Source organism: Pipistrellus hanaki (genome assembly GCF_964339955.1).
Source record: "Pipistrellus hanaki genome assembly, chromosome: 2".
In the NCBI taxonomy this organism is placed as follows: domain Eukaryota; kingdom Metazoa; phylum Chordata; class Mammalia; order Chiroptera; family Vespertilionidae; genus Pipistrellus; species Pipistrellus hanaki.
This window is the reverse complement of record NC_140504.1, coordinates 142,011,513-142,083,601: the sequence shown is the minus strand read 5'-3', so window position 1 is coordinate 142,083,601 and position 72,089 is coordinate 142,011,513. Positions and strand designations below refer to the sequence as shown.

Here is a 72,089-nt window from a genome sequence, read left to right as displayed (position 1 = left end):
TTTGTTTTTTTAACATCGTTAATGCTTAGTTTCCTTAATTATAAAATATGCATAAACAGTGCCTACCTACCACCTTCTAGAATTATTGTGAGGACAAATAATTGAATGTATATAAAGCTATCGTAGGATGTCAATATGAAGCACTTAGGAGTATGACTACTAGCCTTACCAGCATTTTGACTTGGGAAAGAAAGTTAATTAGTTATAATTTCTATTTCTTGGTGTTTTGTTTTATTTTAAGCCCAGCCTTAATACTCTTGTAATACACCAGTCTGGCTACCTAGGAGCTTTGCTTCAAAGAAAATGTCCCATGAATATTTAAAACAAAGAAATTTTTAGGAATGTTGGAGTTTAGGGTGGGAGACAGGAGTCTCCTAAAAGTATAAGGAACAAAGAAAATGACATTCATCATTAAGGAAAGAGCAAACACTTTCATTCATATTTTACAAATAAAACAATGCTTTTTCCAGAATCAAAGTACCAATGACCCAGAGTTCTGAACTTTCAGCCTCAGGAATTTAGCCTGAATAAGCTCAATAATATAGTTCTATAACCATAAATGTAGAAAACCAAAAGGAAGCCTTGCAAGCTAATAAGAGAGTCAGAAGAGTTCTGTGTTCATCTTAATATAATTTTAAATACTTAATCAAGTTGTAACTGAAGAAGCCACGAACGCATGAAAAATGAAACTCTCTAAATTGAACCTTTGTTTGACAGGCTTTCACCTCGTCTATTTTTCTTGTGGTCTTTTGACATTTCTGCACTGCATGATCAAAGACCAGCCCAAGCCTTTTACCCCCCAAATTTAGAAGCAGTTACAAGAAGCAACTTAATTAATGGCTGTAAAGACCAAGTACATTTTTCACATGGCATAATTAAAACTAGGTCAATGAGAGAAAGGAATGAGAGACAGAGAGGTTGTCCAAATATTACGCTGATGAATGACAAATCCACCTTGAAACAATTCATCTACCATTTCTCTCTTTATTTAGCAATGTCCTCGGTTTTTGTATGTAAAGAATGTTCAGTTTCCTAGATACTAGGTTTTCTAGCCATTCCCTGTGTTAGCGTGCCAAATATTACAAACGGGGTTAAAATGGTCCAATGTAATTTACTGTTCTCTATAGTCAAAGGCCAAGCTTGTCTCCTGCCTTTACTCTCCTATATTTACAGTAGCCCTCAGGAACATGCTCTGTACTTATTCTCTGGGCAGAGTTCCCACTGATCACCAAGGAGAGCCCTCGGTGGAATGCATGTACAGAAGACTCCATGCTTCCAATCAGAGAGGAGAATTCAGTTCAAGCCCAGCTGGGCATTCCAAAGAGGGCAGAAGAAATCAAGAAACATAATATCAACAATTGGTAGAAATGCTATGGCTCTGCAAGTTTGGGGTTTTTCAAATCTAACAGGAATTGTATATAATATTCTCCAATCTGCAATGTGGAGGATGAAGCAAGGCCAACTAGCAACTAAAGGAACAGGGTCCACTAGCAAAAGAAAACCAAATCAAGGAAATCATAGAAACATCTGATTTGGTTCCAGAAAGTCACTCTTGTGAAACTCATAGGGCATTAAGAGGAATGTTTTGAGTGCTTAGCTTGGGTTGGCTTAGCTACATGGGGGAATGAGGAAATAATTGTATAAACTCTACCAAGTGTCTGGCAGCCTGATGTGTTTTTTCCTCTGTTCTTCCCACACTCACCCCTTTTATAGCCACTATTTCAAGCCCAAGCCTTTTATAATCTCCTTTGAGCTCTGCTCTGGAGTGCAGAATGACATTCATGCTGAGTGTGTGACTACTTGGCAATAACACCCAGGCTTCACCATAACTGATTGTCTTCCCATCAACACTTGAAGTTGTAGTGAAGCTTGCTCAGAGGTGTGGGCCTGAGCCCTGTCAGAGGAGTGTAATTGCTAACACCTACTGGATGGATGTACCCCAACAAACCACATTCTCTAGCACACCATTTGTCAGTTCCAACCTTTTCTGCAGCCGACAAGTAAAGAAAGACATTTCTAAGTGAATGATTCAGTTATATATGTCTTTCAACACTTTATATTTTGAATATGGTAGACTTGATGTGACATTTGACGGCCCTAAAACCACAAACACCTGAAGTACCTTTCTTTGAAATTATTTAGACACTTTCTTCCTAGCTGGCTGCAGAAAGTACAGTTGCAAATCATGCCTAAGGAATAGATCCTTCTAGGCATATAAAAATGACTATTTCTCCACAAAAATCACCTTTTCCATACACTCCATTCAATCTTAGGAAAAAATACTACAGGCTGTCATAATCATTAGGATCTGAGGCCCTTATTCTTCCTGACTTGTTCACCTATCCCTAGAGTTCCCCCATAATACTCCAATTTCATTCCTTCCTCTTGCTTAGAATCCTTCCCAAGCTTTAAGAATCAGGCAGACATTTCTAAATGTGGCCTCACAAGTCGGTGCTTATCTCTCTCCATTGCAGGCTGGGTTCTGCCTGCTGGCCTCATTCGAAGATATCAAATGGCCTTGGCCATGGCCTTTCCTGTCATCAGGCCCTCACATAGACTATTGCCACTTCCTTGACTGACCTTCCTTAATTCCAACTTCCACCAACTTTAAACCTACACATGATATAAAAAAATTAAAAAAATAAAAAATTAGTGCTGACTTTTTCTGACTTCTAAAGTAAGCCATACTCCTTCTATAAATTCTCCACAGATAACTATTTTCTGTTCCCAAAACATGCATGCCACTTAACCTTCTTCTACTAGAAAGAAATCCTTTGAGGACAGGAACTGAGCATTTAATGTTCAATTCTGTACCCTTAGCACCTAACACAGTGCCTGGTACATAATAGGTCCTGTATTGGTCTGTTCAGTTGGCCATAAAGAAATACCACTAGCTGCTGAAACCGGTTTGGCTCAATGGTACAGCATCTGTCTACGGACTGAAAGGTCCCAGGTTTGATTCTGGTCAAGGGCATGTATGTTGGTTGTGGGCACATCCCTGGTGGGGGGTGTGCAAGAGGTGGCCGGTCGATGTTTCTCTCTCATCAATGTTTCTGGCTCTGTATCTCTCTCCCTTCCTCTCTGTAAAAAAATCAATTAAAAAATATTTAAAAAAGAAAGAAAGAAATACCACTAGCTGGTTGACTTAAACAACAGACATTTATTATTCATCGTTCTGGAGGATAGAAGTCCAAGATCAAGGTGCTGTCAGAGTTGGTTTCTGGTAAGACATCTCTTCCTTGCTTCTCACTGTGTCCTCGCATAGCCTTTCCTCTGCTCTCTCTTCCTTTCCTAGTTCTATTGAATTAGGGTCCCTACTCTTATGACATAATTTAATTTGAATTACCTTCCTAAAGACTCTGTCTCCTAATACCATCACATTAGAGGTTACGGGTTTCAGCATATGAATTTGGGGGAAACAAGTCAGCCCTTAAAAGTACATTCTTGTTGAGTGAATGCTTAAATGAAGAAATGATTCCTTATTCCAAGTTCTTGTCTTAGTAGAGATTGTTGATTCATTGAAGGTATGAACCATGACTTTTTTTTTGCCCTAACATCCATCACTGGCACATAGTGTATATTCAACACATAGTATATATTCAACACATATTTGCTGGATTAAGTTTAGGTTCAGTCTTCAAGGCAAAGGTGGCCAGTGAGAATAGAGGTGAGTGTGTGAGCATGTGTATGACTGTATGAGTGTGTGTATGTCTCTATGAGTGTGTGTTTTCATTACAAACGAAATGTACCAAAATGACTTCCTGTGATCAAATGGGAAGCTAGTTCTAAACTTCTAGGCAGAAAGTTAGCAAGTGAACTCTAGTGCAAAAATCAATTAAAGAACAGAAACAAATGAATGGTTTGCAAATTTGATGCAATTTAATTTCTTTCTTCCTTATAATGACAGCACTTTCTCTGTGAAGTAATTTCCTTTTGATAAAAGGAGACTAGGTTCCCTGACCCCAAAAAGAAATGAATTAGTGATTTTTGTGCCTGCGAGTTGACAAACAGTTCTTACATCTTGCTCCCCTGATCTCCAGCAGTGAAACAAATAGATTCTGAAAATAATCTTTTTTTAAGAGGCTGGGGAACCACAGAATGCCTGTAGAGTCAGACCTCTAAATAATTTTTCTTTTTTTCTTTTTTTTCGTGGAGACCTCAGTGCCCTGTTGTCCATCTATACTTCATACCCTTGGCCTCAAACACAGGATTTGCTCAGCCAACAAACCCAGACTCTGCAGCAAAGTGAGAAACTCATCTCCAGAGACCCCCTCACCAGGCCACTTTCCTCTGTCACCTGCAGTACTTAGCAACAGTCCCGGAATTTTCCAGGCTTGGGACAATTCTGATCAAATTTGCCACTACTGACTCTAACCTGGTAGGTAGGTGTTTAAGAAGGTACTTTCCTTTGCCTGATCCAAATTCATCTCTTTCTACATTCAGGGAATGATTGAAGGGTGAACCACCTGATTCTATTAGATTAACCAAATTAAAAAATACTATTAGTCTTTGACCTCCAATCCTCACTTCCCTTCAATGGATCCTTTTAACAAGCTTAGGTCTCAAGGAAGACATTAAGCAAAACTTCTAGTGTGGTTCATACCAATCTCAGATTTTGTGGATTCTTTTCAGTAGGTACCTGCTTATAAAACACATGTGAGATCTGAGACCCACATCACCTATGTGACTCATATAGACAAGAATCACAAGTGCCTAGTTTAGATTTGAGTGCCTATGCACATTTATAGTAGGAGCTTTATTCCACATCATCTAAATCCTTGAAATAATAACCTAATCAGGAACCTCGGAGCAGAGTATTTGAAACCCATCAAATTGTGCTTCATGTCTTTCTGCCTTACTTCCAATTCCCACTATAGTTGTGGTAGAGTTTTGGGAGGGCTTCCGTGGCAATGTGTTACATCACATGCATGATGAGGGCCTTCAGCTTTCTGCCCTGGGTTTTCCAGTTCCAAGAATTTTCCATGTTGCTGCATAGAACAGTGGTATAGCCCAGGTGTCTGGTGTAGCCTATATGCCTCCAGATAGTAGAGGGCACTTAACATCCCTATCAGGTAAGCTTCAACCAATGGGGAATGAAAAACAATGATACATGCTTTACCTATCAACTCTTAGGTGGACAACTTCTACACAGTCTATCTTCAACTCAGAAGGATCTAGCAGGATCAAGGTCCAGGTGTCCAAAGATGTAACCAATTAATCACATGCCCTTACATGGGCTTTTCCCCCTCCCTGTTTTGCTCTTCCCTGAACCTAACTCCTGTTTTCACATCAGTATCTTTGTTCTTCTACTTTTTAGGCCTGTGGCTTTTGTTAAGTTCCTTACATTATCTATGTTTCAGTTTTCTCATCTGTAAAATGGGGATAATATTAGTACCTACTATATGGAGTTTAATGAAGCATTTATAAGTGACAAGTGCAATAGTAAGTGCTCAACAAATATCAACTAAAATAGAAAGACATTCTAGTGAAAATGAAGAACCACAGCATGTGAAAGCCTGTCAGTACCTTGCTATGGAGCTTAGGGATTAAGAGGGGTGCACAGGATAAGATGTGGTTGGTGATACTGCCAGGAGCTCCATCACGGACAAGTCACAGAGGGTCTCATAGAGTGTGCTAAGGAATTTACCCCTTTTCTTAAAGGCAATATAAAAGTATTGAAATTTTTAGCAGGAAAATGACGTGATCACATTTCTGGTTTCAGAAGATTATTCTGGAAGGTGTGAAGTGATGACTAGAAGGGGTAAAATATCATGAGGAATAAAAAATAAAGCAAAATGCTATCCATAAAGAAGACACTTGAATAAGGATGTAAAGTTAAGTCCTTTCTCGCCAGCTCTATTCCTCCCGCAGTTGGTAGACTGTATCTAAAGAAGAAAGCTGATAGAATGGATTTTTGTTTTAAGTCCAGTGTCTATCAAATGATGGAATGATAGGTTTGGGATGTGTATTGGGTTTTCCATCGTATCGTAACAAAGTACCTCAAAGTAAGTGGCTTAAGTCCACGCAAATGTGTTATTGTCTTATAGTTTGTGAGGTCAGAAGTGTGGGATGGGTTTCACTGGGCTAAAATTAAGGTGATTGCAGGTCTGCGAGCTCTGGGAGAGAATCCATCCTGGCCTTGCCCCGTTTCTATTGGCCATCTGCATCCCTCGGCTCATAGCTCCTTCTTCCATGTTCAAAGCCAACAGCATAGTATCTTGAACTCTCTCTGATTCTGACACCCACTCTCCTACCTTCCTGTATCATTTGTAAGGACCCTGTGGGCAGGCTGGGCCCACCCAGAAAACCCAGGATAATCTCAAGAACTTCAACCTAATTATATCTACAAAGTCTCTTTGGCCGTATAAGGTAAGACTATTCACAGGGTCGAGTAATTAGGATGTGGATATGGGGGAGGGAGTTGGTGTATTCTACTTAACCACAGGATGTGAATAATAGATACACGTCCTCAGTGTGTTCATTCAAGTATCTCTGATGTGTCCTTATTTGTCTCAGGCCTCTTCCACCAAACAGGTTCCACAATGCTTAACAATTGTGAAAAGGAGAGCAGGATCCCCAGAGTCAGCTCAAGAGAGTTCGAGAAGACAGAAGTCTGGTTGTCAGAGTGGAAAAGGGGGTGGAAGAGTGCATAGACTTACATTGTTAGTCCTAAAGCCCTCTCCTCTAACTTTTGCTGTTTAAGCATTGCCCACAAGGCATGTGCAACATCCATTTTCATTTTGCAGATGGAAAAAATAATGCTTTGAGAAGTTTAAAAGCTCACCGGAAGTCACAGCACTTCCATGGTTCAGCGGGAAAATTAATCCAAACCATCAGTGGCCCCATTTGTAACATCCCAAAGCACATTTGCTCCTACCAGGGCTTGGTTCTTAAGTGTTTCAATTTATCCAGACCCTGTCGTGATGGATTCAGAATACAGTCCCACATCAGGAAAAAATACAACTTTCACTTTAATTAAAATGAGCTATATAATAGATATTATAATAACGACTATAATTTTCTCCCTGGTATTTATGAGTCATTTAATAAAAACGTCCTAGGCTCTCCATAGTCCTGCGTCTTGCTCCGGGCCCCTCTTCCCCCCAGTTCGTCATTTCATGGCTGGGAAAGATCTTGAAACACATCATTATAGTTGAACTATCTGGAGGGTTAAAAATATCTGTACTGTTGCCAGAATACATGTAAAATATGGGAGTTTTCCGAGACATTAGATGGAAACAGCTTGTTTCCTCACGACTTTATTTCCTTAAGCTGTTTTTCCCCTTGTTCTCATTTCTAGCACCAAACATAGTTTTCCTTACTATTAGAAGCTGAGAGAGCTACTGATTCTCTATTCCCCTTGCTGTGGCATCCACAGATCCATGCCACACACGTGGCCACACCTCTGCACTTGCTGCCAATTCTTTGACATCCGAGTAAAAGTCTTCCTGTGGAGCAAACATCCCTGTGTGAGTTCACCCCCGAGGTGGAGCCAAGATTCAGAAGAATGACAGAGGCTATGGAAGTGGCTATCTGTGCACTTTAAGAGAAATAATAATGTTAATGCTGAATCAATTAGGCACTTGTTTCCATCAAGCAGAGAATCAAAATGTAGAGCAAATCAGGCAGAGTGTGCTATTATTCTGAGAAGCTGTACAAAAGGTGGTTGTTGTTGTTTTCTTTTCAGTGTGTTATAATGCTTGTCCAAATGGAAGGTGAGCTATGAGAACTCAGATGAGTTGAAACAAATGAAATGGCTTGTGTGGTCCTTTCTGGTTCTCTGTGGGGAACTGGGACAGCTACAAGGTGATCAAATACACCAGGTGCCAGAGAAAGGATATGTTTAAGACTGAAAGGATTCTGTTGACAAAGAGAAAAACATGTCAACCAGCTTCTCTTTATAAAAAGAAGAGATAATTGATGTCTTCCCCATATCCCTTAGGTAGCATAGAGAAATAAGACCCCAAAAATATTATAGTAAGAAAAAAGAAAAGACTACTTGAGTTTGCTGGAGGCCAGAGTCTGAACATTATTCTTGCTGGAACCCTGAATGTGTACCTGTTGCCAATGATCGGTAAATGTTAGCTTCATTGGATTGAATTAAATTGGATTGAATGATATAGGTTGGAATATGAAGCAGGTATACATGGCCATGTCATTGTTGAAATATAACTTGTTTGAGGAAAATCTTGTACATCTGGGCCGTATTGAACTCTAATGTTCATCTTCACCAATGCTGAACTCCAGGAGAACAATTACATTTACAAATAAATTAGCAATTACATTTGAAATGTGTGACAAGATCAAACTATACAAGAAGTAAAATTTGAAAGTGCATTGTAAACTGTGAAATAGACATGAATGTCTATATCTAATATTTTTAAACCCAAGTAGAGAGATAACGCAAATGTGCCGGGCTGTGAACATTCAGAGTACAAAGATTATGTCCTGTTACCTTTGTGTCTCTAGTGTGTGTCAGTTTCTGGCACATATAGTAAACTATGTGATGAGAAAAATAGATAAATGAATGTATTCATGAATGAATGGTATGAGAATAGTACAAATAAATGTATTTACTAGAAAAAATAATACACATGACAAATATATGTCAAGAGTCATGAAGGCAAGATCTTGAAGGTAGCTCCGGAAGAAAAAAATAAAAAATGATAATAAAAATGAAGAAGGCATTGACAGGAGGAAAGAAGACAGGGAAGTACAGATGAAAAATAGAGCAAAGAGAGTTTGGAAGTAATAAAATGTGAGCTGGAGATGAGAGATGGACAGACTTACCTGGTGCAGGGAAGATTCAGAAATAATGAACGATGACAAGTTTTTAATTGTGGGAATAGGAAGGAGGATGGTGAAAGGATAATTAATGGACATCTGTAAATGCCCAAGTGAAGTGTTCTCTGTTGTTTGATGGATTGGATGTGCAGGGAGATCAATAGTAAATAATGAATATGTTATATGTTATGGACCCCATGACCTAGCAGAGGCAATTGCTCAAGTAACTTACCGGCCAGAAAGAGGTGGATAAAGCTCTAAATGAGACAACTGATGCCAACTTGGTGGCATCCAGGTGGGCATTCATAAAAGAGGTGGCTCCTGAGCAGGAATTCGAAGCATGGTGTCACAGGAAAAGGTTGACAGAGTGTAGATAATAGGGAGTTGGAAAGGAGTGGTGAGTTTTTAAAAATAAAATTAAAGTTTAGAAATAAGACTTAAAAATAATTAAGGATTTTGAGCAGGACAATGTCAACCTAACCTCTACTTCACTCTCCAAAGTCCTAGAAATTTGGTCTACCATACATCAAACTCTTCCTCTAGGCCCTCGCATCACACAATAGTATACTTGATTAGGTGCTGTCTTTCTTCTGCCGCTGCTTTTTCCCCACTTGTTTTAGTCTTATCTCCTGCAAGCAGACAGTAATTTTTGTGAGAACCCTCCCCTTGCACTTCTAAAATCATGTCTGCCACAAACCAGTGCTTTTGAAGCCAGTGGGAAGCACCCACACATAACACCCAGCATCCCATAGAGTGAGGCTCTCACTCTCATCTGTCTTTACAGCAATATCTCTGGGCCCTCTGCTCTCATTCTTAACCTGCTGCCATTTAAAGCCAACCCCGTCTGGTGCCATCTGCTAGCTCTCTCTTGCCTCTTCATGTTTTTCTCCCCCCTGGGAGTTCCTACTTATATGCGGGCCCTCTAGCTCCTTCCTGACTTCTGGCGTCTGCCCCAGGACTCCAGTGAAGATGCCTTCACTCATTACCTGGGCTTAAGGCTGCACTGGGTAGTTATCTCCATGTACCTTCCAGCCTCACAGGACCCATCTCCCTGCTTTGATCTGCCAACTATGGAATCCCAGAGAAAATCAGGCTGTACCTCATATAGAACCAGGTCATTGAGTAAATTTGTAATAAATATTTTGAATAACACATTAATTCATTTTTTAAATCTTTGGCAATTTTTATTTTGTTTTGTTTGCTTCTGAAAGCTCTGTAGATTTCTATAGATTGGAAATACAATGCATATCTATCAGCAGTATTGGGGCGTAAATAACTGCCTCACCCTCTTACAGAGACCCATCTCCCCAAATCAAAGAGCCATTCCTTTGACCTCTGCTGAGGCAGCTTACTTTGAGGGGCCCATAGACACATGAGCAGCAACTTAGACATAGCACATGGTGAGAGCTCTGTGGAACTTCCCTGTAAGTTAGACAAGTACTTATAATGAAAGGTTTGTGAGTTCAGAAAGCCCCAGGGTATTCAAAATGACGGTTCAGCTTCCTGTCTGGAAAGAAAATGACAGTTCTCCTCACTGGGATTAAGCTTCAGATATTTAAGAGGCAAAAGAAGAAACTTCTGAGGAACGCATTGGACCCACTGCAGGAAATTTGGTGCCTCATGAGCTTTACTCCTGCAGAATCAGATGCCTAATGTAGTGTCAGTGTACAAAGGTGTTAGGCATCATTTCAGGAAAGGAAGATTCCTTTCTCACTCTAAGAACCTCCACAGAGGCTGTGCCTACACTCACACTCACTCATGAATGGATGGCAGGATGGCCAGTCCACTCACTTGCACAAACAAGAGTGTTTCCTAAAGATTGTTGAAACTGGTCTCCCTTTTTCCAACTCTATTACCTCTCCTGGAGCCTCAGCTGTCCTCACACCTCGTTTGGACAGCGGCAGCCACTTCCGAACTGGTTTCCCTGCCCTGGGACTCACTCCCCTCAAATGTGTTCTCCTCACACCCCAGAAAGTGACCTGTAACTCAAATTTATTTTTCCCTCCGCTAAAAGCCTTTCAACAGTTCCCTGTTGCCAGAAGGAAAAAAGCTACTTATGGCATAAAAAGTTTTCTATGAACTGGCTTCTGCCCATCTCTCTCCTCCCACTCCCCACCCAAATGCTGCCTTCTCGTTTACACTCTAGCAGAATTGAATTATTTGTAATTCCAACCACACCTCAAATTTTGCAACCACCATACTTGTGCGGTTTTCCCTGCCTGCTACACTTTTCCAGTCCTGCTTTGCTTGGAGAACTCCTTTTGTTTCTTCTTTGATTGAGCTTAGATATCAGATTCTTATGAAAAAGTCCATTGATGTTCATTGGGCTTGGTTAGTCACCCGTCTCTCTGTGCCTCTTTACTACCCTGTACCAGCCTCTGCCTGAACACTCCCCTGTTTCCATGCTTGTTTTCACCTGTTAACAGGTAGTTCTTATGCCATATTTTGCATCAGTCCCTGACTTGCTTAAGGTAGAGCAGATCCTCATGACTGTAAGCAGCCCTAAATAAAATCCTCTAAAAATCACATCATTATGAGGTAGTAGGCAAGCTAGTGGCCACTGAATAAATATTTATTTTTTTAAATATATTTTTTGACTTTTTACAGAGAAGAAGGGAGAGAGAGAGAGAGCTAGGAACGTCAATGAGAGAGAGTCATCGATCAGCTGCCTCTTGCACACCCCCTACCGGGGATGTGCCCACAACCGAGGTACATGTCCTTGACCGGAATCGAACCTGGGACATTTCAGTCTGCAAGCTGATGCTCTATCCACTGAGCCAAACAGGTTTTGGCAATATTTCTTGAATGAATAAATAAATATGAGTACATTTGCCAAACATTGGCAGGCAATAAATAAAAAAAGACACAAAACATAAACAAATGCTGGGGTTCAGGTAAGATAATGTTAATGGCTAATACAAACAGGAAAATAAAGAAAATTTGAATTCTAAAAAAAAAAAAAAAAAAAAAAAAAAAAAAAAAAAAAAAAACCCACCTCACCTCCATTAAAGAAAAAAAAAAAAGACTGTGACAATATTTTAAAATTGAAGATTTGGTTCTTTAAATTATTTAAGAACTACAATTTTAAACTATTGGAAAGATAGTAGAGACTTTGGGTTTCTGAAAGACAGCTGCCCCAGAATGTCGATTTATTGTATTATTGATTAGTAAAGGGAAAACTGACCTGGGGGAATGATTTCATGACAAAGAGTCTCTAAGGAGTCACAAAAGTATCACTTGACCATGAAAATGGGGGCTTGAAGAGAAAGAAAAAATGAGCTACAGATATAAATTATGTAGTCTGCTGGTGCTTTTGATATTATGCTTCACAAAAGGCTAATGTAAAGTAAGAAAAGAACAGAGAAGCTTTTTGATTAAATAACAAAGCGGGGTTAATATTTAAGGTACAGTGTACTTAAGAGAGTTGAAAAGAAAGAGATGAGTAGAGGAAAATTTTGAGGTTCAACATTAACAACGACTTAGTTCTGTTCATTCTGAAAAATCAGTGGTAAGAAACCTGTAACAATCCCAGCAAAGCACAGGCCAAAATCAGGCCAATTGGAACAAAAGTCCACCTTTCAATATATATCTTTGCTTCAAATTCATCCTTTATCTGATGAAAGAAATCTTCCAGATACTGACCAGTTTGTCAGTCCTGAAGCATTCATTAAAGGTCAAATTTTGCTCCATGATTACAGAACTGGCTTTTGTCCATGATAAAATTGTCAATGAAAAGAGGTAAGGCAATGCAAGGACTTCTATTTAATAAGGGAGTCCATTATTTCTACTCTTGTTCTAAGTTCTACAGATAACTTATGAGCTTGTATGTATCCCTTCTTTTAATCCAAAAGATTTCTTTTTTAGTTTAGTAATTTGGGAACAGGATTACATATCCTGCAGTCACCATGGAGCTTTAGCATCCAGGCTAATTCTATATAAGAATGAACACAAAAGAATTCACGGAAAGAAGTCTGAGGCATGGGCCCAACCTCAAGGCTCTAGAACTTAGAGCAAATGTGTAGACCACTAAGAGCATTTAAAAGTCAGCATCTTCACTTACAACTTTAGACTGTTCTTTAGCTTAGGTAGAGCTGAGAACTGCCATTATAGTGTTATCCTCCATATGGAAATCCTGTCATTGTGTAAGAAGCTCCTCAAAAAGAAAAATGGAAAGTACGAAAAGGAACCAAGTAGCCTTTAGACTTTCTGGATACAGACTGACTCAGCCACCTATAAGTGTGGACAAATAATTATCTGTGAATAAAATGTGGGTGTCTCCTTTAGAGTTTCAGACAAATTCAACAACAGAAACATCTTAAAGTGGAAAATCTGATTGCAGTTTCCATTGTGTGCTATGAGGATGCTCAGCTTGATCAACCAAGAGAAATGCTCTGAGTGAATGTTCCGGGCTTCACTTGGAACTGCAGGAAAACAGAAACAGAGAGGTTCCAAGACTGAGCATCTTCTTGGAAGAAATGCATGAAGTAAATCCCAAAGTAACACAACATGGCTGAAAAATATAAACCCATGTCTTCATTTCAGGACCATGTCTTAATCACTTATCGGGTATAATGTACAGTCTTCTGGGATCATAAACCAGGAGAGGAACTATTTATGAGGGGATCCAGGAAAACCTCACAGGAAAATTGATCTTCAGGATGAGCCTTGAAGGATGAATGGATGTTTGATGCGCAGACAAGCAAGGCAAGACATCTCAGGTAGAGTGATCAACATCATTCAAATTCAAAGAAGCAAAGAAAAGCAAGATTAATTTGGGAAATAGAAAAGTTCAATATGGCTGGACAGAGAAAGGGTATAACCTGAAGAAAACAGCATGTGATGTGAAACGGATATTAACTGTGTGACACTGGGCAATTCATCTCCCTGAAAAATACTTCCCAAGAAAAATGGTAATATAATATCTATTTTACAGAGTGGCTCTGACTATTAAAAGAAAAGAAAAAAGAAACTGCAGTAGATGAAAATAGACAGTACAGAATAAGTTCTCAATAAGTTTATTTTTGTTGTTATTGATATCAGTTGCTGACATAATTTCAAAGCAAAATGAAACTCTCTATTAGTTGTCACTAATATAGCTGCAGTCTAATGTTGCCCTACATTTTTAACTGTGTAAAGGATGCTGTGCTACCTAACTCAAATTTCCCCTATAGGATTGAAGTTCTTCTTTCCCAAACTGCTAGGTGCATTGGCTATTGATGGTTGACTTCTGCATTCCCTACCAAAGAATTGCCCTTTGTCAAGGTTATACGCTCTCCCCAAGAGCAGTATGCATTCAGTAAATGGTTCGTGGAAAGATACAAAATCCCTGTTTTTGTATGTTTCAACTTGGAGCTGTCATGTTTCAGCTTGGAGCAGCTCTGCAGGACCAATCCAGATCCAGGACTTCTCATGAGATGTGCTAAAGTCTCTGCTGCAATTGCACCTCAGCTCAACTTCTCCCTCCATCTAATCCTATTCCAGGCAACTTTCCAATTGGCACTGTTCTACAGAACGCTTCTCAATAAGCCTCATGTATACAAATTTCCATCTCAAGGTCTATTTCCAAAGAACCCAATCTAAGGCAGTCGTACTCTTAATTCACTACAATACTAAGAACCTCAATGGAGTTCAGGTATAAGAATGATTCATTCAAATATTACCTTAAAATGTATTGATGAGGGCCTAAGACACACCTGCTTTGCCCTGGGCTGAATTTCACCCTCAAGTAAAATTATCAGTGGCCTCTGTGTACTCTTACTAGTATTTTTACTAAAGAACTAACATAGAGGGCATAGACTGCAAGCCTTAGAGATTCAAACAAGAAACAACATTTGACCATTCCCTTCCCTCCTGCAGGGAATCAATTCCAGCATGTAATAATTACAAGTTTCACCAAAAGGTTGGTGAAGCTTGGATGGCTCAACAAGTGTGAGCCACATATGTAGTATACCTGTTGGAAAAGGCTGAATGGCACTTCCCCCAAACCTGAATAGGATTGTTAACTGCCAGACAGCTCAGGGCATTTTATTGCCTCCTGTTGGCCAAACACCTGAACAGCTAGCTGTAGGCTATTCCCAAACTGACAATGCTTCTGTATAACTTTTGATACCCTACCTTTTGAAGTGTATCTTGCCTTAGGACAAATTGTGTTAAAGAAATAGCACAGGGTCCTTAGACAAAGAGAAGGCTTCAGTTCCTTTAGCTCAGTGGTCAGCAAACTCATTAATCAACCTAGTGAAATATAAGCAGTACAATGATTAAAATTTCTTTTGAGAGGCAAATTTTTTAAACTTAAACTTCTTCTAATGCCACTTCTTCAAAATAGATTCCCCAGGCAATGGTATTTTCTGGAAGAGCCACACTCAAGGGGCCAAAAAGCCACATGTGGCTCGTGAGTGACAAGTTTGCCGACCACAGCTTTAGCTGAAGATTCTCTGACCTGCAAAGTCTTTCAAAATTATCTTTTGTCTTTGGACTCCTTCTTGAATCTATGCATCAGCCCCTTTCTCCAGAATGCTGAACCCTTCCTAAAGTGGGACAAGAATCCCCACACCTCCAAATCTATTAGATGCCACCAGCCAAAGGCATTTCAGAACACACTAAACTATGCATTCTCTTCTACACACACATGCAAAAATAACTTAACATGCAGTAATCCTAAATGAAGGCACTAAAGTCAATTCCACAAAAAACGTTTTTTCACAGGGATCAGGAAGCCACATTTGGGACTTTGGGGAAAAGAAATGTACTAGAAATGTAAATATAATCACCTAGAGAGGTATCAATTCCCTTTCAGGTGAGAGGAAAGAGAAAGAATTGAACAAAATAGTGTCTGGGATCCAAGCTGGTTTCTTCAAAACCCTTGTACTCAGATCTATCAGGTGCTCAAGTCTTTTCCTTTGTTCAAAAGGGCTGAAGGTGCTTCTCAAGGCAGCCTGCTTCACCCCATCCCACCTGCTACACAAAACTAAGAAAGGCTGCTTACATACCCAAAGCAGACTTGTATTCACAAAGCAACCAAAGCTTTACTTGGCAATGTTTCTTGACCTTAAACACATAGAGACAAATTCACAGAAAAAAAGAATAACTCTCACATACTTTACCATACTTTACACTTTGTTGAGAAGTCAGCAGAGAACTTCACACTTCATTGAAAAACCATTAAAACAATTACCAGATCATTAGCATGGACTTTTAAGCACTAGCTTTCAAGGTCTTTGACAGACCCTCAGCTCCTTTAGCAAGTACAATCCTAGGGAGCAGTGGTAGACATTCAATACTGACAAAGCTACATTAACAAAATAATAACTCACTGAAAAATGAAGTACCATGCACAAATGCATGATGTATTTTTTTTCATAATACAGTCAAACATATCACTGTCTTTTCAAATGTATCTAGCAAAGTATAGTTGGTGGTCAGTAATTATTGGATGATTCTGGAATGTGGTTCCCAAGGCAATCACAAATACCCATTGAGTGCCTACTAAGGCTTTAAGTACTATTTATTTGTATGTTTGTTTCCTACATTTGTTCCCATACCAGACCCCTCTCTTGAACTCTAGACTTTATTTTATGGTACCCACTCAATATTTCACTTGGATATCTAACAAATCTTTCAAATATAACATGTCCAAAACTGAACTCCATGTTCACCCCATAGCGGCTGTACTCATAGATATCCCCATCCCAGTTGATGCCAACTCCCTTCCTCTAATAAGCCAAAGTTTTTGTTTTTGTTTTTCCATTTTTCTTTATTAAGATGTGATATATAATAATCTGAACAAATTTAAATTGTACAATTGCATGTTTTGACATATATATATGTATATATATAGATATATAGAGATATATATAGATATATATATATGTGTGTGTGTATATACATATATATATATATATATATATATATATATATATATATATATACTACATAGATGTGAAACCATTATCACAGTCAAGATAGTGAACCTATCTATTGTCTACAATTTGTAATCCCTCCTTCCTCACTCTCACCACTTTCTCATACCACCCTTATCAGAAAATCACTGATCTGTTTTCTGTCACTGCAGAAAGTTTGCAGAAAGTCACTACTGAAGATTGCATTTTCATGAGTTTCATATAAATTCAATCATACAATATGTAATTTCTTCTGATTTCTTTCCGTTAATACAATTAGTTTGAGATTCATCCATGTCTTTGCACAGACACTTTCAAAAAGTTTGACAGTTGCTTAGAAGTTTAAACATACATTTACCTATTAACTTCTTAGAAATTTATAGAAACTTTTCTGTTATTGACAAAATCAGGAAACAACTCAAATGTTCATCAATAGTAAAGAGACAGACACATTTTCGTATATCCATACAATGAAATACTACACACAAAACAAAAACTAGTGATGCATGCAAAGACATTGGATGAATAGCAAGGAGGCCAGACTCGGTAGACAGAAAGTGAGTGGTAAGAGATGGAAGAGAACAGGGTAGGATAGAAAGCAGATCATATAGGACCTTGGAAGCCATTGTAGGACTTTGACTTTTATTCTGAGTAGTATGGGAATCCCTTGGAAAATTTTGAGCAAGCCCTAGCCAATTTGGCTTAGTGGATGGAGTGTAGGCCTGTTGACCAAAGGGTCCCAGGTTCAATTCTAGTCAAGGGTACATACCTTGGTTGCAGGCTCCTCCCCAGCCCAGGTCCTAGTCGGGGCACATGCATGAGGCAACCAATTAATGTGCTTCTCTCACATTAATGTTTCTCTCTGTCTTTCCCTCTCTCTTTCCCTCTCTCTAAAAGATCTTTGGAAAAGTATCCTCGGTGAAGACTGAAGAAGAAAGTTTTGAGCAAAAAAGTAAACTTGTTTGATAATTCAGGTCTGGATTGAGAAAAAACTTAAGAGAATCAGAGTTAGAATCAGAGAAATCAGTTAGGCAATGATTGTAAGAGGTTATGGTGGCTCAGACCCAAATGACAGCAGTGGGGTGGGGAGAAATGGTCTAATTCTGGATTTATTCTGAAGGTTGAACTATCAGTTTACTGATAGATGTGATGCTGGTGATTTGCATGTTCAACATAGTTTCACCTTGAGAGACTTTAAAGTCCTTTCTTAATATGAGCTTCATGGCTGTGCTTAACATGAAGAGCTATGAGTAAATTATAACCTTAGAAACACATTTTTTCCAGACAAATAAAAAATGTAAGTAACTCTTTAAAATATGGTTATATATTCTTTTCTAATAGCTAAAGGGATAGGGAGCCTGAGGTTTAACAACATCAATTTCTAAGAGCTTCCTTTGAAAGGGTTCAAATGTAATCTTAATAATAAGGTATCACTTCACCTAACGCATAATGTGGTCATTAAAATGTTGAATAAAAATATTTTTTAGTTTGAAGGTAGGGGTTATTAATAATATATATATATAGATAGATAGATAGATAGATAGATAGATAGATAGATAGATAGATAGATAGATTTGGCTTATATACTGCACACTTATTCCTTCATTCACTTTAACATAACCATACAAATTTTCAATTTTAAATAATTCTTAATCTTTCTGGTGGAAGTGTCTCTCTGCTCCTCATACTGGCCTTGACATAAAATCAAGGCCATATGTGGGAAGCCACTGTAGCAACAGTCCTCCTGGGTCCTGGAGATACAGGAGCAAGACCACTTTTTTCACTATAGCTTCAGTTCACTCTAAATTTCTTTCCACTGTTCCATTTGTAGGCAGTTTGGAAACCAAATACGCCTCCACTAGAAGTGGGGAGTGAGATTTCTGCCTTCTTCCTTCCTGAACATGCACCTTATCTTTGTCTAAGTTTTGAGAAAATCAAATATAATTAGGTTTCAAAAAATATTTATCTTGGAGCTTTGGGAGAATTCCTACTTGGTGAGAAAGTGCCATTTCAAAGAAGGCAGGGAATAAATCTCCTGAAGATACAGACGCCCCAAGCCATTGCATTACTCCAGTTGCCAAAGGCAGGCCTGGACTTTCCGTGGCCTCCCTGTTTAGTTAGGGCCCTTCAGGAAAAGATCTTACTTGGCAGTATTCCAAGAGGAAGCCGGTAAATCCAGTGGGGGGCTGCAATGCCCTAATAATTTCAATTACCAAACAAATCAACACTCGGTGGCCACTCCAGAGGGCTGGAGAAATGGTGAATTAATATTTATTTCCTATAAAATACATAAAAATGTTCTCACTCTTAAAGGAGCATTTGAAACCTGGTGGTCAATAGACAAATATGGGAGTCCAGATTTATAGCTTAACTCTCCTACCCTAATCCCATGTTTGTGGCCACCGAATAAAACAAATAATTCTCCAATAATTGGGACTGGAGAGATCCAAACACCAGACTCTAGCTCCTAGGCTAAAAATATCAAATGGGATTTATCAGACTCAGAAATGTTTTGAGGCAGTTTTCTCATTTCCTGTCCTTCGTCTATCATATTGCAGTAGGCTTTTTCTCTGAATTTGCTGTTGTGAGAAAGTCAATGGCCCTCCCACCTACTAAAGGTTTTGAAAGCCAAATCCACAGGTCATCTGTAACACTAACTCTGGTTGCTACAACCTGACCTAAGCAATATGAATTGCAAGTATTGCAGCTCCAAGTGTTTAGTTATAGTTAATTTATAACCAAGCACACTAGTATTTAGTGGAACAAAAAAGGTCATTAGTGTCTTACCAGGAAGCAATTAAATTAACAGCTCAAAGCCATTCATCAAATCACAAAACAGATGCTAAACTTTTCTGTAGGAAACCAGATTCTTTCATGCAGGAAAAGAACTAAATTCAAAACACAGCAAAACATACCCACATCCCTCAGCTTGTCTCAAAACAAAAACCAGCCTCTTTCATCTGTAGCCAGAGTCCCAGAGCTCTATATTTCAGAGAGAGGCCAGAAGAAAACTGAAGAATTCAACCAGAACAACTCCCTAGGCTTGTTCATGAAGTCATCCTCCGCTTTCCCTTACCACCCACCAACAGCATTCCCTCCTCAGCTGCGTGCTATTTTTGGCAGTTAATGAGGAGTAAGATTATTATTCTATCATGAGACAATATGCTCAAATTATAATATGAAACGCATGGATTAAGTGGTATTTGCCTCCCTAAAATAAGTTTCAAATTTAAATTACATTTTTTATAGAAATTTTAAAAACATGTATTGAGTATATGCCTTCCACTCAATAAAATAGGGCTAGACACTAAGATTAATAAACCCTGGTCCTGCCCTTGAGGAATATGATCTAGGTAACACAGTGAAACACATCAACATGGCATATTAGAATCACCATGGGTTTGAGAGCCAGAACAACTGGATTCTGGCTTGACATCATCATTTACTAGTCAATTGACTTTGAGAAATTAGTTTAACTTGCCTAAACCTCAGTTGCTTTAAACATTCGATGAAAGTAATACTTAATTCATGGAGTTGCTATAAAGATCAAACGGGAATATAATGAATTGGCAAGAAGGAGAGAGCACATTTAGATTAGAATAATTTGATAAGAATGGAATAAAGGGGCCCTTCCAAAAAGTGGGAGCAATGTATTCACAGCCCATAAGAGATAATGCAGAAGTACCCCATGGCTAGCAATAGTGGGGGATGGCCAAGGAGATGAGGCAGTTGTCAGAGGACGCTGAAGTTACAGGGCAGCGTGGAAAAGGTAGCCTATCAGAGTGATGGCTCTTGGGGGAGCTCACAGGGGATTCTCTTCTCCCTTCTTCCAATTTCCTGTTAGGATTCCTGAATGGCTTAACCCAAAGTTGTCCATTGAGGTGGCACATATGGCTCATTTTCCAAGTGCACAGAGCAAAGTGAAGAAGGCTGAAGAAAATCTAGGGTAACAGATAATATCTAGCCCAAATGATTTGTAAAATCTAGGGTATATTATAGTATAAGCAATCCTAATACTATGGAGCCCTTGCTATAGATAGATAGTACTAAATGTATACATGCATTTGATTGTTTAATTATATAAGAAAGATACAATTATTATCTTCAGCCTATATATGTAGTATCTCAGAGGCAAAGTAATGTTAAATAACTTTAAAAAGTTAAATAAGATAGAAATTTACTCTCATATCTGAATTCAGAATTTATACCTGTTGTGATGTATCATCTCTCACTCGATGGATAAGTACCAGTTAGTTGATGCTGTTAAGATTCTTCACAGCATTTCATCTGTACTTTTACCTTTGTGCAGCCACTTGCAAGATACATTCCAAGTTCATCACCTTCAGGTCTGGGCAGTCCCTCACTCTCCTGGATAAGTACTAAAAGAGGCAATTAATTCAAACCACTCATACCTTGAAAGTCCTTTAGAAAGCAGTGTGAGAAGATAAGACATAAGTTATTATTACAGGCATACCATTACATTAAGACTGCCACATCCTCCAGTCTACTATTAAGTCAATATGACTTGTGGACAAAATACTCAACCCCTAAGCTTGTTTCTCACTAGGAAGTTGGCAAATGTAAGGAAGGAGGGCAAGTTGGGTGAGATAATCCTTAGGTTCCTGCTCTAAGATTCTGTGGATTTATTATGTTTTACAAGGTCTGAAACACCCATGAGGTATCTATATTTACTTAATGATTTGTTGTAATGGGCTTCCTCTATTGATGTGCTCAGAATAGAGTTCAGCATTGATTTTATTTTTCCCCTAGTACATCTCTTCACCAAGTCAAGCCTATTCAATATCTATGACCTAAATAATTAGAAATAAAGCAGAAACCTTATATGTAACCCAAAAGTGAAAGGCAATATATGGAATGAGAGTAAAGAATTAACTTCTCTTGACTATTTACTATGTGCCAGACAGCGTCCCAAGAGCTGTATATAAGTTTTATGTAATTTAATAAAGTAATAATTAAATGAAGAGTTAGTGTACTGTTCCCAATTGTTTTTTTATTAACTGGCCAATGTTGGGAGATAATTCTCCATGGATCTCTAACATTTCTTCATGTTTTGTGAGCAGTAGCATGACCTACCTTTATCTTTTTGAGCATATTGTACAACATTGAATGATGGGAATAGTGATTCTTCTGGAATGGAGTCAGGTTTGCTTACTGGTCATTTTCTTTATCTATAAAATGTCCTCTTCACATCCTGTGCTCCCTGGTTTTTTGTTCTTAAAGTTTGTGAAATATTTCAAATGAATTTTTCTTTATTCTAAAGTTTTATGCATAAGCATTTAATTGAAAACAAACAGTGTGTTTGTAATTAAAGTTTGGGATGAGGGAAGGTTGACAAGGAATAGTGAATATGTACTGGGCACGTACTTTGTATCAGGCCCTATTCTAGGTGAGTGTGGTCTGGAGGAAAGGAAGGGAACAGAAACAAAACCTAACTAACAAATAACAAATGTACACATCATATAATCTTAGTGATAAATATCAATAAGAAAAATATTAACAGAGAGAAGGATAGAGTAGCAGGGGATTCTACTTTTGATAGAATGGTCAGGAAAGAACTGGAGGAGAAAGGGTTTGACCAGAGATAGGATTGAGGGACAGGCAAGCCATATGACTATCTGGCATAAAATCATTCCAAACCAGGAACAGAAAATGAGTACTAACATCTGACATGGGAATAAGCTTAGTGTTGATACGTTATTATCTTCTTGAGGGTTTGTGTTTCTCCTGAAACTCCCATATATTATCTTTCACTATGCACAAACATCCTACACCTCCCAATATTTCAGGGTTTTTTTTTCAATTAGTGTCTGCAATAATATTCAGAGAAGGTATAGACAGAAAATTCCCTGATTCGTATACCATGTTTAATTTTTTGCAATTCTGTCTATGGCAGAAATGTGACTATTAGTCATAAAATAAATTCATTCTTAATTTAATTTAGAATTAATCCAAATGATAGTTCTCTATAAAGTGATAGAGAGTTAAAAATTGAAGGAAAAGGTCTTGCTTTGAGTTACCTTTTGTACTTTGGAAACTGATTTTTTTGTCCCAACTTTCAGAAGCCTAAGTGAGAATGTTGTTGTTTTTTTACTGTTCAGTCATTTTGGCAGACTTAAAAGATGTAGTTTTGATATGTTAGGAATCTATATTAAAGTTCATGGATTTAAATGTTTTTATTCTTGGAGAAAATAATAATAGTGTCTTTTACCATGTAATATGAAAATCTTTAGCACACCTAAAGAGCCAACAAAGCCACTGGGAAATAAATATCTTACCTATATATAAGGTAGGTGACAATGAGTAACCTTCAAGAAAAAATGTGAACTAAAAAGTGTGGGAGGAAAGTCCTAGCAAAGCATTAAAAAGTGGAACATCTCTGGGGACATTTAGTTCTCACCATATGTGGCTGGATGCATCCCCTCTTGTACAATGTTAGAGTTTGCCATTACCTAATAAATAAGATTTTGTCAGTGTTTAAACCAAAATTTCACCCAAGGATGCACATAGCTGTGTTTCCTTTTTGAAGGGTAGATCAGAAGCTAAGCTAAGAAAGAAAGCTTAGCATCTGAATCATAAAAAATGCTTGTGTGTTTAAAGTATCACATCAAGCTGTTGGATAACTGGTTCAAAATAACCTAACCATCATCATCACTCAGGTTGTTTTTCCATTAAATTGTACATATTAAGTAAGACTCCTTGGCTGCTGCTTTCTGCTGGACATCAGAACACAAACTCTGTCAAGCACCAATCATAACTTTTTAGTAATTTTGGAGAGAAGAAGCAACAGGATTTGCAAAACAGAAATGTTTTAAACTGAGACACTCTGCTTATAACTCAGCCACTGGAATATCTCCCAGGAATCTGGTCCTTTATCCCAGTCCAACAGTTTTAGAACAACGGTTGACAGCATCCAAGACATTCTTTTTTTTGCTACTCCTTGAACTACTCAGTCCATATTTTCCAATATAAGAAGCCAATCTGCTTAATGATACTAAACACCCATCATTTAATGTCTCAGTGTTAGAGACTATGGTTCCCATCTGTGTTTCTGTTGGTTTGCAAGCAAAGCTGAGAAGCAGTAGAGTGTAGTATAATAATTGAGACTCTGAAGCTAGAGGGCTCAAGTCCTGCCTCTCCTACCTTGTCAAGTTGTTATTTAATTTCTCTTTCCCTTAGTTTCCTTAAATAAAAAGTGGGGACAATAACTGAAAAAAGTATCAAGGGTTGTTTTGAGAATTAATTTATGAGTGAATATACACTGAGTGACCAGATTATTGTGATCTCTGAATGCATAATAATCTGGCCACTCACTGTGCGTGCTTTTTATATATGAGGCCTGGTGCATGAATTCGTGCATGGTGGAGTCTGGACAGCCTGGCCAGGAGTCAGGGGGAGGGGACATGGGAGGTTGGCCCTGGCCTGCCTGCTGGTTGAACTCCTGGTTAAGGGGACAATTTGCACATTAGCCTTTTATTATATAGGATATACACTTTAGTGGTCAGATTATTATGCATTCAAAGATCATAATAATCTGGCCACAAGTGTATATAAAGGCTTAAATTAGTGTCTAACATAGGGTAAATTTTCTGTGAATGCTGTTGCTATCTGTGGTAGGCTGAAAAAAAAAATGCCCTAAAGATATTAGGCCTTAATTCCTAGAAATTTGAATATTATCTTTTATGTAAATGATATGATTAAGTTCAGGATCTTGAGGTGAATAGAATCTCTTAGATTATCCAATTAGACCCAAAATACAATCACATGTGTCTTTTAAAAAGAGAGGCGCACAGATTTCACATACATAGAAGAAGGGAAGCTAGAGGAGGACAAGCCAATGTTACTATGAAGCAGAGACTGAAGTGGAGCAGTCACAATTTAAAGAATGCTGGCAACCACCAAAACCTGGGAGAGGAGAGCAATGGACCCTCCCCTGGAGCCTCCAAAAGAGAACAACCCTGTGGCATCTTGATGGTGGCCCAGTGATATTAATTACAGACTCTGGCCTCAAGAACTATTAGAGAATTCACTTTTGTTGTTTTAAGCCAACATATTTGTAGGAATTTGTTAAAGCAACCATACAAAATGGATATATTACCATAAAATTAATAGATCAAGTTATTGGCCCAACTTTGTTCTGTACCCATCACCTTTTGCCTTTTAACTTTGTAGCTTTCCCCACTAGAGGCAAAATGTACTTCCCCACACCAATGATGCAAATGTTTGCTAATAAAATGTAGAAAGTGGTGAGAGTATGTCTGTTCTAAGCCCAGGCTTTCAGAGGCATCCTATATGCACTTTCCTCCACTGCTCTTCTGTTGTCAATGGGAAATGGACACATTTCACTGAGTCCACTACAGTAAAGCAGATAGGAAGTGAACCCAGGACCTATAGCCAAATGCAACAAGATCAGACACACGAGTGAAAATACACGACTTTGCAATATTTTTGGTATGCTGCAGGTAAAATTGTGATTTTGATGTGATAAATTAAAGCCACAAAATTACTAGGTTTTTCCTAATATCTTCCATTCTCCTAGACAGATTACATAACTCAATCAAAACTTTGATGTGTGATCTAAAGCCAGGCATCTCGCAAAAAAACAAAATAGGGCAAATAAGACCAAATCCATTGCTACTACCTGGAAAATGGTACAAACAATTTAGCAATGACCAACTCCATTTACCAAAGCTGACCTTAGACACAATTGTGAAAGAGGCTCTGTATGTTTTCTTGATTCACCTTCATTCTACCTCCATTACACACTGACTTTCCTATGTTTCTTTCTAGTATGAAAGCCAAATGAGATTTCATGAGAAATAGAATGATAGCTTTAACTTTTCTGGCCTGTAAGGTATTAGCATAGTGGTTGTGGTGATTAATTTTATATGTCAACTTAGCTAGAAAACAGTACCCAGGTGTTTAACCAAACACTCATCTAAGTGTTGCTGTGACAATATTTTGTAAATGTGTTTAACATCTACAATCAGTTGACTTTAAATTAAGGAGATTACCCTGCTACTATACCTGGGCCTCAGTCAGTTAAAGCCTTGAAAACAAAAGCTGAGTTTTCAAAAAGGGCTAAGGAAGTTTATTACCACCAAGTCAGCAATGCAAGAAATGCTAAAGGGACTGCTGTAAAAAAAGAAATAGGAAGAGAAAAAGGAACACAGGCATAAAGAATAAAAATGATGACAAATAAGTACCTATCAATAATAACCCTAAACATGAATGGATTAAATGCTTCAATTAAAAGACATAGGATAGCTGAATGGATAAGAAAACATGACCCAGCCGAAACTGGTTTGGCTCAGTAGATAGAGCGTCAGCCTGCAGACTGAAATGTCCCAGGTTTGATTCCAGTCAAGGGCATATACCTTGGTTGTGGGCACATCCCCAGTAGGGGATGTGCAAGAGATAGCTGATCAATGATTCTCTCTCATTGATGTTTTTAACTCTCTATCCCTCTCTCCTCCTCTCTGTAAAAAATCAATAAAATATATTAAAAAAAAAAAAAAAAGAAAACATGACCCATATATCTGCTGTCTACAAGAGACCCACCTCAAAACAAAGAACTCACACAGACTGATAGTGAAGGGATGGGGGGAAATGTTTCAGGTGAATAGAAATGGAAAGAGAGAAAAAAAAAAAAAAAGCAATACTTATACTTGACAAAATAGACCTCAAAATGAAGGCCATGACAAGAGATAAAAAAGGCCTCTTCATAATACTAAAAGGAGCAATTTCAATAACAGGATATAACTCTGGTAAACCTATATGCAACCAATACAGCAACACCCAAATAAATAAACGTCTGGGAGAGATCGACAGCAATACAATCATAGTAGGGGACTTTAATACCTCATTGGCATCATTGGATAAATCCTCTAAACAAAAATTTAGCAAAGAAGTAGCAATCCTAAATGACTCACTAGATCAGATGGAATTAATATCTTCAGAACATTTCGCCCCAAAGCTACAAAATATACATTCTTCTCAAGTGCACACATGGCATTTTCTTTTTTTTTCTTTTTTTTCTTTTTTCTTTTTTTAATTTTTTTATTTTTGTTTTTTATTTTCAATATTTGCAACATTTATTTTATTTTTTTATTGATTATGGTCTCACATAATTGTCCTTATTCCCCCATTCTCATCCCAAACCCCTCCCTAGATATGCCCCCCTCCTCCCTTCCCCCCCCTTCTTCATTGTCCATGGCCACTGGCTAGGCCCATATGTATGCACACAAGTCCTTTGGTTGATCTCTTCCCCTTACCCCCATACCCCCTTATTTTCCCTCTGAGGTTTGAGAGTCTGATCGCTGGTTCTCTTTCTCTGGGTCTGTTTGTGTTGTTCATTATTTCCTCTAGATGTGTGAGATCATGTGATCCAAGAAATACCCTTGTAAGAACCTAAACTGCAACAAGCCATAATGGTTATGCTGAGAGGCAAATGAATCAGTCTGTAGTGAGTTCCTTTCTGGTCCAACAGTTCTTTTGCGTCCCAATTTCAATTTTCAAAGATAGACCACATGTTGGGATACAGGCAAAGTCTCTTCAAATTCAACAAGATAGAAATCAGGTCAAGAATCTTCTTAGATCACAATGGTTTAAAATTAAAACTCAACTACAATAAAAATGGGGGGGGGGGAAATCCAACATTTGGAGGCTAAATAGCATGCTATTAAACAATTATTGAGTTACCAAAGAGATCAAAGAAGGAATAAAAAGCATCCTGGTAACAAATGACAATGAAAACACAACCATCAAAAATCTATGGGACACAGTGAAAGCAGTCTTGAGAGGGAAGTTCATAATTCTATAGGCCTACCTCAAAAAAAAAACAAGAAAAAGTATTAATAAGTTATCTAACCCTACAACATAAGTGTCCCCTCAGGAGTTCAACCAGAGAACTGGAGTTCAATCGCTAGCTGTGATGTGTGCTGACCACCAGGGGGTGGTGAGGAATGTGGCAGGCAACCAGCATGGACATGGGGCACTGAGGAAGTGAGAAAAGGAAGAGGTGGGGAGGCGGGGAGGTGGTGGTGGGGACTGAGCAGTGGTAGAGCACTGGTGGTGAGGGAAGGAGGAGACAGGAAGGCAGGGAGGCAGGGAAGTGGGGAGGCAGGGAGGCAGGGAACCTGATCAGCCCTGATTGCCAGTCAGCATAAGGACCCTATCCATACAAGAATTTTGTGCACCACACCTCTAGAGTGTGTGTGTGTGTGTGTGTGTGTGTATGAAACCTACAAGGTGGAACAACTAAACAACCAAACAACCGAACAACTGGTTGCTATGATGTGCACTGACCACCAGGGGGGTGCTTGCAGAACATGGCTGGTATCAGCAGCAGGTCGCAGAGCATGTGGGCATCAGCCACAGCAGGATGGTGGAGCAGGTGAGCTGGGACGCCAGACCAATGAGGGGCTCCAGTCACTGTCACCAAGGCGAGCCTCTGGTGGTTAAATTCTTTGCTCCCAGATGCCATAATCCCACTGGGCACTCACACCTGCTACTGGTGCCGGCCCCACTGATACCTGCTGCTGGGCCTAGTGCCAGTCCCAATTGCTCGGCACTGTCAGTGGGTGCAAGTGATGGCACCATCAGCAGGTGTGAGCAGCAGTGTTGGGAGTGGGGCTGCAGGCAGACAAGGGACCAGGGGTCATGGTTGGAGGGGCCAGGCAGTGGTGAGGAGGATAGGCCAAAACCCACTCTTGTGCCCACCACTGCCTTGTGGCCACAGTTCCTTTCAAGGTGCACAAATTTGTGCACTGGGCCCCTAGCATATATATAAAACAAAAAACCTGAGGTTTCCCAGAGGAGAAGTAACTGCTTGAAGACAGTAGTGTCACCTCCATCAGGGTTTCTTACCTGCCAACTGTACCTATACATTTTCAACCTAACAACCCCCAAAATAATGTGAGCCAATTCCTTCACACGAATCCCTTAATATTAAGAAATTTATTTTACTTATATAGAGATACATACACATATATGTATATATGGATACACCTATACATATCTTTTTTATTCTGTTTCTTTAGAGAGCACTGGCATCCCAGTGGTGTCGTCTATGGTGAGGGTAAGGGAGCTGCTCTGAGGGAGATAATTCCAGTTTTGAGCCAATGCAAAAAAAATTATAGTGTCACCAGGTCTCCACAACTCCACCCTACCTCCTGACACTCCTAAGTCTCACAACTTCTGTTATTTATTTTTTTTCCTGCTATCAATACTTAACTCTCAGAGACAGAAAAAGTCACTCACTTTTAGCACAGGCCATTCTACTCTCAGGTCAATTATGATAAAATTTCAAAACTTCTTGCACTAGCTTCTATCCCTTTTCCAGACCCACCCTCTGGTGTTCAACAGAACAACTTGTATCAGTCTTTTCACATGGCCATCATTACTTTGCCACACCCTCCCATCTTCACATCACTTAATTCTTTCTTCTTCCAGGCTCAATATTTCCAATTTATTTAAATTATATTCTATTTATTTACACTATTTCTTTTCAATCACATTATTTTTTCTTTAAAGATGTCCCACATCCTGGCTGACATGGCTCAGTGATTGAGTGTTGACCTATGTTCCAGAAGGTCACAGTTCAATTCCTTGTCAGGGCACATGCCTGGGTTGAGGGCTCGGTCCCCAGTTTGGGGTGTGGAGGAAACAGCCAATTAATGATCTCCCATCATTGAGGATTCTATGTCTCTCTCCATCTCTTTTCCTTTCTGAAATCAATAAAAATATATTTTAAAAAAATAAAGGTGTCCCATATTTTGTATGTCTGTGTACCTTTAGCAAATGCCTAGCGTGGGTGAGGGAATAAACTATTATTATGTATGTGCTACTTGATTAAGGCAGTATAGCAACCAGAAAAAGGTTGCTAAGGGGAAAGATATAAGAGAATTAGGAAGAGTTGGCTGGGGTGGGGGTGGGGTAAGTAGGCCTAACTGTCCACTAAAGTTTATGTGGCTATTTTGGTGTTTTCGCAGTCTATATGGCAAACCATGAATAGGATGTACAACCCTTTGCACTCTAAAAACCATCACTTACCATTCAATGAATCAAATTGAAGTCATATTCTTCTGGAAAATAAGTTTCCATCTTCCTTTTCTCCTCAAATTTGCAGAGATTTATTCTTATTTGACCTGACTTATGAAAGGTCAATAAGGCAGAAGCATTTTGAAAGCTGTTCTTCTGTAATCGCTAACCAAGGCAGAGCAAAACACTCCCTTCAAAATGTAAAACATGGAGCCCTCCTTCATAGAGCATACAATAATCCCCCAATCTCTAAAAGACGATGTTCTATTTTATTTCTGACAGAATTTTCCAGAATGTGGAAGCAAATCTTTTTTTAAAGGAACATAGAAATAAGGGTAAATATATTCTTGCTAGGAATTTCTTTTTCAAATCAAACTCCACACATTTTCAGATGTGTGGACATTAGTATACAGTAAAGCCTTTGCTCACTGCATCTTAACTAACCTGGATGCTCAATGCACTAGAATGCTTCTGAATTCAACATTTATTAAGAAGTAGCAATAGGAGAAACATTAAAAACAAACTCTACTATTTTTATGTAATGGGATTATGTAATAATTTAATAATATGATGCTTATGGTTTCTGGTTTGCAATCATACTCAGTTCTATTGGTCTTATCTAAATTGGAGAGATTCAGAAAAAAATAGGGGGAGTCTAAAACTCAAAACACTATATATTAGAAGTTGATGGTGACTCTATTACTAAAATCTGGAATAAATTTACTAACTGAGAAGAAACTATAACTAGATTTAAGGGTTTATCATTGACTGCTTGTGTTCTGGTGCTGGTTAGCTTGCCTGAAAGTAAATTAAAAGATCCTCATCTCATTTCTATAACACATGCAGAGATGCATATACCTTCGCACTTTTGGCTGAATAAGTAATTGAATAAAGCACATTTGCTGGGAATAATGGCATGTTCAGTTTTAGGTAAGTTGAGTTTAATATGCTGAGTTGAGAAGTCCAGTAAGCCGGTTGCATATCTGGCGTTCCTTCCAGTCTATAAATAGACTTGAGATTTTTCTGTATATAGAGTAATTAAAATGGTGGAAATGATAAATGTGTCCAAAAAGAGCAGAAAGGGAAGAGAACCTAGAGCAGAACCACAAAGTGGAGGAAGAAGGACTTACAAAGGAGACTCACAAAAGGAACTGAGAATTTCGGGCTAGAGAGTAGGTACTAGAAGTTAGGTGGAGCAGGTTATTTAAAAAGAGAGAAATCTATCCACTGGATAAATGCTATGAAAGGTCAAGTAAGATGCAAACTACAAATATTTATTGGGTTTATTGATGACAAGATTATTGATGGCCTCAGGCAGAGTTCCAGTGGGTTTATGGGAACTGAAGCCACATAATAACAGTTAAAGTAGAAAGTGGAATGGGTAGAAATATAAACACAGTGTAAGGACAACACTTTCCAGAATTTGCAATGAATGATCCTTATCTATCAATCTCTTTCACAGCTCAAAATGCCATTAGACTACAGCCTTATAATTTGTTGATCAAAGGATAGACATATTGTTAAAACTTTTGATAGAAAATACCAAATTGTCCTCCCTGGTATTAACTTTTAAAACAATTTCCAAGTTAAACATGAAATCATTGATTCAATTCAATCTCCACTTTTTACATCTGTATCAAAACATCATTCAAAAAGGATGACTTTCAGGCATTGCAAGAGCATAAGTAATTGAAAAAAATGTTGAGACTTCATTTCTTCAGCACATATTTATTGAGAATCTAATAGGTTGTAGAAGATGAGATATTTCAATAAAACAAAGAAGTAATGCTTCAAGTAAGAAAAATAATTCTCCATAATTACATATATAACTATATTACAAATGTTAAGCATTAGTAAGAAAAATACTACAACAAAGGAGTAAAATCTTGTCTAAGGGTGAGAAAACAGTCAGTGAAAAGGAAATGCCAGAAGCCAATTCCAGCATGTCATAATTGCAAGAGTTTCATCAAAAGATTGATGGAACTTGGAGATTCAACATGGGCTGAGTCACATATGTTATCACCTGTTGGGAATAGCTAAAGGCATTTCCCCAAACTTGAAAAGGATATGTTAAATTGATTGCTTGCTGCCAGACAGCTCAGGGCATCTTAATCTACATGGTATTGCCTCCTGTTGGCCAAACTCCTGAATAGCAGAATGCAATTCCCCATTCTCACAATGCTTCTGTACAAAACCCTACCCTCTGAAGTGTAAATCTCCACTTTGCCTTAGGACAAATTGTGTTAATAAAAAGCAAGGGGTCCTGAGACAAGGAGAACTTAGTTTCTTTAGCTAGGCTCCTCTGACCCCCAATGCCTTTCAAAATTATCTTTCATCTCTTGACTCTTACTTAAGTTACATATAGCCTTTCTCCAGATTGCTGAACCCTTCTTAATGGCAGAACAAGAACCCCAGCATAAAAGTGTAGAAGTTGGCCAAAGTGCTGGATTATCTATAGTCAACCTAATCACTACCTCCCCCTCTTCTATGGCAATCTCCCTAGTATATTAGAAGAACTTGGAACTACATTTCCTAGAACCTACCTCCCTAAGCAGTTCTAGTTAAGTCAGAGACCACTTAGAAAGGCAGAAAAGAAGAGGAGATGAGGCAATAGCAAAGATTCCAGGCCAGACTATAGAGAGGAAGTTTGAAGTGGATTTGGGGTGAGTCCCTGTAAATCATTTGGTTTAGTGCTATAGGCAGATGCAAGGATTAGTGGCAGCTTCCCAGAGATTAGTGCCAAAGCCTGAGCTTGGTGAGACTGAGGCTCAGTCCTCCCAATGGCATATAAACTCCTAAGACTTTGGTAGAGGAGGAAATGTTTTACAGAAAGAAAGAATCCCGAAGCAGGAAGACACTTGGCCATTTTGGGAAGAAACACTGTAAAGGAAGCACAATGAGTACAGAGAGAGGAATAGAGAGGAGACTGGCCAGTGGAGTCATATGATTCAGGGAGTAATGGAAATCTTCAGCACTCTGTCTAGTAGCTATGGTAGTAACCTGAACATCAGTAAAAGATTTGTGAAAGTCTTTAAAATATTTAGGATTGCTTTCCTTTAATCAGAAAACCATATCACCCAGAAAACCCCATTATCCAAACATTAAATTTGTAATGAATATTTTACTACCGAATTCATGGTTGTTTTTTACTATTTAATAACTTTAATATTTTGTAGATCACATGAAGGGGCCTTAAAGATGTTTTACTACTTCTTTCAATACATGCTCAGCCTTCCTCTCTTTAATCAATCCACAATCGAATATTTATTAAGCAGCTTCTTTGCACAAAGCATGAGTTAGACACTGTGAGATTACATCTGATAGAGGTGGGGGGGGGGGTCATTAAACAGTTGAAAAACAACATAAGAGAGTGTTCAGTTCCTATGTCTAATTTAAAGAATGCCTGCTTCGATAAAGTATAAGTCCGTTACATTTGTATGAATAAGAGTAAGCAAGTATATGTTGGGTGACTGCCATATGCTAGGTCCCTGGCCAGGAGTGTCCTGCTCCCTTTTGTTTCTGGAGCTCGTAAGCATTCCTCAAGATACAACCAATTGTCACTCCTGGAATCCTCGCAGACTCCCCAGCTGCTGTATCTTTCTCCTCCAATCAGGACTCAGAAAGCCAGTTGTGGTCACCTCTGCTACTGAACGAGGCACATTTTCTTGCTGGGTGCATGTTTCCCTGCTACATGTCCATGCAATAGGAGCAGACTACTGATCTTCATTGTGTCATCAATGTTGCCTAACAGACACTTAATACAAATTTTCACAAATGGATTAATTGGGTGAACAAATTGCAGACTCATTTGGCAAGAATACACTGGTTTGCAAAGATAATGTGTCTTTAGGGAGCACTATGGACTTTCCTTAGAGATTTATCTTGTTTCTTTCTCTTGGGGATTTGGGCATTTTCTGTTTTGGTCCGATCTCCTGAATCATGTTGTTGTCTTCAAGGGATCCTAGTCCTTTTGCTTACTGACTGCCATCTTGTACTTCTGGCCCATGACTTGACAGCAACTAGAATCTACGAGCAGAAAATCAATAACGCAAGGCCTTCAGACAGTTCACGGATGCTCCTAGAGAAACCGCTTTCCTGGTCTCAGTGGCAGTCACTGATCAGAAAATGTAAAACTGGCTGGCCATGAATAGAAACAATGTAGTCAGCCTCCCAGTGTCTTTGCATGAGAGGGTTTTTGTATTAGTTTCCTGTGTTTAAATTCTGCGATGTTTCTCAGACTCTGGAGGGCGCTAAAAAGGGGATGGGGTGGGACAGAAAGGGAGAGAGAGGGAAGGGGAACGCTGCTGAGTGAAAATTGTGTAGTATGCAGATTTGTATTCATTTGTTTGCTCATTGCCACACTAACCTTCACTGGTCCTTAAGCTTTAGGGACCCTAAATGTAAATTTGTTCTTTAACATAACATTTTCCTTGTTCAAGTATAAGTGACACTCCAGTAGACATGAAAGATTTGAGACTTATTACTTGCAAGTTAGCATTTTACTGCTAATGTAGTCTGCCACCCTTTACCTCCTAGTTTTATGGTTGTCTAATTATAGCCCCAGGCCTGTGGAGGTCCTTTGCTACTTCAACTGGAATGTAGCTTCCAGTGAATTCTCCCCATTAGGACCTCCCGCTGAGTTATTGATTATTAAGGTAATGCACTTTTAGTGTGGTATCTTTAACATGGAAATGTGAAAATGAATGGCTTGCAATTGGAGGATTAAAAAAAAAGAAAGAAAGAAAAACTTTCCTGAGAAAGAGTCCTCTATGCTATTTAGGTTGCTGTTATTTTAAAACGTGGCCAGACAAGGCACAGTTTACCTGTCCAATGATTATATGAATGGCATTTTATTATTATATTTTTTAATGTCTAAAGTAAGACAATTTGACATAGAAAAAAGCTGGCAATTTATATTTAAGAAAGAAGAGGGGAGAGGATGAGAAAACAAGAGAGGGAGGAAGAGACAGAGAAAGAGAGGGAGGAAGGGAGGGAGGAAAGAAAGTCAAATTTAACAGACTGCATTTTTAAGCAAAGAAAATACGGAGATGATCTCTTTCTAGGCAAAAAAACACACAATAAAACAACAACACAGGTGTCAACCTTCATATTAAGGAAGCATTTTGAGTACATGCATTTACTCCTGGCAGTAGGAAACAAAAGAGAATGAGAACTGAAGCCTCTTCATTATTTAGATGGACGAATAGGACTCTACGTTCTATCAGAACAATCCTTTATGGTAACTCTCCATGGAAGCCCACACACAAGATAAATACTGGCAAATGGCAAGCAGGACGTGGAATCTGTTAGATAAATGGCCTGTAGGTGAGGCTGCATTGACAGAGGTTCCTCTCTCCTCTGAAAGCAGAAGACAGTTTCATTTGCAGAGCTGTTGTTCAGTGCTGATGCCCACCATTAAAGCTAAGGCAATAGCAGAGGTGGAAACGGCCCGGTAGGTGAGAAATAAGGAAAAAAGAGGATGAATTGGGTGGGCACCTCCTGAATCTGAGCTTGAGTGCCCAGACTAGCACCTTATTTTAAGTGAATGCAGGAATCAGAAGCTGATAAATTCACTTGACTCTTGGAGAGGAAACAGGATCATCGATCACCCTTTTAACTGCAAAATCTATCGAAAATAGACCCTACAGTTGGTCTCGCAGGTGCTCATGATGAGTTTTTGAGAATTCGGGAATCCTGCTGTCGCCGCATGCCTGATCAAGATAAAATGCTTGTTGCTTGTGCGTTTCATAATGTATTATCTGAAAGCATGCTGAAAATACAAAATCCTATCCAAGTGTTAGAGTGTATCATTTCATTGTTACATTTCCTTTCTTGAAGAAAGTAGTTCCGATTTGCAAAGTTAAGGGGGAAAGCTAAATCTAACCCTCAGAGGCGGGCTGCCTTTCACTTAATGATTTGGGTGGAGGCATTTGAATCCTAAACGGTCCAAAGAGGCCCAATTATCATTCAATAAGTATCCTAAGCATTAGTATTATTCATCAGCCAGGTTCATCTGCGGATCCTAAAAACGTTTGCCAAATAAGTACCATTAACCAGGCCCCTCTGGATGAGATCTCCAGAGGAGAGCTCAAGGCATAAAGAGATTAAGAGACTCAGCTGTAGATGTAGAATATGTGGAGGGTCAAGGATGTGCATCAAACAAAGCCGCTGACCTACCAACTAGTCTCTGCTTTGTCTCAGAAGCCCAGTGCCCTGGAGACCCTTGAAAGTAAAGAAGGTGTTAATAGCCATTAATTAACTTAAGGGTGGGTCCTAGTTTAATGGGAAGGTGCTGACTTTTTTATTAGCAGAAGGAATGTTTTTAATTGGATTTGATAATAACACCCTCTGAGCCTTATAAACACCAGAACGGTTCTTAGACTATAAATTTCAAATTCCAGGCTGGAGTTGCCAAGAAGAAAGGACAATAATGCTACTCTCTTCCCTAAAGGGAGAGGCAAGGCTGAGATAAAAGGGAATCCTGGTGACACTAGCATTGAAGGAGGCAGGGACCTGAGATTGGGGGTAAGTAGCTTGAGAACAAGTGGGCTCACCACCAGCCCCTCTGCTCCCTCACACTAAGGGTTAAACCACATGTGTCAAACACAAGGCCCGCGGGCCAAATCCAGCCCGCCAGGCCTTGCAATGTGGCCCGCACCGCGCTGTCATCACTGCACTCCGCTGTCAGTTTATGACATTGTCAGTTTATGACTGTTCAGTAAACCATTCGGCCCGCGATTTAGGCTGGATTTTAGATTTTGGCCCCTTCTCTGATTGAGTTCGACACCCCTAGGTTAAACTCATACTGCTTCTAAGAAGTTGCAAATATTTTATAAAGCTTTTTTTTTTTCCTTTTAAGGTAAGTTTCTTGTCTCTCTTTTTGTTTTTATCTCCAGAAACTTTTAGCTCTCTTTTAAGCAAACTGTATGCTGTAATTAAGTTTCATTTTTTTGCATTGACTCCACCGGATGGAGGGTGCCATAAATCATCTGAACAAATGTTCAAACTGAAAACCTCTCTGTGAGCACCATAATTTAAGTGAATTCATTCTCAGTACATCTCTTGGAGACATGATCTCATAGCATCTGTTCTGGACCAAGAAATCTGTCCTCACTACCTGGGAAAAGAGCAGTGAGCTACCCCAGATTACTTTGGATGGGCTCTTTCCACATCAACTCATTCAAAAACTTAGTTTCCATATTTGCAAAAGATGTATGTGTGTGTGTGTGTGTGTGTGTGTGTGTGTGTGTGTGTTGAGAGAAGTGTCTTAAAAAGTGTGGGTCATCTATTGTTTTCCCGAGAAATCATTCTTTTGTTCATGTGTCTGGACAAAGTTGGTGATGCATAAGTAAATTGCTCTGCCCCTTATCTGGCTGCACTTACATCCAGCAGTCTAGGAAGTTTTGGCTGTGGCTGCAAGGGGTGGGTGGGAGGTCTCCTTTGTCATCTCCTGGTTGTTGCAGGGTAGACTTTTATGAGGGCAGGAACCAGAAGTGTGTCCTGGGGGAGAGATTTGTTGGATGGTTTTGTTGTGTCCTATTTTGATTAGTTTGTATATTGAGCACTATCTTAAGACAAAAAATAGACTGCACATTGTTACAGCTTGAGTTGTCAAAAGCAGCAGAGGCTATTTAGTCCTAGCTTACACACACTTTAAACACCACCAAATGTAACACCATGAAACACAGCTGCCTCTACCCACCACTTACCAAGGTGCACTGGTGTTATGGGTCAGCATGCTGTTATAGTTATTTATATTCTTAGTTAATGTAAACTAGAACAGGTTGACACACTCCAGTTGACCAGAGGCCCCACCACTTCCTCTAACCTAGACTGAGGGAGGTCTCTTTTGGTTAGAGTTTAAGGATGTTGACAGAGCATTTTAGCCAGTACAAAAAAGGCATGTAGCCTGGCCAGTGTGCTCAGTGATTGAGTGTCTACCTATGAACCAGGAGGTCAAGGTTCAATTCCCTGGTCAGGGCAAATGCCTGGACTGTGTGTTCGATCTCCAGTGTGAGGCATGCAGGAGGCAGCTGATCAATGATTCTTTCTCATCATTGATGTTTCTATTTCTCTCTCCCTCTCCCTTCGTCTCTGAAATAAATTTTCAAAAAGAGTATGTAGTTCAAATCATCTGAGAGGACTAGTTAGTATGTAGAAATATTGAAACAGGATCATCAAGACTTTGAGAAGCTGGATTGTTGGGCTTATTAGCAAGATGATTTTTAACGGGGATAAACATGAAGTTCTTCACTTATACTCACTAGACCAGCTGCAAAAACACAGAATGAAGGAGGGCTGGTTTCATAATAATTATGCATGTGTTTAAAAAGATGTAGGATTTTTACTTGACAGCAAGATCAACATGAATCAATCGTACAAGATGTAGCTGCAAAGGAGGTTTTTTTTTTTTGTTTTTTTTTTTGTGTGTGTTTTTTTTTAACAATTTGAGGGGACAACTCTGGAAGTGTAGGATCCAGATCAAGGGACTGATGTGTCTGCATGTTGCACTGTTTATACTTTAAGAAAGACATGAACCAACTGGATCTCATCAGAGAAGTCAGCTGAATACAAGGGACTTTAAAACCATTTCCTGTAAGTAACAGCTGAAGAAACATGAAATATTACCCTGACGAAGAAAAGATTTGAAGAATATAGGATTACTTTTCTCAAATATTTCAAAGGCTCCCCTATAGAAGAAGAACCATTTTGTTCTCTCCTGACCTAGAAAGATAATTAGACTGTCTAATAGGATCTTTGTAAAAGAGTATACCTAGTTTCCTATTTGTACTTCTTTAACTAACAAGTCAGTATGGAAATCCATAATAATTTGTTTCATTTAAAGATCATATCTTGCCGAGATCGGTTTGGCTCAATGGATAGAGCGTCGGCTTGGGAACTGAAGGGTCCCGGGTTCGATTCCGGTCAAGGGCATGTACCTTGGTTGCAGGCATAGGTGGATTAAGGTATGCTATTTTATGCTTTCCAGACTTAATGAATGAGAAGGACTCTCTTACCAGTAGGGGGTGTGCAAGAGGCAGCTGATCGATGACTCTCTCTCATTGATGTTTCTAACTCTCTATCTCTCTCCCTTCCTCTCTGTACAAAATCAATAAAATATATATATTTTTTAAAAAATAAATATCATATCTTCATTGTTCAATTCAAGAAATACTGCACCTACGCTATCTTGCTTTCTGCTGGCAGGGCCTGCAGGGCAGACATAAAGAATGGAACATAACTGACCCAGAGTGCTACATGTGCAGAGAAGTTATAAGAGAAAGCTAGACAGTCAGTTAAGGGTCTGAAGGCAGAGTTCCTAAAATACAACTCTCTCAAATTGAATTTTATTTTATAGGTAATGCAAAGAACTAAGGACAAACAAAAGGTATGTCATGATAGTCCAGAAGCAGAAAGGACTTTATTAGACCTTATAGGTAGAAAATATCAACTTAGGACACCCAACCACTGATGTGGGGGTCATTTCTAGGTCACTCAACCAAGACTCTCGGTCTGCAACTAATCTATTAGGTGGATGGATGCATGGGTATGGACTGAAGAAGCAGTCCACAAAATGAGGTGGCTAAATAGCCCCTAAATCTATTGGTTCTGTTAAATTTCTTGGGCATGGATTTGTCTGCTTTTGACTTGTTATTTTGACAGCATGTAGCCATAGAATACATCAATGAGAGTGGAACTGACAGTATTTCTAAAACTCTGGCTCTATCATGCATGCAAAATGTATTCACTTAGCATATTTTCTCCCTCTATTAAGGTGGGAGCAATTCACATGTCTACCACTAGTTTCCCAATGCAAGTGCAAAACCAAATCAATGATAGGTGGATTAAGGTATGCTATTTTATGCTTTCCAGACTTAATGAATGAGAAGGACTCTCTTACCTATTCATGAATTTCAATCACCAGTGCTCTGATTCTTATGTTGTGGTTCACCCTAAAGCTGTTCTGGATGATGGTGGAGGGAGGGGAGGGCGTTAAGACATTTATAACAGAAACTTACACAACATAGGTTATTATGACTACAATTGTTACTATTTTTATGATCCTTGATCCTATGGTAATCCAGGGGGTAACTAATAACTCCCTTGGTGAAACTGTTTACCCATAAACTCTTTCATGAAGGCTGAGTAGCAATTAAGGTAATGGTTCCGGTGTAGGTAGAGGTAAATGACCTCGTTAAGGGCTCAGCCTAAACGGTACCCTGGTGACCTGAGGATGTTAGCAAGCAGCAGCTTACTCACATGGAGTATTTTATGCACCATATCTCAAGCCCCCTAGCATTATTGTTTGCTTACCATCCTCCAGAGTGACATGAGAATGCTGGGTTGGGGTAGTGTATGCATGCATGTGTGCCCAGGGAATTTTAACTGCTGGCTAGAAGCCTACACATCTTGAACAGTAAGTTCACTTACTTGGGTGACAGTCATGGCCCTCATTCTCAGGAATTAGTGGCATTAATCTTGGCTTAACCACACTCAAATCCTATAATCACTCATCGGCTGATTTGTTTCAGCCAATGTCATAAATCCATCCAAATCCTTTACCTATGAAGAGAGAGAACAAACCCCGGAAATAATTATTCACTTGAATAGCCTGCTGGTGATGTCATAAAACACTACTTATCACTAGCACTACAACCTTTAGTGGCTTTCCATTATGGGACTTCTGGTCCTTGACTCTCTGTGTGTGGTAGGCCCTTTGAAAAGAAAAAGGCATCCTCTAAGTCTAAGGTGATAAGATGTTACCATTCAATGCCAACAAAATGGCCACAGCTGCACAGGCTCCTGCTTATAAAACCTTTGCTTCAGGTGGCAAAAGCACTGAGTTTAAAACATAAGCAAGTTTTTAATTTCACCTTTAGGTCCACAGTCTAGGTTATAGTGTTCACCACTCCCCACAGGGGAGAGCTTAGCCTGGCAGCAAGAGCAGGGGAGAAGAGGATCTGAGTTGACCTCAGAGGGAGGACAGCAATTCTGTCCATAGGTTCTAGCTGGTGTAACAACAATAGCATGGACCATAGTGTTGTGTGTGTGTGTGTGTGTGTGTGTGTGTGTGTGTATACTTGTGTACATGTATTCACATGTGCATTTCACTAGTCTTTCCAGACCAAAGGCCAGTGTACTGCGTCTATTGTAGGGCTGGCTGAGTAGAGCCATGGCTCTTATTAAAGTCATGGTGATGGTTTGGGCCATAATGCCAGGAGCATGCATTCATGAGCAGCCCACCCATTATCTCAATCTTTCATCAAAACCAAAGCCACTCTTACAATTCAAACATAGCCTTTGCTCTAACGTCATACTCCGACACTGTGACAAATTGTTTCACTTTCTTTATGAGCCAGGACTTACAGGCTTCAACTAATTTAGGAAACAATCTGGTGACTAAAGGAATTTTCTTAGAACCCACATCAGCAAAACCCTACAATGCCATCATTCTTCAAAGAGCCAACAAATTTCAATGAGAAAAGCATACATTTTCCATTAAGATTCAGGTTTTGTTTAATATCACTCTTTAGGCATCAAAAATAGGAATGACTAACCATGTCAAAATCATAAGAATGAGGAAAGAAGCAACACAGATTGCAGAAGCCATTATTTCTGGTCCAGATGGCATGCTTTGAGTCTGAAAATCCATTAATAGATTGGTGGAGTTGTTTTTGTGTTCTGTTTCATTCTTTTTAATACTCGACACAGGTGGCTTGATTTGTCTGTCCACAAAGGGATTATAACTTCAGAGTCAGAAAAGGACTCAGCCTTCAATGTATCCTCCACGCCATCTGCCTGGCAGCTTCTAGGACCAGAGAGCAGCAGGTCAGAGTGTGAGGGATATTTGAGATTTCAGGGGCCATGGCAAGAGGGAAATCACTCCTATTTCCTCCTATGGCCCTAACTGCTGCCTGCTGGATTAGGCACTCTCAGCATGCAGCCCAACTGGTATTTCCTAGTTTCTATGACTGTTGTTTCTTAATCCTCCCTTTGGAGGAATGAATAATCCTCAATTAACCACTAGTTAAGGACCTTGCTCCCACCTGAAATATGGCAGCAAACAAAGCATAGAGCTCTTGATACAGTTCAAGGCTAACTTTTTTACAGGAAAAAGTCCACATACAGAAAAGAAGGGACAAATAAGAAGGGACAAAATATATCCATATATATCCATATTTTAATTATAGTGTTCACCACTCCCCACAGGGGAGAGCTTAATTATAGTGTTCACCACTATATATGGATATACATATATATATATGGATATACATATATATCCATATATGTATGTATATCCCTTTGGAATACTTAGAATTAGAAAGCAGAAAGGAAGGCATTTTTACTTTGGAAGTCAAGAAGAAGGGGAAAAAAGTATGCATAGCAATACAGTCTGACTAGTATCAATTGTGCTATGAGGAAAGTGTTAGCTAAGGTGGTTCCTGAATGGCTCACTTCAAGGACCCAGCACACTCAGGTAACAGCTGATGCCCTGGCACCAAGCTCAGAAGCTAGAACATGGCAGGAAACAGATGGTGTCATATTTCCTGGGTCTCACTGTCTAGTTGAGCTCAGCGCCTGCCAAGTACAAAATGAAATACAGAGCACTGCACACATGGCAGGCTGGGTGGCAACCGTGGCAGCAACAGCAAGTTCAGGAGAAAGCAGAGCCTCTGAGGCACAGGTGCATTCTGATTGAAGAAGGGCACAGGGTGGAACTGGCAGCAGGAGGTCTCTCTCTCTTTTCATACATTTAACAGACAGAGCAGAATGGTTTGCAAGTCAGATGCTGAGATAAGCAGTAGAAATTCGGTCACAGCAAAAATAAGATAAACAACCGGGTGAACTCTTGAGTGGCCAGATGGACAGTCAGGTCACAGGTCATCAAATCAGCCACACAGTGCCACATAAAGCAGCAGGCTGGCACTAACAGGGAAGATCACCTGGCAGGCTGGTGGACAGGCATGCAGAGCACAGCAAAACTACCTAAGAAGAGGCTGGGGTGGGGGGCAGGGGGAGGGCTCTTCTTCAAACTTTATTGGCCTGGCCTGCATTGCATTGCTTCTTTGGATTAAGTAAATGTCTGCAGAGAAAATCTGTTCCCCTCCTGTGATGAACACTCATGAGCAGCAGCTTCTACATATGTGTGTCTTTGCTCATTAGCATGCTATAAACAAATTATTAGTTAGCCATCTCCAGCCATGAGCAAGGTTCTGGGCCTGGGCCTATTCTGGGACCCATACATGTTGATGGGTGTAGAGAAAGGGGAAAGAAGAAAGCTTGTAGACTTGCAAGGTGCAGGTGGAAAGGAAGTCTAGGGGTGAAGAGGACAATAAAAACTATCTTAAAGAAAGGTCAAGGAGAATGTGGGGGCAAACCTCACCAATTAGAGGCAACATGGCAGAGAGGAAATATCTGAACTTCAGAGTCAGTCAAATCAGGTTTTCAGCTTTCCCAGGTTTGCAGCTTTTCACAAGGCCTCCACCTCTCTGGGTCTAGGTGTTCCCATTTGTAAGATGAAAACATGGATCTCTACCATGAGTTGTGAGTATGACCTGGACTCATGGGTGGGAGGTGTCTAGAGAATGACAGCAATTATTTCTTGAAATTTAGATTAAGGTGAGCCCTAACCTACAGAACCAGACTAGTTAGTACATGACACTTGCTGATGCAAATACTACATCAACCAAAGTCACTTAATCAGAATGAGAAATAATGCATTGATTCATTTATTAGGAAATCTAGGGGTACAGTAGACTTCAGGTGGATGATCTGAATGATACCATGAAGTCTGTCTCCCTTTCCTCAATTCTTAGCTCTACTTCTCTTTATTTGTCAATATCTTTCAGTCCCAAAACAATTGGCTTCTTTCATATGATTATGGGATAGGTGACAAGATCCCCTGGTTTTCATTGTCCTTACCACCCAGCACACGGACCATTTCTGACCAGTACATCTTTACTCTATTATGGGCCCATTGATGAATGTGGACTTGCACAGGTCCTGCAAGTTGTGGTCTTTCTTTATCTACCTCCTTCCTGACTTTCTCTTTAGCCATGTTCTGGATGCCATGGAACTGCTGATTATGAAGCCTTTCCCTAAACCTGTCCCCTGTAACCCAAGCTCTAATACTTTACCTGATTTATGTCAGCTTGACCTTGAACCATACTTCAGAGGAGCTGTGTTGTTGCTCACTGAGAGGCCCAGATGTGGTTCTACAGCTTTCCATTCCAGTTTTCTGCCTCTCTCTTTTCCCCTACATTTCTCACTTTCCTTCTGCCCAAAGATTCCCAGATTCTGGAAATTTAGAATCTATGCTGTTTGTTCCCTTTCTCTGTCCCATGCTTCTTTTAACAAATCCTCAGGAGAGCTTCCTCTTTTCCCACAGTGTGATCATCATGGCAGTGGGCACTCACAGCCTCATGTGACAAAGTCTACTGCCATGGCAACTTTAGTATCCAAGTCAGCTAAGCCTTACCTTCTGTGGTGGGAGCACGAGACTGCCATGTTACTTGCATGCAAAAGAACATCCATTCATAACTTTTTTGAAAATTAGAGAAAATACTGGTCCCACTCTTTAGTAGCTTTCCTCCTCCATGAGCCACCAGGGTAGTAAAAAATATAACAAAGGAATATTTAGACATATATTGAAAAAGTTGGACTGCTGGCAAGATGGGGTAACTTGTTCAAACCCTAGTTTGCTCTATTTCCCCCTTTTTATGCTTGCACTAAGCAGACCAGAGGCATAAGAGGAATTAATGTTTAACAAGTTGAATAACTGTCTGCTAATGAGTCCCCCTTAGGCTCTTACTGTAGTGGGTGTCATCTGTAAATGTAGTGTTTTGTGGAGGCTTGAAGGCCTCTAATGGCATATCATAAATATTCTTTGAGAAATTAACAGAATAACACTGATCTCCTTTGAGCTCCTTGAAGACTCTTCAGTCACTAGGTTCTCAAGACTTACAGGGCCTTCCTGAATAATAGGTAGGCCCAGGACTTAGACTATCCATAGATTCTCCATTCTGTTCAGGAAATTGATACCCACTACAGCTTTATCTCAGATAAACCACCTGAGAGGACAAGAAGAGGGAGAATTCACATGTGTATTAGAAAGAACCGTGGTTTGTGAGAGAACATCAATGACTTAGTTTCTACTCACCAAGAATTGGGAGAACTTGGACAAATCACACCCCCTCTTTTATGTATAGATTTATCATCTGTACAATTAAGAGGTTGTTATTTCATAGTGGTAAAAATAGACCATTGTATCAACAATAGAACTGTCAACAGGGTGATGTGCCAGCTCAAAAAGTACCTAGTCACTAAAATGACTATAAGCTACTTGGACAAGTTACTATGTCTTTGTAATGTTTATCATTTGTTGAAAAAAAGTTAATAAGTGATCAAATAAATGAATGAGTTTGGGGTGGGGTACCTTGAGTCAAAAAACCCAGTGCTTTTTTCAGAACCAACGTGATGGTTCTGAAAAAAGCACTGGGTTTCTTACAGTGCTTTTATTTATAAGCACTTGAATAATCTCTTTCTTACAGTTCTCTTTATTTATAAGAGAGATTATTCAAGTAACCTCCATTCAAAGTCACATTTTACTTGATAGGTTGGCTTTTTAACAAATGATAATGAAACCCCTATTGTGTGTTGGGTACTGTTAGGGATGGTTGGGTGGGGAGAAGAAGAGAATTCAATGGGGACACAACACATACATCCTGTACCCATTTAGTTCACAGAATACTTCTATTCCCTTGACTACCACAATTTTTTCTACCCCTGGGTTTTCCAAGAGACATAGAAAGTAGAGAGAAATGTGATTAGTCACCTCAATTCCCTTTCCTTACTTTTGGGAGGCATTTCCCTCACCTGTGCCTTTTAAAGACATGGATGCACACACAAAGCTAGATTTATTCCATATCTACTCTAGCCTCCCTTTCTTCTCCTCCCCTCCCCAACTTAGGAAAGTCTGTGAACCTTAATTATGGAGCTCCCCTGGCAGACACTAGCTCAGCACCATGCTGAGCAAGTTAATGTTCCTGGGCATTGCTATTCTCCCACTTTTTGCCCGAATACTTTTCTTCCAGGTGAATTGAATGAATTATCCCTTAATATGCAGTTTCTCTGAAATCTCATACCCTCCAGTACAGTCCCTATCTTGACACACTGTATTAATGGTAGTAACTAGCTAGAAACACAAGTTTTATGGATCCTGAATCTAAGGATAAGCCAGGCCACACAATCCTGTGGAACTTACCAGAGACTCTGCTGTAACAAAAACAGAGTAGAAGTTAAGAACATCTTAATATCCAAAAGCTCAGAGGATTTCTTCTAAAGCTGTTTACTCCCTTAATATCATTGGCGATTCAAAACTCAATGTAATACAAGCAGTCACGAGAAACAGAACAAATGCCCAACAGGATAGAAGTCAGGTCTGTGACACCTTCACTAATAAGGGATGACAGTGAACAAGCAATAAAACAGGCTCCAGGACTTTTAGACATTTTTCACCTCTAATGTGTATGGCATTCCCTGCTTGGAGAGGGTGCTGCATGCTAGCATGGCAGACCAAAGGAGAATAGAGATCATTCTAAGGCGTTCTTCCAGATGAGTAACCCAGAATAGCACTGCTCAGCTGAGAATTACCACAGAGAGTTGGCAAGGTCTTCCAGGACTGTTTTGCCCAAGATTTTAATCGCTGATAACCAGCAAGTGTAGCCTTAGGAACAAAGGAAAGAAGTCATCTTTGGTGTGGAGTCCCAAATATCTACTCCTTTGCTTATTAGCCTCCCTGACCTAGCTCTTCTCTTTGAATTAGCAAGAGTACATATTCAAAACCGAACACACTGGGACTCGGTGGGCTTTCATACTGGCCAGTCTCTTAGCCTGAAGTGCTTTTCCTCCAAAAATCTCAGGGTTGGCTCCTTCTGTCTCCCAGTCTCGCTCGTTCATTCTCTGGGTACAACCTTGAAAGGGTTGCCTCTGTCCCCTTACTCTGTTGTACTTGTCTTTGTCTTCCTAACCAATTAGTTGTTATCTGTCTCCGCATCTAAGAGGTAAATTTCAGTAAGGCACATCCTCTTTTTTTAAATAATTTTCCACACTATTTTCAGAGACCAGACAGTGGCTGACACATGGTGGGTGTTTAATAAATATTTGTTGAATGAATAAATAAATGAATCCATAGACTTTATAGTTTGAATTCGCCCATTGGTGCTCTTTCCTCTACAAAAACAAACAAACAAAAAAATCACAGTAAGAGTCAGAAGAAGGAAAGTATAAAACTAATTCTGCCTTTAACTAGCTGTGTGATTCTGGCAAAGTGAGCAAAACTTTCTTGGTCTCAGGTTTTTTGTAAAATAAATGCCAGTAATGTGGAGTTTTCACTCACTGGGTTTCCATGAGGATTTTTTTTCTTCCCCAAATGCTCTTGATATCCTGCACCACCCCTCGAGGTGGTGGCATGACTTGGGTGATTGATGAGATAGGCAGAGAAACTAGACGTGAATAGCTCAGCCCCTTCTCTTCACTGTGTTTTGGAATTGGCAGGCTTGCAGAAAGTACATGTTCTTGTCTGCTCTGGGCCATGCAGTAGTAACCTTTGTGATTAAATACATGCCCCTCTCTGGGGAGAGGAAGGGTTGTAGTGGTTCAGTGCTGCCTGTGGCTGAAGGCTGAGTCAGTCTAATCCTGGGCTGTGTTGGCAGACTTAGTATTATGCTTTCCTCCTATACAGCATTCTCCAACCCACCTTTTATCAGAAATAAATATTTTTATATCCATCTGCCTATGTTTTATTGATCTCAACTGGTTCAGAACTCTAGTAGGAAAAGAAGGGTATTATATATTGACTCACTTATAAAACAAAACAAAAAAGAATATATTTCCTCCATAGCACTAGATATAAATAAATAAATATCTATATTATGTTTTTTAATGAAATGTATATATTAATAAATATGGGCATATGTTTTTCAATGTGGACATATTATGAGTTCCTCATTTTCCCAAGAAGTATAAAGTGTGTTATAAATAGATATAGATATATAGAGATAGAGATAGAGATAGAGATAGAGATAGAGATAGAGATAGAGATAGAGATAGAGATAACTTAGATACATATGCTATACTCATAGAAAAAGGAGGGAGGGTATCCTAAATTATGTGTGTATATGCATTTCTTGCTCAAAGTAAATAGGGAAGGATGGTTACAAAATTGGGGAGTATGTTTTTAGAAAAATAGGTTAAAGCTGAAAATGGAAGGCCTAATTAACATGGATGGTCATCTAAAATAATTGGTTAGTAAAAGCCTGTTGTAAGAGATGGGTCAGTTACATTTTAAGAGAATTCAATATGTAAATTTTATACCTCTCCCACCATCACAACTAGATGACTCTACTAACTACAGTAAGATGCTTCTGAAGCATAATGGGGACACAAAAAAGTTAGGTGTGCCATCAGAGGAGCTGTAATGATGGGCATAGTAGGGGAATGCTGGAGAGGGGCTAACAGTGAGGAGAGAAGGACAGAAGGTGGAGGGGCTGTCAGTGCATCAGATGAAAGCCAGACATCTCCCTGTATTTGGTATCATGTCCATCTTGACCTGCTTATAAAAGGGCCAAGGAAGTACTCTGAAAGAGAATCAAGTGAAATACATCTGTCTTTTATTCAAAGTTGCAAAAAATTTTTCACACTGAAATTGGGACGTGTCTTACAATTGATGATGCATTCTATTTTAATTGGCAGTATTTTTTTCCTTGGTGTACATAACAGTGCATCTTAAAATTAATAAAGTCTTCAATTTTCAAAAATATAGTAGTTTTTTGTACAGTTTTCGATAACTTGTTATAGGTGAAAGAGCCAAAAACAGGGTTTAGTGAAGTTTGCTTCCTCAGCAAAAGTAAGTAAAAACATGTGCTCTGGTGTGCCACTGGTCAATCTTACTTCAATGGAATCTGGGAATATGTACGATGAGTTCATAAAGCTTGAATCCTTCTTTGCAGGAGTATCATTAAATGAGAAAAATCATAGAAAGTTTGTGTATACAGATGTGTTTTAGACTTCATTTATACTGAATCAAAAACATCCTAAAATATTCAAAAAGTAAAGCTTAATTGAATAGATTATGGAATATGTATGCAGTGAAACATTATACAGCCATTAACAGAAATTTTGAGTCCATACTTATTTATGTGGAAAATGCTAATAAGATATTGTTAGGTTGAAAATAGGATATAGAACTGCATATTTAGTATTTTCCTACTTTTGTAAAATATTCAACATGCATAGAAAAGACAGGTTACTAAATGCAGCAAAGTGCTGACAAATATTTTTTTTGCTGGTGGATAGTCAGGGAATTATTTCTATATATTATCCCTTATTTCCCAAAATTTTTAAATTAACATTGACCACTTTTATAACTATAAGCATTTTTATCCCCTTTCCAAATGTAGTTTGTTTTATCACCTCAGTCCCTCTTTCTCCTAACTCAAAAATCACCTTCTTTTGGCCACAAACTAACTCTTCCTTAAAGTTTTAGCCATCCTCTTAGCACAGTGAACCAAGGGCCATAAAAAATACCCTAACTCTAGATGACAAATGTCAGATTTCCTGGGCATTCAAGTCCAGAAATATATCTCTGACTACTCACTTTCTGAGGGTCTGTCTACACCCTGAGGAAACCCTGACCCGCACAGGAAAATGGCCCCTAAATACTTGTAATGGCAGATGGCATCTGATGCCAGAATTGAGACTGTAAAAATTCTCATTTGTTCTCTCTTATACTTGACCTTGGCCCATCCCTAGGCCCTGAAGAAATGTCATTGTCTGCTCTCTCTGAATTGTGGGAAGGAAGAAGAGGGCAAAATGCAATAAAGAGAGAATGTGGAGCATACCTAAGGGTTTTGCCTCAGGGAGGTTAACAAAAGCTCATCAAGGCATCCAGGAAAGGCAAAAGTTTCTGTAGTAAAGGAGGGGATGGAGAGATTTTAAGTCAAAACAAATAATAGGTAATAAGAAATAAAAAAGACTTCATGCAAAACAAACAGATAATATAAGATTCCTTCAATTCATCTTTGGAAATTAAGTACATAGGAAAAAACAAATCTCTTGCTTAGTACAGCTGTAAAAAGCAAAACTAGGGAAGCCCAGGCAATACTATAATTGTGTAACTGTCCACACCAACCCAATTTAATCTATACATCATGCTTCCATAAAGGTGCTTTAGAAAGTTAAAGCAGAACAGGACTGTTAATTTTTGTGTAGTCAAATCTTACAGCCATTTTCTAACTCTGACTCTCTCATAAATGGTTTGCAAATATATGTTTCATTCTTTGTCCTGTACTGTAATTGCCGATGATTAAACTGAACTCAGAACAGGTAAATCAGGATGCCCGGGGGTAGTGCCCACACATCTATATTTTTGAAAAGCTCCTGAGGCGATTCTAATGTGCTACAGGGGGCAGAACACTGACCTAAATTATTCATTACTAAGAAATAAGCAGGAAGAATCAAACACTTAACATTAAAATGGTAAACATAATTTCACTATTCAAACACAGGCTCAGTCACGATGGAAGAAAGAAAGAAAAGCTACAATTTGAATGCCAAATTATACACTGCTTTTATGTACATCTTTCCACTGAAAACTCAAAATAACCCTGTGAAGAAAACAGAGTAGGTTTTTCTTTCTTTCCTTTCTTGTAATTTTTAATTGTATTTCCCATTTACAGAGCAGTCATAGAGGCTCAGAACTACTTAAGGACTTGCCACACAGCTAGAGAGCTAGACAGCAGTGGAGTCCACACAGCTAGACAGCAGTGGAGTGCTCCTACTCAGTCAGGTGCCGACCATAGGAAATGCTCTTTTCATGGCCCAAGTCACCATACCAGTGATCCCCAGCATCTCTTCAATTATTGGCCCTCTTTCCATGGCTCTCTCTGTAACCATGGCTAGTGGTTGACTTTTATTTTTTATTTATTTATTTATTTATTTTTTATTATTATTATTTTTTTTTTGCATTCACTGTTATGCCCCAATACAAATGAGCACTGACATGTTAAGAAAGTGAAAATCAATGCCACTGATTAAGAAACTGTCCTCTAATTCGCCTATCTGACACTCAGCTTTCAAAGATGCACAGGTAAAAAATCTGTATCTGGCTTGACTGCTTATGAAAGAAATCCCTTTAAATATGGACATTTATTTGAAACCTTCAAGACAATGACAATGTTATTATTTGCTACTCTTTTACTCTGCTAAAGATATAAGTTTTATCAATCCTCACCAAAACACTGCATAAGATAGACATTCTTCTGATATCCTTTCGTAGGTAGGAAAATAACAGCATAGAGAAGTTAGGTATCTTACCCTAAGTCACTTCAGTTACTAACATTTGTCACTGACTCAAGGAGAAAGCTAGTCAGCCATGAGACTTTCCTTCTCTTTCCCAACAGTGTCTTGTAACTGGTGCCTATCCAATCTCTCTAAACTAGCAAAAGGAAGAGTGCATTGTTATCAGAATTCAAATACATGGGTGTCTCTTTTTATTTTTCATAACTTTGAAAATGGTGAGAGCCATGCCAATCCCCACCCCTGTGCATACAAGTCGTGCTGGTTGAGAGCCTTCTCTGATCTCACTCAGGCCTTCAGCGACTCTCATGCTTTTGAAAGCTTGCACTGTGGCTCCACTTCAGGTGTCATATGTACTGGAAGAGTTGGCACAACCCTATGAACCTCTTGAGAGAGAGATCATGCCTTTTAATCTTCTCACTCCAATGCCTCTCTTTGTACACTTACAAAGATAGGGAACAATTAACTTCCAGAGCAAAAGGTGGATAGAGAACCTCAAAAACAAGATCTCAGTTTAAGGCTTTAAAACTAATTCTATATGGATTAGAATGGGGGGTTGAGGACAAATATGTGATACCTTGATCAATGAAGAAATTAAAAAAATAATTCTATAATCAAATTCCTTTAATGTCAAGATGGTCTAATGTAATAAAAATATACTCATGCAATCATTAAATAAATTTGGGTTGAAGAACTTGATAACTTATCAAGGGCAAATGACAAGCAAGAAAAAAGTTAAGAATTGTACCAAAAATATATTCTACTAATGATTTCAGCTTTTTAATAATTATCTAGAGAGGAAACAAAGAAAATCATGGATTTTTCCACTAATCGAAGTTTTAAGTGTTTCTTTTCAATGTTAATTTAAGTTTAGGGTGTTTTTTTATTTTATTTTATTCTCCAGCCAACGCTTTTATAAAAGCAAACAGTATGGGAATGTATAAAAATTTAGTTGCTTTTTAAATTAAGAACCAAAGATATGCTTTTATAGTCAGTAAAATAATATGCATAATGGTAAAGAAAAGAAGAGAGAGAAAAAAAGCTAGGAAAGAGGAAAAAGGATAATTGAGAAAGTAATGGAAAATAGAAAGAGAAAATGCAATGCATAGGAATTACTGAGAAGCAGTACCAGAACAAGGGAGGGAGCAATGAGAGAAAACTCCACATTTTCTAACCTCATAATAACCCCCATTCTAAGAAACCCCCTAAAAGTATTTGAAATTTAGTAATACATACAATTTCAACTACTAGATGAACATTTCCTTCTCATCATATAAGAATAGACCCTATTTTTTTTCAGGTTTCTGAGCTCTTTAGCCCTTAACATCCATTCTCTCTCTCTCTCCCTCTCTCACTATACCCCTCTATTTCTCTCTCCTTCTACATTTTTCTTTCATGTTCTGTCGTGAGGACATCTATTTAATATATTTTCTTATAAAACAGGAACTCTAGTTGTATTGTGAGAACTTTTTTAAAAATAGCTGCATAACTCCATCCTACCTAATAAAAGAGTAATATGTAAATTAACCGTCACTCTGCTACACCCACAAGCCATGCCCACCAGCCAATCAGAGCGAGTATGCTAATAACCCCAAATGAGATAGCTACAGCCACAGAGAGCAGGAGGGAGACTTGGGTTTCCCAGGAAATGGCTGAAGCCAAGCTTTCTGCCTGCCCTTGCCAGCCTAGGCCTCCACTCAAGGCTACAAAGTTTCAATTATAGAAGGTAAACAAATCCAAACAGGAACAGCTGCCATCATGGAGCGAGCAGGAGGCTTGTCTCCGCTCCAGGCTATAAAGTTTCAATTGTAGAAGGTAAATAAATTCCAGATACCAGAGCCTCCACTTGGTTCACCAGGGGCATGGCCGGCCTGCAAACCAACACAGGCCTCTCACTCATGCTGTCACACACTTCAAGGGAACCCCCACCCTGATCCGGGACATCCTTCAGGGCAAACCAGCTGGCCCCCACCCATGCACCAGGCCTCTATCCTATTTAATAAAAGAGTAATATGCAGATTGACCATCACTCCAACACACAATAGCTGCCCCCATGTGGTCAAAGATGGCTGTCCCCATGTGGACACAAGATGGCCACCACAAGATGGCCAGCAGGGAAGGACAGTTGGGAGGCACCAGACCTACAAGGGAGGGCAGTTGAGAGGGACCAAGCCTGCAAGGAAGGGCAGTTGGGGGCAATCAACCCTGTAGGGGAGGCAGTTAGGGGTGACCAGGCCAACAAAGGAGGGAAGTTGGGGGCAAACAGGCTGGCAATGGATCATTTAGACATCAATCAGGCTGGCATGGCAGTGGTTAGGGGGTGATCAGGCTGTCAGGAAGAAGTGGTTAGGGGCAATCAGGAAAGCAGGCAGGCAAGCATTGGGACCCAGCAGTCCTGCATTGTGAGAGGGATGTCCGACTGCCCGTTTAGGCCCGATCACACTGGATTGGCCCGTTTAGGACCCCTTCCCTTGAGGGGTCCCAGACTGCAGAGAGTGCAGGCTGGGCTGAGGGACACCCTCCCTCTCCCCACCCTGTGCACGAATTTAGAAAAATAAAATATACCAGAAGTTTCTGTAGTTTAGAAAATGTTTTCAGCTTTAAATAAAGGGTAGTCAGAGACTAGCTCTGGTCTCTTGGGTAGGGGTCTACCCCCCTGAGATAAGTGAAAGGAACAAGAATGTGAGCCTCTGGGTGTTGCAGTGTGTTCGGTTGGAGGGCCAAGACCACCTACATAATTTGTGACAAGGAAGACAAAATGCAAATGCAGGGCTCCTGGTTCAAAAATTAATAAGAACTTCAAGTTGGTGACAGCAGAGCATTCAACTAAACATGAGCTCCTTCTAAGGACTCTGTCCTGTACGACTGCACATATGACACTCGTGAAGCCTATCTGTGGAAAGCTTTATCTGGTCGGGGCCACTGGCTGTCACAATGGGAAAATGCAGGGATAGCCAGTGTGCTCTTCTGATGAGTGACTGTCTCAAAGTGTAGACAAGTCACAAGCTGCCAGTGGTGACTGAGTCTAAATGTTATTAGAGATAAAAGAGTATAGACATGAAAGATGAAGAAAAGAAAGAAGATTAACAATGTGACTTTACACTTTGCCAGCAACATTCAGCCAGGAGTCAGACCCAGAGACCACAGAATGTCAATTCTAATTTAGTAGCATCTCTTTCTTTTTAATAGCCACAGTTGCTGACCTACATTTAGCAATAAGAACTTTCTTAAATATTAGTAGGCATGCAATATGAATGATGGTGTGAGAGGGCCTTAGAAATTCAAAAGCAACAGAAAATGTGGATAGCAAAGGTTTATTTGGCTTTCAATGAAGCATGAGTCTCTTATAGTTTAGCTCAGTGGTCAGCAAACTGTGGCTCGTGAGCTACATGCAGCTTTTTGTCCCCTTGAGTGTGGCTCTTCCATAAAATACCATAGCCTGGGCGAGTCTATTTTGAAGAAGTGGCGTTAGAAAAAGTTTAAGTTTAAAAAATTTTGCTCTCACCGAAACAGGTTTGGCTCAGCGGATAGTGCATAGGCCTGCGGACTGAAAGGTCCCAGGTTCGATTCTGGTCAAGGGCATGTGCCTTGGTTGCGGGCACATCCCCAATAGGGTGTGTGCAAGAGGCAGCTAATCGATGATTCTCTCTCATCGATGTTTCTAACTCTCTGACCCCTCTCCCTCTCTGTAAAAAAAATCAATAAAATATATTTACAAAAATATTTTTTTTTTTAAATTTGGCTCTCAAAAGAAATTTCATTTGTTGTACTGTTGATATTTGGCTCTGTTGACTGATGAGTTTGCTGACCACTGGACTTTAGCCTATTAATTGGCTGAGCCAAGAAAACAATATGCGTTACTTATAATGCCTCCCTAACCTCCCCCAGAGGCCATCGTGAAGATCACTTGCAATAAGACCTGCACTAGGACCTGCTAAACTCTAACCTCCAACACAATTGGAGGCAGTGCTGCTCGAAGAAGAAAATTCTGAAGCCAGAATCAAAAGACTTGCATATTCCACCAACTTCATAATCTACTTATGAACCTTCAGACAACTCGGATCCTTTTTGAGCCTCAGTTTCCTCTCCCATAAAATAGAAATAATACCTTTCTATTTAACTCAAAGTAGCATAATGTGCATTGAGATTTTATTGAACTGTTAAGTATTGCACAAATTTAAGGCATTATCTCAAAAAGAAGTTGGCCCTCTTGAGGTCACCTCTGAAACTAAAGATTTAAAGCTCAGAGTCATAAAATTTCAGTCTCTCAGAGATTAACAACAGAAGATAAAGTTGTATTTCAACCTATGCAAGAAAAGATCTTTGCCCATGATTACAGAGATAGTGGCAACATAAATAAAGCATTTTCCTGGGTGTTTTTGTTTATCCCCCTGTTTGATCCATATGGTCATCTGCACTTTATCAACAGTAGTAAACACAAAAGGGAAAGAAAACCATACATGGGAGAGCAAGCCAGGCAATCAGTGTTTTCTCCCATAGTACCTCACATAGGCTAGACCTTGCCAAGCAGAATAGGAAGTTTTTTTTCCTGTTACCTGGCAAATCAGCTGAGCTGCAATCTCTCAAAAGTATTTTTAGATGCAATATTTACCCTCAAGAATATTTTAAGTTCTCTCAACACCTCCCCATCTTTCCACCACCCACTCCGTTTTCACTGCATCTCTCATCAACCCTCTCTCTGCACCCACACTATGATACAGGCCGAGAACAAAATGGACCAGTTGTAAGGGGCTGGAAATGTAATGGGAAAAAACAAAGGAGAGAAGTGATAAGATACTTAAGGAACTGATGCCAATTTTCCAAGAAGGATCCATAATAAAGGAAGGTTAGGATTATCTGTTGATCTCTACTTTTAGCATTAGATAAGAAAGCAGAGAGTTGTTAACAGCCACCTAATTCATAGGATAAGAAACCAGGCCAACATTTGGTGGCAAAGTCTTAGCTATAAATCCATGTGTGCATTTGTTTCCCAAAGTGTCACCTGAATGAGTATCTCTCTTTTAAAGAACATGATTGAATTTGTGGATTTAAATACTGGCTATCACCTTGTGGAGAAATAAGACTACTGGGATTGGCCAAAAAGATAATTTCAAGTGTAAGATAATTTCAAGTGTAAGTATTTTAAGTAACAAATAATACCTACTATGAGATCATGTCTGTTGCCTGGAGAATTCCAAGTACACTGGCTGTGCTGATCTCTCCACAGAGAGGGTGGAGTTGAAATCTCAGAATTCACTGAAGAGGAAGCCCTGAAATTCCTTTGACAATGAGCAAAGCCTGTCTTTTGACAGCTGACAGAGAAATTGCATGTTTGAAAATGTACTACCAGTAGGAAATACCTTGGTTGGCAGCAATCAAATCTCTGCTTGGTACTACTTCATCTGCAACTCCATAGTCTATCACTCTTTCCTCTCACCCCCGAACCTTAAACATCGACCTGAGTTTTCACTCCATATTTCACTTGTTTGTTTACAAACTGGATCTCTATTCTAGGTTCTTCAAGGGCAAGGACTGGTCTGGGTCATTATTGTCTTTCCAGTGCCATGCCTCGTGCATAGTAGATCTAAACAATGTTAAGTGAAAGAAAGTTGGGATGGCCAGGAGACTTTATTAGGGGAAGTGTATATACTGAACTATAGGTGATGTTCTGTTCCTCTGTCAGAGAACCTGGAGTGTCATGCTCAGTGTTAGCATATTTAGAGCATTGGGGAATTAGAATTAGTCACTGCTGGCGAGCAAGATGGGCAGTTGAGATAGAAAATGATTGGCAAATCTGAAAAGCACGGCAAATGAGGAACAAATGAAAGAACTGGGAATGATTAACTTAACTAAAAGAAGATGAAGGAAAGACCTGGTTATTCTCTTTGGATATTTAAATAGCTGTCAAGTAGAAAGTAGTTAGATTTGTTCAATGTCACCCCAGAGGAAATTAAGGGCAATAATTAAAAAGTAGATTTTAGTTCAACTAAAGAAAAACTATATATATACAGACCAGATCAACCATAGTGGGGAAAGAGTGGATTGCCTCTCTTTGAAGTTACAAAAACAAAATGGCATAATCAGGCTGCTAAGATTCCTTCCAAGGTAGAGTTTCTAATTCCTACACAGTAAATGCAAATGCCTCTGGAACCATGGGTGTGAATTGCACTAGGGAATGGGTGATGCCAGCTTCTTTCCTAGACCTGGGCTTTCCCGGGTGGCAGAGCGCAGGAAACAGCATGAAGATGGAGCCAAGTCTCCAAAAGGCCAAAGAAGACTGGTACTGCTAAAGATGAATTTTTGTGGCACCATTTTGCCTACTGCCTCTCTTAGTCATCGAAAGCAGCTAAAAACAAAGAGGGTAACTTAAAAAATATAGTTGGAATTTGAGGAAAATGCACATCTTGAATGTTAATATTCCAAAGAGCTGCAATCACACATCTGTTTTCTTGTTTGGTTTACAATTGAGGGAATGGGAACAGAGGACCCCATGAAATTGAATGACACTTCACATTGATAAGCATTTCAAAACAATATGGTAGCAATTTCAGGAACACATTATACTCTCAAGCTGCATAAAGAAAGAGCAAATAATATACCCTTTAATGTTTAACTTTAATAATGATCTTACTTGTTACAAATACAGCATTTCACACTGAAAGTCCAACTGTGTTTCAGTCCAGTAATATAAGACACCATTTATAAAAATGATAATTGAGTTTAACTATGTTCTTGTTTTATTTTCCATTTATCATGTGAATTGCTTCTAAATAAGATTGTCTTACTTCACTAATTTGCATAATTACTGAATTATAGCATGGGAATCCAAATAACAAACTTCTGATAATATCATTTCAGATTCACTGTGACATTGTTTTGAAAGTGAGAAAAATTGATATACAATTAAGTTAAGAGTAAAAGTATATAAGCTAATTAGGTTGCCTTTGAGTCTTCAAAATATAAAAGGGTTATTTGGGTCAGAACAATGAATGGATTTTTATGCTCAGATGCTGAACAGCTTGAAAACCAAAGAACAACTGGTTAGTTCTATAACATTTTAGAAGAACAATAAGTCTGGTTTTGACAGAGGAGGAGCCAGGTGGAGTCTTGTTTTGTTTTGTTTTTTAATAGAATGAAGATCCTTGATGAGAGAGGAGAGAGGTCTTTTATGAAGATCTAAAAATACCTGTACAGATGTATTTCGATTTTTCAAACAGCACCGGATCAAATTAGCTTGACAGTCTCTGGTCCCAGTCAGAAAATCCTGATGCCTTGTTTGAGTTCAGAGCTTCAGCAAGTGCAAACATTTCACTCAGCTCAATCTTCAAATAGGTGGGCGAGATAGAAGAAGTGGATATGGATACAAAGCTACAAACTGCTATTTAGTTATCGGACGTTGTTCAAAGAGCCACGCAGCAAATGTCCCTCTTTGGAAAGGAGACTGCTGAAAGAGAACAAGGCTCACCGACAAAATAAATCCCAGGGTCTGTCTTGGGCGAGCAGATAAACAAGGGCCCGACTGATTAAGTGTCTTTCCTGACGTCGTGGAGACAACGGCAGAACAATCGCAGAGACAAAAACTACACCTCTCTCTCCTGCCTCCCTTGTCCTCTTATTAATCATCTGGGACTTGAAAGCTCGGTAGCAGCAGCCCTGCCTAAAATATTGCTTGTTTCCCTAAGATGACACCCTGGAAGCTGAGAAGCGCTGTGTTATCACCCAGCCGTCCTTTCCTTTCAGTCGTGATTTGAATAAATCTGTGACTTTCACAAGAAAAGAATGTCATGGCTGAGGGATGAAACATAAAAGATAAGTTTTGTATTTCCCATAGAATCGTGGCAGAATCTTTTTTTTTTTTTCTGGTACTTAACCAAGTGACATGGATTCTCTGAGAAGAGCTCAATGCTGTTTCACACACTCTGGCCCCACTCTCTACCAGATGAAGATTCTTATTTGTCTGTTGCTGGGTCCAAAGACATCCCCCACAGCTGCTGGGAATCCTGTTGCCTGGGTAAAAGAATAGGGCATGTTTCATGGGAGCTATTAGTATGGGCTGTTAGTCTGTTGTGAGGCACAAGGCCAACAGCTGGATGCAAATGGCAGGTTCTGGGCCAGCTGAAACTCTCTGCTTTTCAAGTTTTGCATGTTTGCACACACACATAAACACATGCACACATGCAAGCACACACAACTAGCTTGGGAATGTTAAACAGCTCCAGATTTATTTTTTAATCTAAACTAAAATGTTTAATGTGGCCTAAAGGTTTGGCAGAACCAGGCAAGCCTGCTCCTTCTTACCACAGGCTGGAGGCATCTGGCCCAGGCCTAAAACTGCTGGCATTTCGTGGGGATGAAGGGCTTGGGAGGACATGCCTGCTCTTCAGCTGGGTGATGGAGAAAGGAAACAACTTAGGCCATCACAGCATCTGAGTGGTTATCTATTCAAGCTCAGAATTTTTTAGAAAAAGAAACTGCAGCCTAAAGCACATAGTGAATCAAGGACAAAACCTGGATCAGAACCTATATGTCCTAATCAGGGCCAGATTAAGGTCATCAGAGAGTCTAATAAACTCTAAAATGATTGTAGTGACAGCCGCATATGTCATTCAAAATAAATCAGTAAGCCAAGGCTAATGAGGTGCTGTGATGTTTTAATTTTTCCCATGAGGATTAATCAGGAATTTCTTTGGGGAACTATCTTCTATCAAATGCCTCCAGAAATATTTTCTCCTGTCATGAGATTGCTCTACTTTGCTGGTACTCAGAGCCTGCTCTCCTGCTTATTGGGAATGCAGCTCTTCTCTGACCCTTGGCCTGAGCATGTCCATGCCACTCTCATCATCCTCATCCATCACCCTTGAGTCATGGACCACCTGGGCTGGCAGGTCCCCTCTTCTAGCCTGCATCCATGGGGTTCTCATCCTTGCCTTGAAAGCTCCAGTGAGGACAACACATTATCTTCCAGAATACTCAGTTTCATTTCTGGATAATGGCTCTGATTACTAGAAGATTCTTTCCTTTGTTAATTTGAAATCTGACTTGCTACTTAATAACATTGGCCCTTGAAATTCATGTACAGAACTTTACATTCATCTATTAAATTTTATTTATTATAAAACCACAAAGATAATTGTAAATTTTACCATTAACTATTCACCCCAACTTTGATTCAATCACCAATATTATAACTGACCAAGAGTCATCAAATGTAATGTAATAAGATAGATAGTAAATATTTTAGGCTTTGAGGTCATAGTGTCTCTGTAGCAACTACTCAGTTCTACCCTTATAATACAAAAGCAGCCAGATACAATATGTAAAAGGTGCAGGGGTATTGGCTGTGTTCCAATAAAACTTTGTTTATAATAATAGACAACAGAAAAGATTTGGAAAACAGGCCTCAGTTGACTGACCCCTGATATATTCAATTCCACTGTAAATATTGTTCTCATTGAGACAGACAGAAGCAAAATAAGAACTAATGGATTTTGCTTTCCCACTCTCAACTATCAACATTTTATCCTTTACTATCTCCTATTTTGCCTCTTCACTCCTTCACTTTCCACGTTTCCTCATTTCTCTTCACAGCTCTTTTGATTTCTATTTGGTTAGTACTTCATGTCTTTTTAGTACTAACACTTATTCCTTATGGAACACAGTTCTGTTCATCATCAGATGAATGATGTTAATCTGAATGGTAAAAAAAAAGATTCTATACATACCAATATCTCTCTTTTGCCTTTTAGCTGAACATGATACCACTTGCCTCATTTTCTATATTTGCAAAGACTTACCCAGAGTCCTGTTCTTTATATGGCCATACCACCTTCCTTGTGGCCTTTGTAGATTATCAGAGCCATTTTCATGGCTCTGACCTGAATAGGAGCCATGTATTTGGTACAAATACCACAATGAGCTCTGTTTACGGATGATGCTCGATGGCTCTGTCCTGCTTCTTCATGTCTAGTGTGTTATGAGTAGAGGTATTAATGGTCTTTCGTTTGGACTATCTTTGCAAGGATGTTTTTGTCTGATAATGTCTCCCTTGAGGCAAAGTTTGGGCAGGGTAGGTTTCTTGGGCTATGCTAGCAACAAATATAACTTACAGGTGTCAGTTAAGCTGAAGAAGCTTGGGAATAAAATTTGTTTTATTGCGTCACACTGTGGAAACTGGACTCTGGGAAGTGAGATACATGCTAATACTTTGGCTGCTGCTATTGGTGTAAGCAATAAACTGTTCTTTGTCTCTGACCCAAGGGTCTTGTGTTTTCTACTAGCCTCTATGAAATTGAGGCAGGCTAAGTTGGTAGCTTGCAAACATGGTAGAATCTCAGGATCTGAACTGTTCTTGACATACTACATCTCCCTGAGAAGGGAGAAATATGGGAAGTGAGATGGACTAGAAATTAATGTACAATATAGCAGAGCAGAGCTATGCAAGGTTACTTAAAAGACAGTGGCTATTCTCAAGCTGTAACTCTACCCTTTCCAATAGTACAAGAACATAAGTGGTAAGAGTGGTATTACAGGAATAACTTTGAACTTTCTCCACTTTAAAAAAAATGTAAATTTTTTCCAAAAGGCAATACTATAATTACTACTACCGTAGTAACAATTTACTTGCAATATACTTTTCAACCAGGTCACCTCTCCACGGTCAAGAAAAGTTGACATAGAATATATTTGGCCTACCACAGGTAGTTTTATTTTATTTTATTTTTTTCTTTATTAACCTGTTTCAAATTTTATTCCCAAGCTTCTTCAGCTTAATTAGCTGCAAAAAATGATTTATGTATAAGCAAAAACTGAAAAGAGCTGCAATGTCCAGGGGCATTGGGCTAAAAAATATTAGAGATCTAGATTTTATCAGATCCATAAACAAAATTTGAAAAAGCAGTCATAATATAAAATAGCAGCTCCCAGAAACTTCTTCAAGTTTATCTTCTTCAGAAGTTGACTCAATTCAGTTTGCTTCATTCTTGGAAGCCTCATCAAAATTCTCCACAAGATCTGGAACTTCATCATCATCATCCTCTCCAGTAGCAAGTGGTGCTTTTCCATCCACAGATTGTTTGGGCAGAGCTTCAGCCAGTCTCCTTAAACTAGTCAGACTGTCTGCCCCAAGCTGGTTTAAGATGCTGGGTAGCATTTCTGTCAGCTGCTTTGTCTCAGCATGGCCGGTAATGGTGAAAGTATTCGCTGCCAGAGATGCCTGAACTTTAGGGTTGTTAAAGTGGATCACTGTTCCTTGGTTTGTAAACATATTTACCTCTTCAATACCAGAGATATTGTTTACCCCCAACTTCTTTAAGGAGAACTGAAGTTTTTTATCATCTGCTGTAGCTGTTCTGTGAACCTTCTTCTTTCTAGGAGCAGTTCCTTTCCCACCAATGCGCACTTGTGCCTGCAGTTTGGTGAGTTTCTCTTGGTTCATAATAGTTTCTTCCATCTTGGAGAGGAAACGGGGCCGTGCGGGGGACTAGGGCTGACGCTCAGGGGGTCTAGGGCAGGCCAGCTGAGAATCCACAGGTAGTTTTAAAGGCACAACAACAACAGAGAGAATTCTGTGTGTTTTAAGATATATATATCTTAAGCAACAGTCCAACTGGTAGCAATGATGTGAACTGACCACAAGGGGGCAGATGATCAACGCAGGAGCTGTGGTGACTTGGCAGCTGTGGTACTCAGGTGACACACCCAGAACCAGAGAGGAGGGAGATCAGGCTGCATCACCTGAGAACTGCCCTCTCACAATCCTGGACCCCTCAGGGGATGTCAGAGAGCCAGTTATGGCCCCATCTCCACAGACAGGCAGAGGGACCCAACAGGTGCACAAATCTCTGCACTGGGCCTCTAGTAGGATATAAACATGATCAGGCAGTCTGCTCCCTCCCCTTCTTCTGTTCTGTCAATAGATAGTGAACTACTCTCTGTGTGAAAATCATCTATGTTTAGCGTAAGGATAGAAGGTGTTGGGGTGGGAGGGGTAATGATGAGAAAAATTCTATTAAGGAGTTCATGATTAGAGAACTAAAATGCACATAATACTATTAGGAAGTGAAATAAACCCAAAATGATGTTAATTTGACTTGAATTAGTTCATGTGTGCAAACAGGAGGAAGGGTTGCTGGGGTCTGAGGAGAGATTTTGTCATGAGATGAAGGCAGGTGAGAGTCGCCTGGAGTTCAAGGGCAAAGGGAGCGAGTTTTGAAGCAGCAACATTTTTGATTGTTCACAAAGATGAAAATGAAAGTTAGGAAGTACACATTCATGGAGAATGATAACTAAGTGGAGGATAAGTTGACCTGGGCCTAAGTCCAGTTCTGTGAGTAACTAGCCATCTGTTCAGACCATCTCAGCCTCTATTTATCTTTAACAAAGGAAGTGAATTAGATGATCTTTTCAAAAACACTCTGTACTTGTCTTTCAGAAATAAGAAGCAAACTAATTTAACAATCCAGAATGTTAATATTGAGTTATAATAAAAATTATATTGAAAAGATGGGCTGAGCAGTTAGCAGAAGGTGAAGACACTATTACTGAATTTAAGGACCAATTGGGAAACACTACTGGGCCTTGAGCAAGGATGACAAGATTAAAATATCTGTGGGATGCAATCGAAGAAATTACCCAAGAGGGCTTTCAGAATAACTATAGTTAATCTTAGACTTTTACTTCAAAAGACTTGTAAAAGTTACATTTCCATCTACTCAAATGAGAGTGATAATTAAAATATCAATTAAATTATTTCTCCTATTCTTTGCCTGCATAGTACAATAGAAGAGTTTGAGACACAAAATTATTAAGAGATGGAATTGATGACTCTGTACGGTTTAGGGTGATTTTTAAACTGGAGTACTTTAAAGTCACTGGCCATTACATACTAGTATTTCTTAATACTAACTGATTGGCATTGCTCTGTGTATTGTTCACCAGCCAGAATTTAGCTTTATTTTAAAAGTCTATGATCCATAGTTATATCAAGAAATAAATGAGTTCTCTTTTTCTGTACCATTGTCTCATCTTACCACAACTATCTCCAAGAGGACATCAGAACTTCGGTAAATGTCCCCATTTTCCTAATCAATTGTGGGCCTGTTTGTTTAGAAGTCTGAAGAGTCTTTTGGTACCTTACCTAATGTCTTGAATAGAAATAGAAAGGACTGGGTGATGCCCTATTTTAATAGCATATTTTCCTAAAGAGGCTAGAACTTCCTAAAGAGGCTAGAACTTTCCTAAAGAGGCAGAACAAGCCAGGCTGCCCTCAGACAGTCATATGAGGCCATCTTGCAAAGCCCAATAACCTTCTTAAAGATTATTGGGGAACAAAGAAATGCACATACTTCTGGAATGCATTTTTGGTGTCCTCATAGCTAAGATAAGCAAATATTTACTAAGTGTTTCCAATAAGCCAGGTTTTTTTTCACAAAATTATATTTTTATTGAGATTTAATTGGCAAATATAAGATTATATTAGTTTCAGGTGTACAACGTAATTATTCAATATTGTATGTATTGAGAAATGATTTTCACAATAAGTCTAGTTAGCATCGTCCCCACACATGATTACAATTATTTTTATGGTGACAACTTTTAAGATCTACTCTCTCAAACTTTCACATATGCAATACTGTATTATTATCTATAGTTACCATGCTATATATTACATTCCATGACTGATTTATTTTATAATTAAAAGTGTTTAGCCTTTGACTGCTTTCACCTATTTTGCCCATACACAACCCCCAATCCTGGCAACCACTAATCTGTTTTCTGTTTCTATGAATTAAATATTTACTGGGTAGAGTTTTTGTTTTTTTAGGGGGGAAGGTTGATTTATTTTTACATTCCACAGATGGTATTTGTCTTTCTCTGCCTGGTTTATTTTACTAATAGCATAATGCCCTCAAGGTCCATCCATGTTTTTGCAAATGGCAAGATTTCCTTCTTTTATGAGAGAATGGTATTCCATTTTTCATATACTATTATTTTCTTTATCCATTCATCCATTGATAGACACTTAGGAAACTTCCATGTTCAAAATATGATTTTGTCACATTAAATCTCATTTGTTATTCCATTTTACAGATGGTGATGATCAAGATACACTACCTAAAATCTATGACAAATATCTGAGCTATAGTAGTAAATCCAGAGCATAGGAACAGGATATTAAAGAAATATTTTAAAAAAAGATTTAAGATGATGCAAGTGAGTGAGGTTTGTTCTAGTAGACAAGATGTTTGTAAGGCTTCTTTCAAAAGAAAAAATTTCCATCTCCTCAATGCTCATATTCAAACTGTTTCACAGAATATACAATTCTAAAGTGCCTGTGTATTTTTCCCGTGAAGACAAAGCTCAGATTAGCATAATTTGTGGGTTAAAAGTAGCTTCAAAGCTGCTCAGATCAAAAGGATTTTCTGGACCAGAGACTGAAACTGTAGGATTTGCCCCTAACAGCAGTTATTCATGAGGTCAGAATGGCTCCTCAGTTGCATTGATTACTTGGAGAGCTAGGAGTATATGGTGAGTGTTTTCACATGCTGTGAAGAGAATAAAGAAGCGGTTTCATCATCAAGACTTTCCCTACAAAAAACAAGTCAGATTTTTTATCCACTTCCCTGAGTTCCTAAAATGAGTCATTTGAAAAGCCAGAGTTGGCACTAACATTCTCCTCAAAATAATATTCTGAATAACTGAAAACTTTCTATCTATACAATACATTTGCTTTTTGCCAACCTAAACACATGGTATGAAATAAGAAGAGAGTGTGCTTATCTTTCCATTGTTCCTCCATAAGGTATTCTGGTCAGGTCATACTTCTGACCGCATCAACTTTTCTTTAGAGAGTGAAGAGCTTTTAGAAGAATGTCCCGCTAAAACCACCCACCTGTAAAACTTAGAGCACAACCAGAGAACGGCTTTCTTGGATGGAAAACAGGTTGGTTCCCGTGAGTGTTGGGGGTTAGAACCTGACTGAGAAATGTTCAGAAGGAAACGGGAGGTGAGAAAGTAGGGACACTGAAGCCAGACAATCATATTAGGAGTTTTGCCATAAAGTGGAACAGGGTAAACAGATCAGAACCTGGGAGGGTTTATAGCATCCCGAGCAAAGGTTGATTTGTTTCTAAGATCAGAGATCGATGTAGAGGGGTTTTACAGAGCTAAGGAGAGTCTTTGTGGGTTTTAAGCTATAGCATTTTAGTCCCCAACCCACGCTTCTATTCTCTGCATTTTAAAATTTGGGGACTGAGACTCTGCAGACCATAATTTTCCATTTCTGACAGCTCTTTGTTCAATTCTGTCTTTAGGGGTCTCTAGAATGAGTCTGGAAGAGTGGAGGAGAAGAACGGGTTCATACTCCTTTCTATTTCCTACTCTTCCCATCAGCTCCTCCCCATCAATGCTTCCTTATTATGGCACTAATGGCTGCCAATAGCAGTAATTGGTTTGAATGCGTATGTTTTCCTTTCACTCCTAAAATCAGCATCATTGCACGCCTCATCAATATCAGAACCATGCATGTGGCACTCCCTCTTCTGTGGTCTGAGTCCTGGCTCTGTTGGGCACCAGGATGGGCACCACCTGATGAGGAACCTCTTGGGAATTATCTGTGAGGGCCTTTTCCTTCAAGCTTCTATGTTCTAAAACCCTAGTCCATTGCCTTTGTTCCCCTACCCCAGGGGGCTACAGCTGTTCCCTGGAGCCTCAGTGTTCCATGTTGGGCTTTTCCACATTTCAATAATATTTAACAGCTTTCCGCCGGGACCGGTTTGGCTCAATGTATAGAGCATCGGCTTGGGGACTGAAGGGCCCCGGGTTCGATTCTGGTCAAGGGCATGTACCTTGGTTGCTGGCATATCCCCAGTATGGGGTGTGCAAGAGGCAGTTGATAAATGACTCTCTCTTATTGATGTTTTTAACTCTCTATCTCTCTCCCTTCCTCTCTGTACAAAAATCAATAAAATATATTTAAAAAAATATTTAACAGCTTTCCTAAAGTAAATTATCTCTATCAAAATAACTTAGTGGTTCAAGTTTTCTTGACTGAACTCTGACACAGTCAGAGACAAGATTTGGTCAGGATGCACAGAGGTCAAAGCTCACACCCTCCTAGCTATACTAAGCTGCCTGTCCCCATTTTAATATTTAAAAAATATTTTAACAGAAATACAAGTGAGGATATACTCTCCATAAAACTAAGTTTTTCTAACATATTGATTGAAATATTCCAGACCTTCTTCCTGCCTCTGTTTCTCCATCTTCTTCCTAACAACCACTTGATCTTTTTCATGTCCCAATCTTGTATTATTATAGTTCTTCCTAGTGCTTGCTTTTTGAGGTCATACTATTCTTTCTCTTCTCATTGTTCTTTGCAATTCATATTCATGATTTCATAACCCATGTTCTGTGGTTGGCCTATGGGTAGAGACTGATATTCTAACAACTTTTGGAAGTCCATATCCTGATATGAAATTCACATTCTTGCAATGAGCACTGAATTGAAAGTTGGAAGCTTAGTGTCAAGCTTCTGCTTAGCAGTAGGCTCAATCACATGTGGAATTAACACCATATCTCTGGCCTCAGCTTTCTCGGCTGCCAAGTGAGGAGGTCACGGGAGATGATCTCTGAGACACTTCTAGCAGGCTTCCAGAACTTGCCCTGTCTTTTAGCTTTCTTCTTGATCCTGAACTTTGTAGCTAATGGACTGTTACTCGATTTCCTAGCACAATATAAAATTCTATTGAATTGGCAACAGTCATTTGATTTACTCTACAGCTTTCATCAGCCCTTAGAAACCTTGCAATCGAATCTCTTCTAGTCCCACAGTGGATCCTAAAAAGTCTTTAAATTCTACCTTTAGTTCACTGAACTCTAATTACTTTTCTCCTTTTCTTCATCGTTGCTTAACCGTCATCCTGGGTTTCTCTTTTGAGCTCATCCAGTGCCCTCCTTTAAAGAACTGCTTTTTTTTTTTTCTTTTTCCTTGACTTTTTACTTATACTGACACACATTATAAGGTTTTTTTTGTTGTTGTTGTTTTTTTTTTCAAAGTCCTGGAGAATGTGGCTGCTAATTCATGTAATGCTGCTGGACCTTCCTTTTGAGAAAGGATGCCTTACATCTAAGTCAGCTGTGAACTGTCCAAACCTGTGGAATCAAATCCCAGCTCTCTTGCTTGTTAGGCGGCTGCAAGGACTTAGAAAAATGACTTAATGTCCTTGGCCTAGAGCAGCTATTTTCAACCAATGTGCCACAAGAATTTTTGAAACATGTAATACCTGACTATTTAATCAGGGGTACTGACCTCTTTTCCTTTGGATTGTCAAATTAAAAAAAAAAAAAATGACAATGGCCAACACAACAAAAGTCATCTGGTATGAATGAATTGAAATTACACCTCTTTTTTTGTCAGATCAACCAAAAATATATATTTTTGTGTGCCTCAGAATTTTAATAATTAGTTTATATGTGCCATGAGATTAAAAAAAAAAAAAGTTGAAAATTGCTAGCCATCTAGACACAGTAATAATAGTCATTTATCTAAACAACATTTGTGAGATAATGGTATACAAAGGGTAATAGTTAAAACTTTTATCCTCTCTTTAGCACATTATTTTGCATGTGCTCTTCTATGCCAATATCTGACCTCATTTCTTTGTAAATAATGTTCACTCTAGTCTGTTAGTGTAGGTAGCTAGTTAGTATTAATAAAAGAAGGGAGAAAAGGGAATCAGATATCAAGCCTAATAAACTAGGGAGCTGAATTAGACACTAAGCTTGCTTTACTAGGAAGTTACAACATCTATAGTTTCCCAAGGAATCACAGCATTGCCCTGCCAAGAGGATTAACACCCCTTTCTCCCCTGTGTAGGGAGAAAAGACTGGCTTTCCAATTTCCCAAAGTACAACCAATTTACTTGCCCAGACTATGGGATGAAGGAATCCTATATAATAAAAGAGTGATATGCAAATTAACCATCACTCTGCTACACCCAAAAGCCACACTCACCAGGCACGCCCATCAGCCAATCAGAGCAAGTATGCAAATTAACCCCAACCAAGATGGTTGCAGCCACAAAGAGCAGGAGGGAGGCTTGGGTTTCCCTAGCAATGGAAGAAGCCAAGTTTTCCACACACCCTGATGGGCCCAGACCTCCACTCAAGGGTACAAAGTTTCAATTATAGAAGGTAAATAAATTCCAACAGAAATGGCAGCAGCCACTGAGCTGGAAGAGCAGGAGGCTAGATTTTCCCCAGGCAATGTAGGAAGCCAAGCTTCTGCAGCACTGGCCAGATCAGGCCTTCACTCCAGGCTACAAAGTTTCAATGTAAAAAATAAATAAATTCCAGATACCAGAGTCTCTGCTTGGGTCACCAGGGGGCATAACTGGTCTGAAAATCACCACAGGCCCCTCACCCAGACCACCCCACACCCCAAGGGAACTCCCACCCTGATCTGGAACACCATTCAGGGCAAACCAGCTGGCACCCACCCATGCACCAGGCCTCTGTCCTATTTAATAAAAGTAATATGCAGATTGACTATCACTCCAACATACAAGATGGCTGCCCCCATGTGGTCAAAGATCCTGCCTCCATGTGGAAACAAGATGGCTACCACAAGATGGCCAGCAGAGGAGGACAGTTGGAAGGCACCAGGCCTGCAAGGGAGGGCAGTTGGGGGTGATCAATCATAAAGAGGAGTGCAGTTAGGGGTGACCAGGCCAGCAAAGGAGAAAAGTTGGGGGCACACAGGCTAGCAGGGGAACAGTTAGACATCAATCAGGCTGGCATGGGAGTGGTTAGAAGGTGATCAGGCTGGCAGTCAGAAGTGGTTAGGGGCAATCAGGAAGGCAGGCAGGTGAGCAGTTGGGAGCCAGCAGTCCTGGATTGTGACAGTGATGTCTGACTAGGGTGCAGGCTGGGTTGAGGGACAACCCTCCCACCCCCACCCCCCTTGTGCATGAATTTTGTGCACTTGGCCTCTAGTAAATAATAAAGGGGAAATTTATCCGCTGGGCTCATGCCCAGTAGAAGCCAAGATGGTGCATGGGGAGGTCCTTTTATGAGGTATATGCAATAGGAACTAAGAAGGTGACCATAAAGGGGAGGTACTTAGCCTGGGGAAAAACTCAGTTTGGATAAAGGACACAGAATCCCAGAATATCTTGAACATAGATTGGTTAGGGAGAGGGTCCAACACCAACCCACAAAAGACTGAGAAATTGATTGGTTAGTTTGAAAGAGCTACTGGTCCTCCCTAAGTCTGAGATAATGTAATCCAAGCCTAACAAAGGCCTCTCACTGGGTAACACACACTCCATCACACATTTGTTGGTGCACTCACAAGTTCTCTCTCCATAGCAGCCATGAGGACCTAGCAACTTCCTGGGGGTTGGCAGCTGCATGGACCCAAATGCAGGCTCCAACCATGAGCCTGGATAGAACAATGCAGCATGAGCCTGGAACACAGATTACTCTAGCCAGACAGGGACAGGGGGCTTAATTAGACTAAGCTTTGGCACAGAATTTGTGGATGCTGGTCTGCCTTATGTGTTTGATGAAGACAAGCTGGACTCTTTCCACAGCGGTGCCCACAGAAATGAGACACCAGGAACCTGGGGGCAGCCATTTACTTTAACCCCAATAAATCTTACCATTACGCCTTATCCTCCCATGCATGGGTCCCCAGAATTGCTTTTCTCTCGACTCAGAGAAAGGACCCCATTTCCATTGGCAACAAGCCCACCATCCTTTGTGTCATCTCTTACTCCTCCATTTTTTCTCCTTACTTTCTTTCAAAAATTTCACCCAATACTTATTTAATTTTATCTTTAAGAATCAACTCAGTATGTCTCTGGAAGTATATCCCATTTGTTCTCCCACCCTCCAAACAGGCTAAATGGCCCTTCTGCATTCCCACAGCCCTTGAGATGCCCATCCTTTCTGTCTCTGTGTGCTTGGTTTATTCATTAGTCCTCTGCACTCATCTCATTTCCTTGTGCACATAGAATTAATTTATCTCTATACCCTCAAAATATAGCATAGCACATAGTAAGTCATCAAAAAGTGCTAACAGAAGAAAATAAGATTTTTCAAGTTCCCAATTTCAACCTCAGAACTGACTTTCCTTCTTCTTTTAGGATTATTTTTTGGCACTCAGAACCAAAACCTTTTGTAGACACAAAAAGCACACTCATCCCAAGAAAAACAGCAAGGAAAGATATGTATCCCTGCATCTCATTAAGTAGAAAATATCCCAGGGGGAATATAAAAGAGAAAAAAAAACACTGTATTATAAAGGTAGAGAGAACACCCCTAAGAAGTTTTTGTTATTATTATTATAATTAATGGAAAGGAATTTGGCAGGATCTGCCAATTTTAAGGGACATAGGAATGTCATGGGACCACTAGTAGCATGAATCTTCACCTTTGTTTCCATCATACTATTCAGCCAGCCAGTAAAAATACATCAAATATATATATATATATATATATATATATATATATATATATATATATATATAGGCGCCATGGGGATGAGGACACCAACTTGTGGTTAAAGAATTCTGGAGGAAAACCTGGAACCTGCATAAAAGACCAGTTGATTAATTTTAAAATCAAGAAAGGAAGCAACACATCTTTCTTCTTCTCTTTTTCATAGAAGACAAAATATCCCCAAATCTCTGCATTTCTACTTATTCTTCTCTGGTGATTGAAAAACAATGACTTTACTCAGAAGGAATTTCCAGTAATGTGCACACACTAGTGATGGACCAGGTATACTCAGAATCACAATGTAACCTGAGGCCTCCATGCTGGGTGAGGCTGTGACTTTGCTGAAGCCTAGAAACAGAAACGAAATAATGTACAAGAGCCTGAGTTGGTTCACACACATCACAAAATTATTCCAGGCCGTCAGCAGACATGCTGGCTGCCCTGATATTCCGCAGCATGTGAAAGTGATCCCTTGCCCTGGGTGAAGGA

The 72,089-nt window shown here is 39.4% G+C and overlaps 1 protein-coding gene across 1 annotated transcript; it reads right to left on the bottom strand.

Annotated features, from left to right (window-relative positions):
• Positions 1-61,976: 61,976 nt before the first annotated feature.
• Positions 61,977-62,547, bottom strand: LOC311618289 (transcription factor BTF3-like; the record flags this gene model as incomplete). Its single annotated transcript, XM_084875707.1, has 1 exon — positions 61,977-62,547. One exon carries the CDS (start codon positions 62,545-62,547, stop codon positions 62,062-62,064), a length of 486 nt encoding a protein of 161 aa, XP_084731833.1. The 3' UTR covers positions 61,977-62,061.
• Between the last annotated feature and the right edge of the window lie 9,542 nt (positions 62,548-72,089).